The sequence below is a fragment of the Lycium barbarum genome, chromosome 2, assembly GCF_019175385.1.
Source record: "Lycium barbarum isolate Lr01 chromosome 2, ASM1917538v2, whole genome shotgun sequence".
Taxonomy (NCBI): domain Eukaryota; kingdom Viridiplantae; phylum Streptophyta; class Magnoliopsida; order Solanales; family Solanaceae; genus Lycium; species Lycium barbarum.
Genome location: NC_083338.1, coordinates 125,325,257 through 125,394,116, shown reverse-complemented (window position 1 = coordinate 125,394,116; position 68,860 = coordinate 125,325,257). Strand labels below are relative to the sequence as shown.

At 37.8% G+C, this 68,860-nt stretch overlaps 5 protein-coding genes across 7 annotated transcripts; 3 read left to right on the top strand and 2 right to left on the bottom strand.

Moving 5' to 3' along the window:
* Nucleotides 1–8,163: 8,163 nt before the first annotated feature.
* LOC132627093 (transcription termination factor MTERF4, chloroplastic-like) lies at nt 8,164–10,173 on the bottom strand. Its single transcript, XM_060342194.1, has one exon. The coding sequence runs from the start codon at nt 9,954–9,956 to the stop codon at nt 8,364–8,366; it is 1,593 nt and encodes a 530-aa protein (XP_060198177.1). The 5' UTR covers nt 9,957–10,173; the 3' UTR covers nt 8,164–8,363.
* Nucleotides 10,174–13,307: 3,134 nt separating this feature from the next.
* Nucleotides 13,308–17,288, top strand: LOC132627092 (uncharacterized). Its single transcript, XM_060342193.1, has 2 exons — nt 13,308–13,525; nt 16,783–17,288. The coding sequence occupies exon 2, from the start codon at nt 16,824–16,826 to the stop codon at nt 17,121–17,123; it is 300 nt and encodes a 99-aa protein (XP_060198176.1). The 5' UTR covers nt 13,308–13,525; nt 16,783–16,823; the 3' UTR covers nt 17,124–17,288.
* Nucleotides 17,289–24,228: 6,940 nt separating this feature from the next.
* On the top strand, nt 24,229–29,885 carry LOC132627091 (probable arabinosyltransferase ARAD2). The gene is made up of 3 exons (XM_060342192.1): nt 24,229–25,016; nt 27,500–27,756; nt 29,236–29,885. Exons 1-3 carry the CDS (start codon nt 24,386–24,388, stop codon nt 29,785–29,787), a joined length of 1,440 nt encoding a protein of 479 aa, XP_060198175.1. The 5' UTR covers nt 24,229–24,385; the 3' UTR covers nt 29,788–29,885.
* Nucleotides 29,886–33,470: 3,585 nt separating this feature from the next.
* LOC132628867 (protein PELPK1-like) lies at nt 33,471–34,502 on the top strand. Its single transcript, XM_060344623.1, has one exon. It carries the CDS (start codon nt 33,525–33,527, stop codon nt 34,500–34,502), a length of 978 nt encoding a protein of 325 aa, XP_060200606.1. The 5' UTR covers nt 33,471–33,524.
* Nucleotides 34,503–37,141: 2,639 nt separating this feature from the next.
* LOC132627090 (putative 1-phosphatidylinositol-3-phosphate 5-kinase FAB1D) lies at nt 37,142–49,005 on the bottom strand. 3 transcript variants are annotated; one of them, XM_060342190.1, is made up of 13 exons: nt 48,812–49,005; nt 46,582–46,715; nt 46,457–46,490; nt 45,753–46,328; nt 44,059–44,209; nt 43,632–43,967; nt 41,732–42,565; nt 41,123–41,454; nt 40,734–40,860; nt 40,455–40,607; nt 38,378–39,910; nt 38,020–38,286; nt 37,142–37,884 (listed from the first exon to the last, which is right to left on the bottom strand). In XM_060342190.1, the coding sequence occupies exons 2-13, from the start codon at nt 46,655–46,657 to the stop codon at nt 37,492–37,494; spliced, it is 4,812 nt and encodes a 1,603-aa protein (XP_060198173.1). In that variant the 5' UTR covers nt 46,658–46,715; nt 48,812–49,005; the 3' UTR covers nt 37,142–37,491. The 3 variants fall into 3 exon arrangements, with proteins under 3 accessions (XP_060198173.1, XP_060198171.1, XP_060198174.1); XM_060342188.1 differs by having other exon boundaries at nt 46,582–46,708; XM_060342191.1 differs by having other exon boundaries at nt 46,582–46,651.
* Nucleotides 49,006–68,860: the final 19,855 nt, after the last annotated feature.

Below are 68,860 nucleotides of genomic sequence, written 5' to 3'. Positions count from 1 at the left end.
GTTAATTTGTATTTTTATTTTATGATGAAGTCATCAATTTGAATTAGTTTGGCATGTTTTTAATTTGCTTTTATTGTTAAAGTCTATTATTAATTTATATAAGCACCTTAGAGTTAATAGTACATAAAAAGTTCAACAATTGACAATTTAATAAAGAAACACAAATAAATTAGTATATAAAGGGTGCGGATTACATTATAGGGGAAAAAGTACAACTAGTAAAAAACATAATCCATAGAAATATTAAACTTAATAAACAAAATACATATAAATAATAAACAACAACAGGATAGCACAAATAATCTTCCTCAAGTTAAGTTTTTCTTTCAAAGTTATTTTCTCGTGTTGAGCGTCTCTAAGGTTGTCCTTAAGCAAAATTCATTTTTTTTCGGAACCAGTGAGCAAGACCTCCAAAAATTTCAATTTTTTCTTCAGCTTTCACAAGCTTAAATTGTGAATCCAACTTAGCGGTATCTCTAGAGATACGTGAAGTCGCAGTATCTCTATCAAAAAGTGGATTTTTAAACTTCGCCGCCACCGTTTTATCCACTTGAATGCTATCTTCCCACCGAAAGTGTTTGCAACCGCCCATATCCTATAAACATTACAAGAAAATCAGTTTTTTAAAGTAAAATATGTGGATAACGTGAAAAAAAAAAACACTAAAAAATGTACAAAACACTTACTTCGGGCACTTACAACGCCAAAAACGGCGACCCGGATTATCTTGGGTCTTTGATGTTTTTAGTTTACAGTAATAACCGCATTCACAAATATCGGGTTGTATAGCAAACTTTGAAGTTTCGGAACTTTGAGACATGTTTTTGGGAGTGCAAAAGTGTATTGAAAGGATGAAAATGGAAGAAATGAAAGAGAAGAGTATGCTGGAAATGGGAGGCTTCTGGTGGGTTTTTGTTACGCCTTTCACGCAGTGTAAATGTACATTTTGGCCCTTTCACGCACATATTCTGTGCGTGAAGCATATATATATATATTTTTTAAAGGATTAGTTTGGTTCCAAATGTTATTTTTTGAGTTTAATTTGGTTCCAAATGTTATTTTTTGGGTTAAAAAAGTTCCGGACTCAAGATAAGACATTTCTTTCTTTAGTACAAAGAGAGATTAAATAAATGCGCTTGGTAGTAACACACGTGCAGTTGAAGCATTGTCTAAGAACTACCATCCTATACAAGAGATGGGATACCCTATTAGTTTTATCCCTCAAAGGTGGCTCAAAAGTGATCTGAGTCTTCTTTTTATTAGGTATGCGTCTATATAGCTGGTCAGCTCCTCTTATCTACGTTCAAAAGTCCCGTTACTTGACTTGGCATTACTGTCAAAACAGTGAGTATTCGTTTGGGCATGAGAATTTTTCACTTTTTTTCGGAATATTTTTTTCACTTTATTTGAAAATCAGTGTCTGATCATGAAAATTTCAAATGGAATTTGAAAAACACTTAAAATCCTGTTTTCACTTTTTTTTACTTTCAGTACATTCAAACAACCAAATATTCTTTGCAAAAACTATAACCATCTTCAACTCCAACTTAAGACTTCAAATAAAGTGAAAAATATTTGGTTTTGATGGCCAAATGCCTACTAAAGCTTTTGGGAATATAAGTGTGACGTGAAGTGGCAAGTCTGTTAGCCACTTGATTGGCTTTTCGAAAGCAGTGTTTCAGGGTAAAGTGTAGTTTTCCTCAGTTCTTCCACCTCTTCCATGTAGGGGTGCCAAAAAAATATAAAAAATCGACAGAATATAACCATATCGAATCGATTTATAGTGTTTTTTCAATAAAATTGTGAATTTTTATTTAAGCTTATAACTGTCCCGAACAATTAGGGTGGTCTTTTTAATTTATACAAAAAAAAAAAAAAAAAAAAAAAATCCCGAACCGAACCGAATAGCCTTACATGTATGAAATATATTTTATATATTACAAATATGTTAAATTGAATATATAAAATATATTTTATGAGTTTTGTTTCAAATATAAAAAATAATTTGGCCACTAAATTTTGAACCTTTAGTTGATTGGATTTAGTTTCAAAATGACATCTCATATACATAGTCATACAGTCATAGATTTAGATGATTTAAGCAGGCATTTTTTGTATAGTTAGCACTAACAAAAGTTTTGTTGCTTGATGTATATGTATCAAATTCAAGTTGTGATTTTCGTGGCCTATAAGCTAATGTTTGTTTTGGCTCAATTCAACATTGTTGTCTTTGGCAAGTTATTTGTCTCCCTGGTCAATCAGTGAGGATTCACGTCGTTGTTGTCTTGCTACATGATATAACACATTTCAGTTTAATTACTTTGTATAGTTTTTTTAATAGCTTTACATTAAATATCTCATAAGAAACAAATAGAAGCTTTATTTGATGGTGTACTACAAATAGGTTTGTGGAGGTCTGTGTCATTACATTTTAATGATGGTGGATTCTTAGGTAACACTTTAAAACTAAAATAACCGAAAATTAACCAAACCGTACCGATACCGAAGAAAAATCGAGATGATGGGACGGTCTCGAAAAGTCTAATTTTGATTATACAAAATAAAATAACCGAATAATTGGGATGGTATAATTTTTTTAAAATAACTGACCGAACCGTCTCATTGATACCCCTACTTCCATGAGTCTCCAGGGTGTAAGATTTATGCCATTAAAACAAACAATTTGGAGCTTGGAATCACTTTCAGTTATGGCCGAACATAAAAGCCCAGTAGCCGAGATGAACTCGTTAGTGATGGAAGCAATTCTCACGAACAGAGAACAAGAGGATGTACTTGCCCCCTTCCCCAGAGCTACGATGGAATGGATACAGTGAAATCAATCCTTATTCTGCATTTCCTCTGACCGGTCTGAAACATATACTTAAACCGTTTAGCCAAACACCGTCTCTTACCAGTAAGAAGGGCCACTGCCTCAGCCCAACTGCTGGTCCCAGCACCCATGATTAAAGCAGGAAATTACACCATATGATCTCGAAAATAGGTGCTCTTGAACTTTTGACCCCCCCACTTGCCCCATTGGCAAACTGTCAAGGTCAAAAATTAATTGTTAAACTTGAAGTTTTACCCACGAGGCAGGCGAGGTCAAAAGTTCAAACCAGCCACCTTCAAGGTAATTCTTGTAAATCACCTTTTTTCAAGTATGCATAGATGAGGTGTCCTTGGTTATATCTGATCCCTCCACTACCTCCATAGACTCCGTCTTTGTAGCTGCCATCTGAATTAATCTTAACAAAGTTCACTGGTGGCTTGATTCTTTTAACAGTGGTAGTCTTCTTTAACTGAATAGTACTGCCTAGCAGCTGTGTAATACTATCCCAGTTTGGACTCAATTTAATTTCTACAAAATTGGTTGCTTAGCAATTGAGAGATAGTAAATGAAATGAGAGCCACAGACCACACTGGTTCTCTCATTTCCATATTTGGTTCCACATCTGGCTCTCCAAATTTTCCAAGATGTTACAAAGGGTAGACCTTTAGAAATAAGGCCAACTTAATCTCAGTAATATTAGCGTTTGCTCAACTATACAAGTATACAACATCCAATTATTCTGAGTTACTATCAATGAAGAACACTAACTCTACCCACCAATAACAGATACCCTATGGTCTTCTAGTGCACATAAGATGATGGAATCACATAGAGTTTAATGTAAGAAAGTACTCTGACATCTCTCAGTATGGATCATGAGTGCATTAATACTGCAAACAAATTGTTCTATGCTTCCCGTATTGCTACAGTTTTAGGACATTTCATCAGTTTCAGCTTATTTTTTGAACGCTTGAACATGTCAACGACCTAAGATTAGAAGCTTAAGATGTGTATTAACTCGGAAAGCAAGATCACCTTTTTGATAACCGAGAAATCCTCAAAGACTAGCTCACACGGTTTGAAATTTGATGATTAATGAGCTAGCCTCTCGCCCTTCTCCAGTTAAACGCCAGGCTTTTATTCGTGGCAGATACGCTTAACCCACACATCATGTGTTATGCTCTTACCACGGAACTAAACCCTCCGGGGGCGAAAGAAAGATCGGTTTTCCAATTCAATTTTAATAGTTCAGTCAATGATCAATAAAGCTATCAGGCATGGAGAAATCTTACAAAATGAAATAAAACTAAGCACAACCCAAATTTCAACTTATGTCCACGTACTATAATTTGTATCAGTATATTACAGATACTTATAAACAATGGTGAAATTGCGATTTGGATGGAATTGAAATTAGCAAACTACATCACGCACTGCAGTTGATGCCAGTAAACACTGAATGTCATCATTCAATTTATCATTGCTGACCTTTTATTCAGACATGCGTTTGTTGATCTGTTATTCAGAAGAACTACTACCTGTTATAGCATGACGCCAAGAGAAGAGAATTCTGAAGTGTGGTTATGAGATGTTGGTCTACCTTGAAAGTCACGCTGAATTCTCAATCATACATGCTGGCTTTGGATCAAGTCTCGCTTAAAAATAACTCCAGTGCTGCTACCAACATGGATTGTGGTGTGATGGCTTGGGATCCCTACTCCTTAACCAGAGTAGTATTATCACTTGCACAATTACAACAACAACATACCCAGTGAAATCCCACAATGTGGGGTCACAATTACATGTGGCAAAAATGAGGAATGTATATAGAAAGAGTAGTTCACTATTTGTGATTGACAGAGCAATAACACACCAACCTCTGACATATAGCTATCCAACTTATCTTCAAGCATCTTCATGCTAAAGCTTAACTGAAAGTTGAACCTGCAAGTTAAATCAATCACATCTCTGCTGCCTAGCTGAGAAGGGAGTGAAACTAGACTCTTCTTTCTTTTTGTTTGAGAAAAGACTCTGCTTTTCTATCAAGTTCACATTACATTAGGAGAATTCCATTATTGATTACAATCACCTGTGTCCAAGCATAGTTATCGACCTCCTTAGCTTGCAAAGCTAGTTTAGAATAGTTTCCATTCTCATTTTATTTAGGTAACAAGGCCAAGATCTTTTTCCTTGACTGCAAGTTACTCAAAGAGCCAGCTAACTTCCCTGCCTCCATCTCCCCTTTTCCATTCATAACCCAAGATCCATTTCTAAGTCAATAGATTTCGGCAAGGAAATTAGCACTTGACACTTACCAACAGGGAAATAGAAATATCCACTATGGTTGTATGGAAGAAATTTGAGGCAAGGAGGGCATACTGACCAGACTATCAAATAAACTCCAAAAGCCATGAAAAGTACTTTTTGATGCAGGGTATCCACATTGTCCCCCGCTAACTCCACGTTATACAAAAGATACTTTTTTATATTCCTGATTTATATTGTTCTGTTCACAAGACCCAAAAGAACTGTCTGGAGTGGATCCAGAGAGTAAAGTTCACGTATGGTCAAATTAGAACTCCTCAATATTATTCTTATTTCTGTATAACAAACAAAAGATTCACTGGATTCCCTCACTGTTTACTGCTGAATCACATAGCAAATGGTGGAAAGAATAAAGAGGCAAAGAGCACAATTACAGAGCATCCAATTATTAGTATACTAATATGAATAAAACTATGCCACTAATATGGTTTCTGGTGCACATGCAATAACGGAGTATATGGAACTGTAATTTAAGAAAATACACTGACATTTCTCGAGATGGATCGAGTGTATTAATACTGGAAAACGATGTAAGATTCTACACACACCCTAAAGCTACGGTTTAAGGACATTTCATCAGTTTGATCTAATTATTGGACACTACAGGTCAACAACCAAAGATGGCAAGTTTGATATTTGTATTAAATAGGAAAGCATGACTACTTTTTCTCAGTTTCAGTATGCCTTCTTCCAATGATCTATTAGAGCAACCAAGCGCGGTCAGATCTTACAAAATGAAATAAACCTAAGCACAAGTACTTGTGGAAAAATAAAATAAAAAAAAGGGTAAAGCTAGCACACTGTCCAGACAGAAACATAAGAAAAACCATAACTGCAGAAGGAAATCAACCTCCATTTAGACCATGTCAGCTTTGACTGAATAAAGAATTATATACTAGAGAAAGATAAGATGGCTTCAGGTATCTGCATGTTCAATTCCTTCCCCAATTTCTTGTAATTTGCATCTGAATGACATCAAGGAGTTGATGTGTTATGCTTAAATATCAAGCACATAACTCCAGGAAAAGAAGGAAACAGCATGAATCAAATTGTTTACGATTTCACTAGTAAAACTCTAACAAAGACTAAGCGTTTTAACACACTGCAAAGCTTTCCACCTTATTGGTGTTTTCTACCCTTAGGTTACTATCCTTATACAGGAGTACAGGGCCTACGAAGTCAATAACAAAAGAACAACTAAACAGTACTTCCTCCTTTCCATTCACATGCCTAATAAAAAGTAAATTGAAGCACGAACGAGCTGCAAATTAGGACAGTAGAAATAGCTTATCATCAGAGGGTGAGAGCTATTGATCAAAAGTACACATTGATGTATCACAGGCTTCTCAAATCAGCTGTATAAATCTTACGGCAGGGCTCACAGGGATTAGCTCCCCGCTCATCCCAAACCAAGATGATTGCTAATTGTCAATGCACAACCTTTTATCTCAGATTTGTTAAATAAATTATTTTAAGAATGTAAAGTAATTGTATGGATGAACTAGCACCAAGGATGTGCTATGACAGCTATACAATTTATTTATTTTTGACAATGGTATCTTGTATATTGAGAAAAGGCACTAGGTTAGTGCCAGAACCATAGATACAGAGAAATAGGACAGCAGATCGAACTATGAAATCCTGACAGTTACATAGCACCTATCAGATCTATTAAGGATACTGCCTATTCCACAAAACATTCTTTACACCAAAAATGAAGAAGAAGAAAGCACTTCATCTTAAAATTCTGTAAAGAGCTACTTCTTCCTTAAAAAATTCTTAAATTTCTTTCTTTCCAAACTGTCCACCATATACAAGCAGGAACCGATCTCCACCATTTTTTCTGTCTGACTACACCCCCTTTGCAGTTCCAGTTCCTTTGCAGGTCACTAGTGTTGGAAGGCATACACAATTTGAGACCCACAATGTTAAGAAAAAGTTGCCACAGAAGATCAGTGACAGGGCAATGAAGAAACAGATGGCTATTGGATTCTTTTCTAAACCACAAAAAGGACATCTAGAGCATAAGTGAAATCCCCTTCTCTTTAAATTCTCGAGTCAGGTAAGCCTCTCTTTCCACTAGCCAGGTGAAACACAACTTTTGTAGGAGCGTTAACTTTCCAAATATATCTCCATGGCCACAGTGCAATTTGTTCATCCAAATTACACAGTGTATGGCAAGCAGACTTCACTGAAAAAGCACCATCTTTGCCAGGTTTCCAATAGAGCTTATCACAAGACTCTGTTAGCCGTTTGATATCTTCCAGAGTCTTAAAAATTTCCACAACTCCTTTTATTTCCCAGTCATTTAGGGCCCTTCTAAAAATAATATTCCACCCTTGAGGATCCCATGTTGTATCTAAATTTGCTCTAGGAAGGGAGGCAATGTTGTAAAGGTCGGGGGATAAATCTTTTAGAGTACCGTGACCTAACCAGTTATTAGTCCAGAACAAAGTTTTCTAACATTTCCCACTTTGATGTTGGAGTTGTCTGCAATATAACCCCAGTTTTTTCATGAGCAAAAACTGGTAATTGATCCCTTAATCAGACTGGTTAAATAATTTAAATGAGAATGTCTTGATAGGAAAAAGGATATATCATGCTACTCATTAAACATGAGATAGTGGATTTGCCTTTAACTCAGATATTCATTGCATCTGAAGCTATATGATTCTGCAAAAAACCAGGAATGATCTTCTTCTTTTTTTTTGATCAGGTAAACATATTTCATTCATATCAGGAATGATCATAGTGTAGGATAAGCAATTTACCATAGAAACTGTTGTTTTGCGTTGACTTTATATCTGCAACTGATCCCGTGGAAAGAAATATGTTTTTTGTTTAACGGCATATGGGAAGTTCATGATTGTGCAGATGACATCTGAGAAAATTCCTTTAATGGAGGCAACTTCAGTAGGAAAGCAATAGTAAAGCCTGAGGCATAAAGGTACCCCATTACAAAAGCTAAAAGTTAAGACAAGGAAGATCTTCATTTTGCTACATGGGTGTGTTATAAATGCTGTCAAACTACAGAAAAAGAGAAAGTAGCAAATCTAGTTTTACATAGTATTACAAAACCCAAGTTGATCATGATGGAAGAAAAGGTGCAACATGGGCATTAGACAAGCCAGAAAGCAGCAAAAGAATATTCAACTAATATTGAAAGATATTGGCATTTATACCCAATTCACGAATGTTACAAAGTACACTATAAGGAGACAGTGCGTCTATATAGTGTTTCATCATCACTGTCATCTTCCTCTTCTGATACAATCTCATTGCCGGGTAGCTCTAACTTCCCACCCATATAAAATGACGGACCAGAACTTTCAGGCTCTATATAATCACCATACAATCTCTCTTCAAATCGTTGGTCACTACAATTGAGAAACCAAGCCAAAGAACATCTGATTCCCTTGCTTTGCAACCGTTGGTACCTGGGCTTGATTCTCGATTCCAAGCTATATGTGAAGTAGTCCGGAAAGTCCAAAAGTTCTTCCATTGGTCTGCCCATATCATTCTTGAAGAAGTAAAAACTATTTTTCATGAGGCCAACTTGTAAAGCAACTAACTGAGGACATTTTACAATCATCTTTGCCACATCAGCCGTTGAAAATCCCCGTGCAAGAAGGAACTCTACCGGTTTCATTATCACGTGCTGGTGTAGGCTGACAATTTGTGGCATCTTCTCGATAACTCGAGCAAAACCATCAGGATCAATCTTGAGCTTTAAGTTAAAGAAATACTGTTGCGACGATAGCTTAGCTTTCAAAGGCAAACCAAGAATTTGTGGAAATTGTGCAATAACAGAAGGCAAAGTTTCCTTCCTAAGTCCAAAACTGAGTAAGCAATTTACATTTGGTTTCACCGTCTCTTCAACATCATAACCAAGTAAATAAGCTCGTTTCTCCAACATCCTCGCCAATATTTTCTTCGGCAAACCCAACGAAACCAAATAATCCACAAGTGGTTTAATCATCGTCCCAACTCTCATTCCAAGAAAATACGGATATTGCGTTACCATCGGCCCTATATCCCTCGGATTAACCCCTATACTAACCAAATAAGCAACTGAAGTACTCATCGTCCCCTCGAGTTTAAACCCTAACAGCTCAGGATATTTCATCAAAACATACCCAATATCTTGTTTCTCAACATCAAGACCTCGTAAAAATTTAATAACCGGAACAAGCTCTACGACAACACTAGCATGTAAACATTGAGGGTAATTCTTAACAAACTCACCAAGCTTAGACCTTTGAAGACCAATTTTCTCCAAGTATGTCAAAACAGGAATTATATTTTTCCTCACACTACAACCAAGAATCAACGGATATTCATTAATATCATCAACTGTCAGACCAATTTTCTGCAAAAACTCAACGCGTTCGCGCATAACTTCAACAGTGGAAGGTAATTCTAACTCCTCTAATTCATCAGGGATTATTCCTATACTTTTCAAGTAATCACAGATTATAACACGTGACACTAATTTTTCCTTACGTCCTTGGATTACACCCCATGTTACTGTTGGCATTTCATATTCTGGGAATTTCGATGAATTCGTTGAAAAGGCTATTTGGTTAAGTACTCCAGGGAAGTATGTATATGGGGTTTGAGGATTTTTGTAGGGTTTAAGGATTGTTTTAAAAAATGAGTCTTTTGGGTTTGTCCAAGAGAAATAAGTACATGGGGTTTGAGGGTTTTTGTAGGGTTTAAGGATTGGCTTAAAAAATGAATCTTTGGGGTTTGTGAGTATTGTTTTTAAGGATTGGTTTCTTCTTAATATTGTTGAGGTCATTTCAGTGAATAAGCAAAGATCATTCAAGAATACAACAAGGTTCGAAATGAATTCACTTACAAGAAAATAAGAGCTTTAAAGGGCAAAACTTGTAACGCCTTACCTCTGTTCAAGCAGAAGGAAGCAAGCTAATGTCCATTTTCTTTCAATGGGAATATAGATGAGGAAGAACAAGAATTCGTACCTCAACATGGACTCGTGGGCTGGGCCATCATTACATATACAGATTGGGCTGGGTTCATATTAGACATCCAAGGGTTTGGTACACCGACTAAGTTATCTCGGAATTATAATTCTTGGAGTAATTATTCCATTGAGAGGTGGGATAAATTAGATGGGATATTCAAGACTAAGTTTGGATAAATTTTAGATCTTGTTTGGTTGAAGATATATATATTTATCCCGAGATAAATTTATACTTTCAACCAAAAAAAGTATAAAATTTATTCCAAACTTAATCCTGGAATGTCCCACCTTATCTGGCGTACCAAACTATCCCTGAGGGTGTGTTTTCTGAAAAATATTTTCCTATTTTCTCTTGTTTGCTTGTACTTAAGATCTTGAAAAATATTTTTTCTATGAAAATTGTTTTCCTCAAAATAGGAGAAAATGTTTTTTATAAAAAAAATGAGGGAAAACATTTTCCTGATTAACAAAAATACACCTATGCATCCCCAACCCACCCTTGTATGCCCCCATCACCACCCCCATCCCCACAAACCCAACCTCCACCACCTCAAACCCCACCACACCACCCAACCCCCACACCCCACCCCAAGCCACCCACTCCCACAACCTCACTTTTTATAAAAAATGGGGAAAAAATTCTTACCCCCCACCTCCAAACCCGTATTCCTCATCACCAAAAATTGCACTCCGAGATCAAAAACTCATAGTGATATTGCTTTAAAAGTATATGCAAATGCTCTTAAATAACATTTTCCAACTTGCATACCAAACACAAAAAGATGAGTACGAAAATCACTTATTTTTCTGGAAGATATTTTATGTGGGAAACATTTTCCGTCATGCCAAACACACCCTGAAAGAAGGGCTGATTTACAAGAATGGCCTCGGAGGTTGTGGTCTTAAACATTTGATCCTGCCAGTTTTCAGAACTTGAAGTTTAACATGTTTTGACTTTTGATCCTGAAAGTTTACAAGGGAAGTCAAAGTTCAAGACCACTCATTTTTAATGTCATCGAGTGTAATTTTATGTGGAAGAGAAGATAGCAGGTAAATTGTATAAATAACCAGGTTCTATAATCAAAATGTAGTAGTTTATAGAGAATTTCAAAATCTATAGGCAAAACTGCAGGATATTATGTGCTCATATATGAAGGCAAATAGGGGGGGGGGGGGGGGGGGGGGAGGTAGAGCAGGTCAAAGATTAAATGGGGTAGGGCAGGTCAATAGTCGGGGTGGGACAAGGCAAGTCAAAGGTTAAACGGGGTGGGACAAGGCAAGTCAAAGGTTAAACGGGGTGGGACAAGGCAAGTCAAAGGTTAAACGGGGCGGGGTAGGTCAAAGGTTAAACTAGGCAGGGCAGGATAATGCTTAAACAGAGCATGGTGAGTCAAAACATTTATTTTAAAAATATTAAATGGGGCGGATCTAAGCTAGGTCTAATAGTTATTCTATTAACTTTTTATTTGCCACAACTATAAATTGAAGAAATAAGAAATAAGAGACCTATAAATTACAATACTGTTATGTATAGGAACATAATATATATATATATATATATATATATATATATATATATATATATATATATATATATATATATATATATGGATTATCTATTTATTTATAATATAATATATGCAGCCATTTATGAGGCAAATAAAAAAAAATGTTAGATCAAAATATTGGGATACATTCCAAGATTGGGGCAAATATTAGGTCATTTTGGTTATGTGCAAAGACAGTTTATATTAATTATGGCATGCAATAAAAGACATGCATTCAGTCAAATATGTTAAAACTAATTCGGTGAGCACAATAAAAAAACTTTATCAGTGTCAAAGTTAATATCCTAATTTACCAAAAAATTAATTTTGTTACAAGAACATACAAATAGGGGCTAAACGGGCTAGGGCAAAACCTTAATAAGAGAAGACTCAACCCGCCCCGCCCGTCCTATTAATGGCATCCCAAGTTGAAAACCAAGAAGGTCATTACATTAAAAAATAGCTTAAAGGAAACAATAATTACTACTGTTACAATTACTATTAGGTACTAGGGCTCGTTTGGTACAAGAGATAAGAATAAATAATTTCGGGATTATATTTGAGATAAATTTATCCCACGTTTATTTAGGATAAAATCGCAGTATAACTAATCCCGGAATTGTAATACTATTATTTTATCCTTATGGAAGGATGTAATAACTAATTCCGAGATAAGTTATATGGGGATAACTTGTTTCCAACCAACACATATGAAACAAAAGGCAGGGGGGCATCAAAAAGGCTGGTTACGTGTAATCAATAATAGATTATAAGCTTCGATGACACTCGTATTGTTAATAATTCTAGTATTGAAGACCTTTCTAATAAGTAGTTTCAACGCAATATCAATTAATTCAAAGTTGAAAATGAAAAGAAAATGTACTTTTTGACTCATTTCATGTGGCTGAGGTCCATCGAACAAAGTATAAAATAATATTAATAGTAGTGTCAGCTTGAACATATTATAGTAATAATAATAAAATAATTTGATGAAATAATACTTTTTTGTAAAATTAGTTAAGTGTATTATTACCTCCTAAACATAATTAAAGTAATTCTAAATGAATCTGGATAAGCTTTTCCTTGATCATCTCCTCCCGCGACACTCAATAAACAAAAATAAAAACTTAATATCCTTAAATAAATCTGTGCTCAATAAATTTGCGCTCCTAAACTTGACGCTTTTTATTTAGATCCCCTTAAATTATACTTGATTCTAGTTACCCTCATGTAGTTGGCTTTTCTATAATCATAACTCGTCCTAATTGCCCTATAGGCTTTTTTTTTTTTATAATCGTTACCCTCTCAAAAGAAAAATGCTAAAGGAAGGAAAATTTGAATTGTATTTTAATAGAGGAACATAGAAGATATATGGAAGGAGATAAAAAAATAGCCTTCACAGAATGACTAAATATAAAAGGAAATGATATTTTAGATCTGTTTACACATCAGATTAATATGACGTGATTGTTATTTTACACTCTCACACGCTAAATGTCGTTTGAAATCACTTGGATTATAGAAAAGTCAAATACAGAAGGTGTTTAGAACCGATCGTTATTTGAGGGGATAACGATTATAATAAAATCAAATACTTAATACAAAAGTATAATTAGGAGCTTAGGACGGGACATAATTTAAGGAAATTTGGTGAGAGTATAAATCCAAAGCATTTATTTGTGTGGAATTTTACGGATTGAGTGAAAAGTGTTTTCCCCCGACTTTAACGACCCAAACAAACAGATCCTTGCCTCACTACTTAAACTCCACTTCAAGATTTCAACTGCCCATTATTAACCAGTTCCTCCTAACTAATCGCTATTCACAGAAATTAAGGTTTGTTTCTCAGATCTCAATGGTTTCTTTTCAGTTCAATTATTGTGATAGGAATGGGTTATTAGTTCAATTTTGGTGTTTATTTTGTCAATCTTGTCTTGGATTTAATACCTTCATAGTTTTTCTTGATATCTGTTTATTGGGTTTTCTTGTTTTTTTCCTATAAGGGTTGTTTTGTTTGTTTGTTTGTGTGCGTTTTGGGATACCCTTTATATGTAGATGTACTGTTATTGCTCTGTTGTAAGTTTATTTCTTTACCAACATATTTTGTTTCTTGGGTTCGTTGGTTTTCCTGTGTATTTGCATTGGTAAAATACCCTTTATGTCTATTTTCTTGGTCATAGTAAATCTTGAGTTCATAATATGGGATTCAAGGTGATTGTTTTCTGTTTCTCCGATAGTAGTGCCTAAAGGATTTTGATTTGTTATATCTCACTTCCTACTTTTCTGTTTTGAATTTGAGTTTCGTGGACGGGGTGGATGGCACTCGGGTTCTTGATTTTATCAATGCTGAGAAGGCATTGCTTAAGAAGTAGGTACCTAGTGGAATTCTTGCGTTCTGGTTCAGATGAAGCTTTTCCTTAATTTCGAGGCTTAGCTGCTTTTGCCTTGTGATAACGTGGGGTTGTTAAGTGATGGCTTGAAAATGCAGTATGTTGTAACTGGAAAGAATTTTCATGTTGTAGGAGGTTTATGAAATTGTTATCGCAGATGAGAATTGTTTTTCACTAAAGTGAATTCTGCACTTTTGCTTTATTGACAAGGTGCTGATTTAACTTTTAAAAGGTTTTAATATTTAATTTCCAATAAAGGGGTGTAAATAAGTTCAGGATGTTTTTTTTCCAGTTACCCTTTTGTCGTGTCAGACGCTATAGTCAGATACCAAAGGAGAATAGAATATAATGCAGCATCACGTGTTCTGTGGAGTGCGTTGTTATGTATAGGATGCATATGATTTGTTATTTGGATGCCACTGTATCGTCTTGGTCAGCTTTATCTAAGAGCCTATTGCTTGCATGATCGAGTGGACTTATAATGGATAATCTACTTTAAAGGGTTATATACTCCCCATATAGCTTGGACAGCAGAAGGGCTATGAGTGGTTCATATCAAACTAATGGCAACACAAGTTTAATTCTAATAGGATCTTACCTGATAATGAGCTGTATGTACCTTGAAGTTTCCAATAGTAAACGGTCTAGGAGTAGGATCGTTGTTATTGATTATCTGCTTCTATGACATGCTATTTACACAATTATATGAACGGCACGATTTCCGGTTTGTAATTATCTGCATTAATCAAGTGAACCTGATTTGTTTGATTTAGATAGAGCTTCATGTTTCATCTTCATCTGGTTGGTATCAATCGTCTTTCTTTTGATCAGAGTGCTGCATATTTTATCCTATCAAGCTATTTGTTGTATTCAAAATTGCTTGGAGCTTTAAAATCGGTTGCAATTTAATGGAACTTGAGCTTCAATATCGAAAGGGCTAATACATTGGATTTGCAAGTGTCCAATGCCAATTCTTGATCTTGATGATCCTGGACACTGTTACTAGAAACTCTTAAGCCAAACAAGAAAGAAATTAAGCATTATGTCATAATTCTACAAGTAGGAGTTAGAGGAACTTCTCAAGTTTTTACATTGTGATTAAATCATAGACTCAAAGCATATTTTTATGTCATAGTAAAGCAAGTGTCATCTGTATCTGTGGTCCATGAAGAATTGTTTTACTTCGAAGGGCAATGAAGGAAATAATCTGTATTTGAGGGTTTTTGTATAGTTGGTAACATCTTTTTGACTTATCTGTTAATTTCTAGCTTTTTTTTTTTGGTGGTTTTTGAAGCAGGATAGATTTTGAGCTTATTCATCAAAAAAATAGGAAAGGGCATCTCATGTAACTTTTCATGGTACCTTATTCTTGATAGCCCTGGTTTAGCACCTTGTTTTTGTTGGAAATGAAAAAAAAATAGAATTATTTGACTGAGTACTAGCACCCAAGGGTGTGGCCTAGTGATCAATGAAGTGGGTTGAGAATCTAATTTCTTCCCATCTGTCCAAGCCTTGGTGGACCGAGTTACTCAGTACATGTACTGTTGGTGGGAGGTTAGCAGGAAACCCGTGGGATTAGTTGAGGTGTACGCAAGTTGTCCCCGAAACCATGGTATAAAAAAAGGAATAGAATGTTTTTCGACGGTTAAATACCAAATTTGGAAGACGATTACATGACTTGGCAAGGACAATGAGCAATAATAAGAAATACTATATTTTCATATACTCATGACGGCTAAGGTGCACTTTTTTATGGACAATTATGAAATACACAAAGCACTTTGTTTTAATGTATCACTGTTACACGTCTAGAATGTCTCAGACATGCTTATAGTCTTATTCCTTTTCTTTATTAGGATGCATTAGCGGGCCTTTTTGTGTTCCAGTTTCTCTATCAATATCTTTATGAGTGTGCCTGTGTTATTATAGGTATCTCTTGACTTGAGGACCACAATTATTTGGCTTCACAATTTTCTGTCTCTTGATATTAGTTCACATACAATATGACGGTAAACAGTAAATTTTCGTACTCCATCTTAAGGACAGGCTGAAATTGCTGGTCAAATGATTGGTTGGTTTTGGAATTGGCAACTAATCATTGAAAGATTGCTGTTAAAGAATGGGTATAAAGCAAAAAATTACTCTTTGTGGTAACTATGTATGAATTAATTCAGGTTGGTAAGAGGCTAAGTTCAAATAGGTCTGATTTCTTTTGGGCCAGTTTATGTTGATGCAACTTCTTACTCTATATGGGCTGATTCAGAAAATTGGAAGTTTAATTTGGTTGCTTCAGGTGGTTACAGAGATAGCTACATGTCGTTCTCATATTTCCTAATGCATTTTTTCGGTTACCTTGTGAGAAGAAGCTGTAGAAGGAATAGGGGGGGGGGGGGGGGGGTGCAGTTTCCATGTATTCTATTGATTTTTGAGAATTTTTTAAACAAATGCTCATTCACATGTTTATGAGGATAGTGCTCTACTAGTCAAAAGATTGAGCAATAAATTTTAAGCACTGTACAGGCACTTCACTAGCCCTGCAACTTTGTAGTCATAATACAGCGATGGTGCAACAACTTTTACACTTCAATTATTTGCAGCCAGAGCACATCACACACACTCGCACTCTCTCTCCAATTTTTTCCTTTTGCACTGGTATCTAATGGACCTTAATTTCTTTGAATGTGTTTGGAATGTATCATGCAGCGAAACCGTTTTCACATTTTGAGGTTTGGTCGACGTGCAATATGAGTCTGGCATGTCTGGTATGCCATAGTGTAGAAAGCCCATCACAGTCCTTCAGAAGTTACTCAGTTTCAAGTTCTGACAATGATGGAAGATGTTCTGCGATTGCCAATTGCTTGATCAAGAAGATATCGCTTGGCCACCCTGCTGCAAATGGCGGCATCACAACCTCTAAAGTGACCCCTCAGCCTACTGATACGAGTAATGGTATAACGGGGGCCCCGCGGCTCGTTAGAAGCCGTGCTGTGAGGAGGGATATAGTCAGAGACTGGAACTTTGATGAGGTTGCGTTGGAGCGTTAGTCCAGTAATTGGAATGTAGGTCAGAAGACATTATGCTTGCTTTTAGTAGTGTTAAATCAGATAGAATTTTGAATTCAGTACTTTGAATCTAGTTTTGGGTGCAAACGTGTTACAGCAAATATCACACTACAAAGTAATTTTGATATAATCATCTGTTGATATTCCCTTCCCTTCTTCCTTACCTATTTTCTCTAAAAGGTACTTTCTCCGTTTCGTTTTTATATGCCAGTGTTTAGCCAGATATGGAGTTTAAGATAAATGTATTAATTAGTAGAACTGAAAGAAAATAATAGAGTAGTTTGAAAAGTAGTTTAAGATAAATGTATTAATTAGTAGAACTGAAAGAAAATAATAGAGTAGTTTGAAAAGTTAATTTGATAGAAAAATAATCACATCAAAGTTCAAAGTTTGATTAGTTAAATAAATTTGATTTTAAAAAAAAAAAAAAATTATACATAAGAATATTATTACTACTACAATAATGCAAATAATTCATTGAAGTATAATGAAAAGTATGAAATAGAACACGTATCTTTGTTGTTTAGTTGGTAAGAGATGTGTGAAATCATTTGCGGTGAGAGGCGGATTTCGGATTTAGGATTTGAAGGTGGCGGGTGCCATAATTTTCTTCAATGTACATTTTGTTAGGAACGTGTATTTGGGTCGGGTCTATCTCTTTTGAGTTTATTTGGGTCAATTTAAGAGGCCATTTTTTATTCGCAAATATGAAAATTACATTTCAAAAATCAAGAAACGAACAAAATTAGCATCTTAAACAAGAAATCACACCCATTAACAACAGAAGTAAAATCAACATTTTCACCGGTGGACTTACATCTTTTATGTATATTCAATAAGGGAATTACACCAATTAAAATAAGAAAAATAAAAGAATAACTCTTCAATAGGTAAATTACACCCCATAAGTAAATGTAGAATAGATACTACAAGTTCTAAAAAATAAATCATAAATTTCATGTTTTTTCTAAGCAATGCTTACAAAATTTTCATCACAATTTAAGTAGTAAAGTGATTTAAATTGAATTTAACAATTATAGAAAAGCATGAATTTTTATAATACACTTCCTCCGTCCATTTTTATTTATCCACTATAGTAAAATAGATGTCTACTTTTACATATAAGTTATATAGTTTGAAAACCCAAGACATAATTTATCATTTTATACCTATTTTACCCTAATTATTAAGTACTCAAATTCATTTATCATTTTATTTATTGCTTATTAAGAGTGTCTCAAGTCAAATATAAACAAGTAAACATGGACGGAGGGAGTAATCAACAAAAGAAATTACAAAAAGATTGACTTTTGATCTCAATCCAAAATTCTCATTGAGACCCAAGTTTTTCGATTTAAATACTCACAGATTTGAGATTAAGAGAAATACTTAATTTAAGAGATTTTGAAGTTTCTATTTTGTGTGTTCTCGTTAGAGATCACAGATACAATATAAATAATAAAAAGATAAATAGAAAATTGGAAGAGCTCAAAAGAGAAATGACTGGTACAAAGAACTAAGAAGCACAAAGAGAAACGGAAATTGAAAATATATCCAAGATAGATTCAAACTTGTGTCTACCAGCCATGATACCTTTGTTTAATTTGTGATTGGGGGTGGCAGGATCAAATATTTAATCTAGTTTAAGCAAATTGCAATATAGGTATATACAAAATTTATCAATTTAGGGAGTGTCATGCCACCCTCACCCTGAAGGGTGCATCCGCCCCTGTTTGCAGTGGTAAATATTTCAAAGATCTTAAGTAGCAATCTTTAAACCATGATTGAAGGTAATTTTTTCCCCCAAGATCTTAAGTAGCATTCCTTAATCCATGATTGAAGGTAATTTTTTGGCTGAAGTCATCGACAGATCCTCGAACTTATCCGTGGAATCCATTTAGACCCTCCAACTGAGACTCCTACCATATGAACCCTTTAAAATCACTTTTAATGTGTCACTTGGACGCAAAATTAATATGCACCCAAATACACAAATTACATGCAATTCACAAGCCAGATTAACAAATTGAACGGAAACATGTGGATTTTAACTTAAATAAATAATAAAAAAACAAGATTTTACAAAAAAACAAAAAACAAAAAAGGAAGGAAAAAAGCAGCCCCTCCTCCTTTCTTCTTCTCCTCTCTTCTCCTAACGTTGCAGGCTCTTAACAACCCAACAATAAAGGTCACATTACCCCACCCCCACCCCCACCCCCACCCCTCTCTCTCACACCTTTTAGTGAACAAAATAAAGCACTCGTAAAGTCAATTTGAAAAACCCCTTTATCTTCCCCACTTTTTCTCTCTCAAATTTTCAAGAATACTGATCTCCACCATCATACCCCATGTAGCAGTCAGAGTCTTTTTATAGATCATTTTTGTACGCTTCTTTCTATGTTATGAATTGGATTTGGGAATGTAACAGAGGTATCTTAGAGGTTTATGGTGAGGTGAAGTGCTCGATTTTTTCAGTTTGTTTCCGGAAAAAATGGATATGGTTGGAATTCTTTTTTTTTGTCTCAGTTTCTTCTAATAAGTTTAAAAATAGCAACCGCACTTTTTTTTCGCTTTTGTTACTCGTCTTCTTCATTACAATAGCCGCAGCTCCATTGTCATGGCTAAGTAACACGAAACTGCTGATGAAATTATCATTCAACGGAGGGGAGGTGGATTGGGATGAAGAAGATGACTCTTCCTTTTCTCTTTTAGTTGTTTTTTTTCGTTTTTGGTTATTTATTTATAGTAACATATTTCCAAGTTGAAAAAAAATAATCATAATTTGAAATTGATCACACACTCAAAAGCAAGTGTAATGCATGCACCGTGCCACCTCAACAAATTGTGTCCAAGTGGCACATTAAAAGTGGTTTTTAGGGGTTCAGATGGTAGGAGTCTCACATCACGCCCCGAACCATAGCCTGGGCGTAACACTACACTCGATGTCTGACTGCATGTGACTGAGCGAACCACATGGCTTGCTAACTCAACACGAGCATGAACTGATGCGGAATAACCGAGGAACATGCATAATTTAAGTAAAGTGTGGGACCATAAATCATAATTCTGAAAATATCATAATGCGGAATAGTCTGAATAAACATAATAATAACGAACCAAAATGGCTAGACGACTCTGAATATCTGACATAACATAACTGACTAGTCTATGAAACCTCTAACATGAACATGAGTCTGCTAAACATAACCACTGGGACAAGGCCCTAGCATACCTTTAATGCATAACTAATAGGACATAGATAAATGACTAAATGCCGAAGAAGATGGGGTTCACCAAAAGCTGATACGTGGATGATCCTACTGAGCAGATGCGTTGTCCTGTAAATTCGTACCTGCATCGTGAAATGCAGACCCCCGGGCAATAGAAAGGGGATGTCAGCACATTGAATGTACTGGTATGTAAAGCAACTGAATGAAATAAACATGACACATGAAATAACATGATGAAAGCTGGAACTGAAACTGAAACCTAGTCATGAACATGAATACATATATATATAACATGAGTAAAACATTTAAGTGGGGAGCGCATAAGTATAACCGACAACATGAATCACCACGTGGGTATGTGGAGTTTGGTACCTGACCCGACTAGCATAACTCTCATACCTTGCCAGGGATATAAGATATAAACATGACATGAAAGGATCCAATCAATAAAGCATGAAGGAATTGTCCTAAACATGGGCGGAGCGATCTTTATCCTACGGTGGCTAACGTAGTTTCAGGATATTAAAGCCTTCTTGGTAATCTGTACAACTCCCAAAAACATGAACATAATATAAGTGGCATCTGAGCCCATGATTTTTCATAAAACGTGACTTGCATGATACATGGATGTAGTTACACAATATACTTGCATGAAAATGTGTAAACATGTAAAGTGTTTCATGAAAATACACATAGTAAGTAATAACTTGCATGTAAGCACCCATGGAGTGCAAAATATGGGTTTTTCATAGATTACGAACAGATTCTCAATAACCAAAAAGGAATATTAAGAACACAATAACGAAGTAGTCATACAAACATGGTATGTCATGGTACATGAACTTAGGGTTATCATGAACATGGCTAAACCCTAGTTTTGGTGAACTCTTGTATAATCATGGAGGAACGTGGCATAGGGAAGAACAAAGATGTTCCCACACGTAGATAGAAGCCCTACATACCTGGTAATGCTCCAAAACTTGTAGTAGAATTCCAAAAGATTAAACCTTGAGCCATGAGGTGGGTTTTCTTGAAAACCTTACGTTGGAAACAATGGTTTCCTTATTAGATTACATGCATATATGCTAGAATTGACTTGGGATTATTGGAATAGGCTTACGTTGGTATTTTGGATTGTTGGGAGAAGAAAACCTTCATTCTAGGACTTGGAGAATGTGAAAAGTGAAAAAAAGAACTGAACATGATGTATGTATACTTAATTGTGTCGAGAATTTATATGGTCAACTTATACGGTCCGTATAAATTGGCCGTGTTTGACAATGATTAAAATTCCAGAAACTGGAATTCCCAAATGAGTTTCACGAACTAAAATACGGTCTGTATAACATTATACGGTCCGTATAGAAGCATTTCACAATCTTGGCAGAAACTAGAATTTTTCAATACCGATTCGATCTGAGCTCTCTTATTGAGAATGCTCATTCAATGAGCATTCTCAATATTATGGCTCTAACCATGGAGCACGCAGATCCCAAAAATACATAGGTTTTCCTCTAAAAATGACTTCTCCGGTCGGGGAACGCATTAGATATTGCGTAACACGGACTGGTTATACGGACCGCATAATAATATGGGGTCTGTATAACTGGTCGTATAAATGGGACTTTACTGAACTGAGACGAATTTATTTCCCACACTTCTCATCTGGTCTTCTACGTCTCAAATCGTGAACGTAACCTAGTTTAAAGGTACGAGGTGTTACATCTCAGTTGGAGGAGTGAATTTTACGGACAAATTCGAGGATCTGTCGATGACTTCAGCCTAGTTTTTTCAAGATCTTAAATAGCATGCCTTAGATCATGTGTAGCTTTGAATTAAGAAAATGTTAACTTCATTATGCTCTAATTATGTTTCAACATTTTCCACTGGTGCAATGTAACTTCATCATCCTCGTAAACTGCAGTTTGACCTTCAAATTGGAAGGGGAAAAAACAAAGCGAATTAGTAGGTGTTACAACTTAATATCTGATGTGTATAATCAAGATGGGTTGGGTGGTTTAACTGGTTGAATTTTCCATGTAGAATGCCATTGACATTCACGCTCGAGTCTAAAAAAAAAAATGTAACTCACCATATATGTTGTGTTAGTCAGATTGTGTTTGATAAGCATACTTGAGGCCGAGTTCTTGAGTCCAATAGGAACAACACTTAGTTGAGGTGCCAAAATGAAAAAAGGGGCAAATTTAGGGGGCCGCATTTGCATTAAGCCTATTATTTATATAAACACAAAAGAGAAAATGATCAAAATGGTCCTTGAAGTATGGACTTTGTTTTCATTTGGTCCTTAATATATAAACATGATGAGAATAATCCTTAATGTATCTTAAAAAGTGATTAGTTTAGTCCGAAGTAATATAAGAAAAGATTGTTATTTCATTGTTAAAATAAACTAAGGTCCTGGGGATGTGAATTGTACATGAGCTATCAAATTACAAAATAAAGGTACCTTCTTATATTGTTCAGTTTGAATTGAGAAACCACATTAAAATTTCTAGTCCTAGCTTGAAAAACTTTTGATGCAGGGATAAGACTTGAAGAAAATTAGAATTTTATGGTAATATATTTAATGGGGTGTGAGAATGAAGCCTAACATGTCTTCGATTTAGTTAAATAGGTTGTGTATGGAGAAAGATGGCGAGGGTCTCAGTTTATTTTGATAGCAAAAGTAGCTATTGTCTTTACTTATATGGCTTATATCTATATGACGGACGACCAAATTGATCAAACTTTATGCAATACATTAAAGATTATTTTCATTAAAATACTTATACATTAAGAACTGACTTGAACCAAAAGACATGCATCAACAGAGGCGGATTCAGGATTTGAAGCTTGTAGGTTCCCAGCTAGCAATGTCTGTTGTTACTGGATTCTTAGCTCAAATTTCTTATATATTTGAAGGTTTCACATTATAAATACAAGATTTGAATAAAAGTTATGGATTCGCTAATGGTGTGGATCTGCCCCTGTGCATCAAGGACCACTTTGATAATTTTCTCTAGCAAAAATGATTATAAAACATTACCCTCTCTCTAACTGACAACTCGTTTGGATGGTTGTATTTATTGTATTGTCTTGTTAGTTTAAATACAATATTTGTTTTGATTGTTATTTTAATTTTATTGTATCATATTGTTAAATTCTCCGTCAGATAATGACGAAAAGTCTCATTTTATGTAACGAGCGATTCATTGTTATCGCGTCGTTACCTCATTATTCTCATTTTATCTTTACTTATTATCTAATAATCATATTTTATACTTTATCATACTTTTTATCATAATTTTATATTGTACCCTATTTTTCTAGCAGGCTTCAAATTGTTGATGTCTAAGTTATGTAAAAATGAAAACGATACAATATATCCAAATATTGCATTCATAAAAAATAAAAAAAATACAACACAACACAATACCAAAAGGCTCAAATATGCCATCCAACTATTGAGAATAGTTCATTTATGCCACTCGTCAATAGTTTGGCTCATTTATGCCATCGAATTATAGGAAATGACTCATTTATGTCACCAAACTATAGGAAATGACTCATTTATGTCACTCATCAATAGTTTGATTCATTTATGCCATCGCATGTTACCAAAATGACTCATTCGTACCATATTTCATTAAAGTTGATTTTACAATACTATGCATGACACGTGATCTCCAACTAGATTATGGTTGTGGGTGGGTAAGGTGTATGAGTCGGATTTTTTTATTAATTTGGTATTTAAAATTGGGTTAGTTTAATAGACCTCTAATTGGAGGCCACGTGTCATATTTGATTTGACGTTAATAAAAAATGGCATGGATGAGTCATTTTGGTAACGGGCGTGTAAGAAACATCCAGCAAAGAGCAAACAAATTTCCACTAGTGTTATTACTTCATCCCAGAAAAACAGAAGAATAGAACTGAGAGAGATTTTGTAAGAAACATTTGTTCACAACCTCAAAACAACAAAAAGATTCAACAGATGAAACAGCCTCAAAGAAGATGATGCCATTCAAGAACATCACCACACGTTCACCTTCACCTTGTAGTATCCCATCTCTCTTCATTTCCCTATCTATACTCACCATTTTACCACTCTCTCTTTTCTTTTTCCATTCCTCATCAATCCCAAATCCACAAATCAAGAACCTTCAAACATCATCCAATTCCATTAAAGTTTACATACCAGATCTTCCAAGATCTCTCAACTATGGCCTATTAGAAAAATACTGGTCTTTAAATCAAGATTCAAGAATTGGGAGTGAAGTGGATAATGAAATAAGAAAAACCCATGTTCTTAAAAGTTCAAGAAAGTTCCTTCCTTATCCAGAAAACCCAATAATTAAACAGTATAGTGCTGAGTATTGGATCTTGGGTGATTTAGTGACACCTGAAAGTTTAAAAATTGGATCTTTTGCTAAAAGGGTGTTTAGTGTTGAGGAAGCTGATGTGATTTTTGTTCCTTTTTTTGCAACATTGAGTGCTGAGATGCAGTTGATTGTGAATAAAGGTGTGTTTAGGAAGAAAGAAGGGAATGGGGATTATGAGAGACAAAGAATGGTTGTGGATTTTTTGAAGAAAACTGAGGCTTGGAAACGATCTGGTGGACGTGATCATGTGTTTGTTATTACTGGTAAGTGGTAAAACTCACAGCTTTTTATATATCCTTATTTGTCAGTCAATTTTTGTTCATGACATTTTAGCAATTTTACCCTGTATGTAGGCGTTTTACCTGGTACAAGTTAGTAATTTGCTACCTAACCTACGATCGAATCGCTAAGTATGCATCTGTAGATGATTCATCAATGTTCTTGAGGAAATCTGAAGTTATGATTCTTTTCTTAATGTGGAGATGATTTGAGAGTCTCTCAATAGTGAAATTCTAGATTTGGTAAGTTGAGTTGGATTGGAGGGGACAAAATGATGCTAAAAAGTAAAACAAGAATGAGTGCGATTTTGATAGCATTAGAGTTCGCTGATGTAATATTTCTGGTATTGCGGATCTGAACTAGCAATTTGATATGGGATTGTGACTCATAATAACTATGCTCCGGAGTATGTTAATCTATTTAGTTATTTTTCATTGTGCATAAAGATTGGACATTGGCTGTTTCTGGATGAAGCTTGTATAGTTCTTTGTTTATGCTTGTGTCTTAACGATGATTGAGACTCTTGAGTAGTTTTTCGGGATATTCTTTTGTAAATGCTCTTCAAAATGGTAGCTAAACGGCTCACCCCCATAGGTGTTTGCATTGATGGCTAGCTCACTTAGTGAGCATCCTTACCTTCCACCAAGTAGGGGGAGGATTCCAACTTTGTATGTAGCATCGCTTCCTCCTTTTCCTTTTGTCAAACGCCTTGTGTAACGGTAAAAAAAAACTGAGGAAAAAGACTGCTCAGCTGCTTCAGCATTGTTGGATGAACGGACATCACTCAGTCAACAATGTGGGACAGTTGCATTAGTGTTTCTACCCTAGAAGAAGCTTGTGTTCTTCGCATGTATATGGTGGACAATCTGGAAAGAAAGGAATGCCAGATGTTTTGAGAATAGAAGTAGTACAATTCAGATGATCAAGCTCAACTGTGTTATGCTACTTTGTTTTTGATGTACAAAGCATACCCTCAAGATACAGAGACAATCCTCGATGTTCTTGATTCATTTTAGGATTGCAGCTATGCTTCAGTGACTCTTGTTTAAATTTTTTTTTTTTTTTCCTTTTTCTCTTGTAAAGGGGTTTTCAGCACTTCCCAAGTACTGGTCTATAATACAAAATGTTACCTGTCTCAAAAAAAAAAAAAAAAAGCTTGGGTTCTTCTGATAACTTAATTGAAGAAATTAAGGACATAGCTGGTGGAATAGGAAGTCCGAATTTAATGAAGATGATAGTAAAAATAGGTGGATATCGTGCTTAGTCTTTTAGGCTGCAGCTCAGCTTCAATTCAAATGCAAAATTCATCAATCTGATTTGTATTGTACTTGGACTTTCAGGCTTTACCGTAGATTCAATTGGTTTAGGCTGCAGCCGTGATTTAATGCATGGATTCTCATACCATACTTTGGCTGTTGTGCACTGTTTGCATACAGTTGCATTCTACATTTACTCATGCTTACAACCTTATCAAACAGTCACTGGAAAATGCTGCTAAAAGTTACTGAGTTCTTGTACTTGTGGGACTCTGAGATCTTGCAAAACAACTTAAAATGCTATATAAAAATCATCCTGATAGTGGCACTTCTTTATAAGCTTGCATGTTTTACCAGTTTACATCATCTGAAGCTTTCGGAGAAGCAAGTTGTCTGATTTTAGGTTTTGGTTAATTTAATTTTACCAGGGAGGTTCTGACTTATGTAATATACGCCAAGTTGAACTACGAGCCTAGAAGAGTTTGATTAGACTCAGTAACAACTCTTCAATTTGTCAAATATGTACTTATTGGAAAATGCTTGGATCTTTTAAAGCAAACATAACTAGCAGAGCTGTGCGTGGAGACCTTCTTTGGGGCACGGAGATTTGGTAGGGGTGTGAAAAGTGATTGATTGACCTAGGTGGAAAAGTGTTTTCCCTGCTTCCTTTTTGCATAAATGGGCAATGTACCTACAGAGATTCTTCAGGTGAATGTCAGTTCATTCTTCATGGCACATATGTGGTGAAGTGCTCTACTATTTTGATGTATTTTGTTTGGATGAGCTATACCTTGCTATTTCACTTAAAGTCTCCTTCACTTTTCCAGCCATATTATTTAGTCCAGTGCATTTGTGATCAGTGATTCATCATACTGCAAAGATTTTTCATTACATACCCTTCGCTCCACCTTGAGTATGACCCAGCTGTTTCTTTCAGTTGCTTTGTGATTGGCAAAACTGTTTGTTGATATGATAAAAACTTTTTATCATCTGCAGTTATATAACTGATTTTAAAACTCTTGTCCGACTTAGAACTGAAAGTAGCAAATAATCCCAAGTTTCTTTTCCTTGCTTTCCTATTGACTGTGCAATTGTTCTTTCCCAATTATGTTCTGCCTGAAAATAAATCGAAAATGGAACAACATCTTAGCATCTTATATTTAGTCTCTGCAATGTCAGGTTATTTTAAAACTTGAAGCATTCTTTGGCAGACCCTGTTGCAATGTGGCATGTGAAGGCTGAGGTTGCTCCAGCTGTTCTCCTGGTGGTTGATTTTGGTGGGTGGTACAAGCTTGACTCTAAAGCGTCTAATGACAGCTCATCATCTGACACGATACACCACACTCAAGTTTCATTGCTGAAGGATGTAATTGTGCCTTATACTCATCTACTTCCCCGTTTGCCCTTATCTGAAAACCAGAAACGAGAAACTCTTCTTTACTTCAAAGGAGCTAAACATAGGCATCGGGTCAGTATTATTAACTTTTTCCAGAAGTCTCACTAAATATAATCTGAGACATGCTTCTAATTTTTGTGTGTATATGATCCATTTTTATGTGAAAGTTCGGTCAATTATTTTGTCTTAAACTTGACGGTTTTTAATTGCTTGCTTACATATGACTGCAATTCCTTGCAAGAACGACACAAACTAATGGAGACAGCTTTTGTCATTAAATATTAGGCGTTTGTCATCTGATTGATATGATAACAATGTCTTTCATGGATACCATTTTCATCCTAGATATTTTACCTAAAATCATTTCTTAAGGCATTTTCTAGTATTTGGTCAGACTTAAAGTTGGTGGAATGTAATAGTGGTAGAAGGTGGGGGTGGCACATGGATCTTGGTGTTTCCTGATAATTATCTGCAATCTAAAGTGAAACTTATATTTATATATTGAAAAGACCAGGTGATTTGAAGTAGGTGGAATGAGAAGAAAAATGACCTATGACTTCTTAGTTTAATTCCAACGATCTGAATGACTTCACAGAGGGAAACAATTTTGTAAAGCTTGGGAGAAAACTAGGAGCTTGAATTATACTAAGGCCTGGTGGAAAACAAGGTCCTTGAATCCAAGGGTGTGGCCTAGCGTCAATGAAGAAGGTGAAAACAATGGGAGATCAGGGTTCTACTCCCAGCAGAGACAACAAACACTAGGTTATTTTTTCCCCACCTGCTGAAGCTGTGGTGGATAGAGTTACTTGGTACCTGTGCTGGTGGGAGGTAGCCAGGTACCTGACGGTATAGTGAGAGAGAGAGAGAGAGAGAGAGAGAGAGAGATGAGGTGGTTGAATTATACCATGATGCTGTTTCTTATTAGATAACCATGCAAAAGTTTTGGTCACTTAAGGATGTCATTGTTGTGTAGCTATTTACTGCCTCCTTGGCCCAACTATTAGAGACACAAAAAGCCCTTCTTTACTTCGACGGAGCTAAACATAGGCATTGGGTAGTTTATTGAGTTCTTCCAGACATCTATATAAATACAGTCTGTTTCCTGCTTGCAATCATACTGGGCATATGATCCTTGCGAGTCAAGTCAATTAATCTGTTCTTGCGCTGTAGCTTCTTCACAAGATAAGACTGAAGCTCCTTTTGATCACAGTGCAGAGGGTATAGACAATTGTCTGTCATCAGATTTTGTTATATTCCATCAGATTGTCAGAAAACAATGTATTCGTATTACAATATGATTGTAGTTTCTTGGCCTACTGTAAATGAACTTTCTGTATGTCCTGAAACTTTTTGAAGTATAATTAACTAATTAAGTCATTGATTGGTAGGGTGAAGCATAAAAGGACTTTCTGTTGTATGCCTATTATTCTTAACAGGGCTACAGATGCTTTCTAGGCTTTTCTGCCACTTAAAAAGTCTATGTGTAGATTAAACCAGAACATCCCACAACTTGCTTGCCAGTTTTGGTCATCCACTATTTTCTTTGTGCAGGGAGGCATCGTTCGGGAAAAGCTATGGGACTTGCTAATAAATGAACCCAGAATAGTGATGGAGGAAGGCTTTCCAAATGCAACTGGAAAGGAACAGTCTATAAAGGGAATGAGAACTTCAGAGTTCTGCTTGCACCCTGCAGGGGACACACCAACCTCATGCCGACTTTTTGATGCCATTCAAAGTCTTTGTATTCCTGTCATTGTTAGCGACAACATTGAGCTGCCATTTGAGGGGATGGTGGATTATTCAGAATTTTCGGTGTTTGTTGCAGTTAGTGATGCCCTGCAGCCAAGTTGGCTCGTGAACCATCTTAGGAGCTACTCCGACGAGCAAAAGGATACGTTTCGCCGTAATATGGCTAGGGTACAGCCCATTTTTGAGTATGAAAATGGTCAACCAGGTGGTATTGGTCCTATATCTCCCGATGGTGCTATTAATTACATATGGAAAAAGGTTCACCAAAAACTGCCCATGATTAAAGAAGCTATTATCCGTGAGAAGAGGAAACCTCCTGGTGTCTCAGTTCCGCTTCGTTGCCATTGTTCTTGATAAGTTCATTTATTCTTTTTTATTTGTCTTGCTTCAAAAGGTAATATAACATGTATTTTACATGCTTCATACTTACATGAAGGAACTAGTCTAGATTACATAGTTCTTTTACGGTCCTTTTCACACAATTCTTCCTCAAAAAGGGGAAATCATAATATATCAAAAATCATAGTAGTTTTCCAAAACATTTTCTTCAAGCTTTGTTTATCTAAGCAATCTGCCGCTTGATACTTTCAGAGAAAGAGGTGGTGGTTAATTGCAGCTTTCAATCCGAAATTTTAGTGCCTGAATCTCTCCTCCGAGTATGTAAACACGAATTCCCATTCCCCTTTAGAGTTTTTGACAATCCCCCATAAGTTCTATTATTCGTTGCACTTGCTCTCTAGTAATTATAATGAACTGATGTCCCGTTTGTTAGAACAAAAGAAGAAAAAAGTCATTTGTATTTTAACCTCGTGAGAGGTTGGCCATGGATGGTTTCAGACGAGGTAGGGGTAGGCCGAAGAAGTATTGGGGAGAGGTAATTAGACACGACATGGCACAACTACAGCTTACTGAGGACATGACCTTAGATAGGAGGGTTTGGAGGACCCAAATTAGGGTAGAAGGCTAGTAGATAGTCTCGTTATCCGTTCTTATTAGTAGTCGCATTATTGCAATATAATTTCTTGTGCTCCGATTTCTGTTATTATCTGTTATTTCCTGTGCTTTGATTATCCTGTGTTATCTGCTCCGATTTCTGCTATTATCTGTTATTTCCTATGCTTTGATTATCCTGTGTTATCTGTGTCGCTTGCATTATTTCATTTCCATATCGCTTTGAATCTCTTATCCGAATCTCTTAACCTTATCTGACTTCTTTTTATGCTTTTATTGAGCCGAGGGTCTTTCGGAAATAGCCGTCCTACCTTGGTAGGAGTAAGGTCTGCGTACACTCTACCCTCCCCAGACCCCACGATGTGGGATTTCACTGGGTTGTTGTTGTTGTTGTATTTTAACCTCTATTGTAATCCATTGATTCGCTTGGAAAGTTGCTGTGTAATTGGTCTGACCACAACCCCTCGGAAAAAAACATTTGTTGAAGGGGAAGAAAGAAGGATCCTATAACAGATAAAATCAGAACCACATTCCTAATTGGGAGATCAGATTGTTAACATGTTATGGCACACGCGATCCTGTTAGGATGATGCTTTTTTGATGATCATGATTGCATTGTTAAGTTTGGTTAACAATTTCAGAAGTTTTTGCTTCCCAATGAGTGATTCTAGCAAGAAAGAAAGGGAGGGAAGAAAAACTAAAATACCAGATGGTTGCTGTTTGTTCTCTCTGCGATTTTCATTTTCATTTTCATTTTCATTTTTCCACACAAAAAAAGAAATACTTGTGTGCTATTCTATGACCAGAGCATCACCTCAGTTTTCTGTAGCAGCGCTGTTTAAGATTGTATTGAAGATGTAGACGGAGTTGGTATTCATTATAATTTGCGTCTTAGAAGTCATTCTCAGGTTCCTCGGTTTCAATCAGATGTTGATTGTTGTGATTCTTGAGTTGGTTGTAGTGTTGAAGGTCTCTAACATATTATAAGCTTATTTTTGGATAACAGTTCCCAACTAGGGGTTGTGGCTGCCTGACCGGCATAGAGGAGGGCTTCACAAGCCCCGCTTAAGCTTAAGAAATCACAAGAAGCATTAAATATTTTCGATGAGATTCATGGAGCAACTTTTAGATAGCAAGAACTAGCTCTCGTGTGACTTGCAAGGATCTCCCTGTAACACGAAGCAACTCCATATTTGTACCTGTCTCGAAACCAGCCAAGCAACACACTGAAAGTGCAAGAGGGGGGGTGAATTGTTAAAAAATTTCGATATGTTAGTCGACTAGGTTAAACCAGTAGTCGACTACTTACTCAGTGAATGCTAAAGTAAGGTGCAGAAAATAAATGACACACGTATTTTATACTGGTTCAGATTCAATGTGAATCCTAGTCCAGTCCCCTTGAGTTGCAAGGGTGTTCTCTACAGCTCTTTTTTAAGGTTTGGTACAATGAAGGTTTTGAATGAAGTTCCTACGTCTACACTCAAAACACTCTTATTCTTTTTTGATACAAAGCCTCACAAACTGTAACTCTCCTTTCTTTTTTATTACACTATAAATCACTCAGACTAACAATGTTTATTTAAAAGTAAAGCAGAACAATGGAGGGAATGAGACTGTTGCATAAGTCTTGTGTTTGTGAAGCAGTCCTTTTATAGCGTTTTAGGCTCTTCACGCAGAGATCAACCCAAGGGATTTGATCCTTGGAAATGGAATTAAAGATCCTATTTCCAAGAATAAGATTGAGCTTTTGCTGCTTTCCTTGTGCGTCGAGGCAGCATCAAGATTATTACACTTCATGAGATATGCCTTTTAATGTTGGAGATGGCCTTTCCTTCTTTGAAACGATTTGATGCTGCTGGAATATTTCTTCTTTAATGTTGCAGGTATCTTTTCCTTTCTTGAATGATTTTGTACTGCTGAAGAGTACTGCTGCTGAAGAGTACTGCTGTTAGCAACGTTAGGACTGGGAAGCCATTGCTCGAGTGAGCCCAGCTCGTTGGGGCTGTTCTGTGGGCTCCCATCTTGTTGGGGCTGTTTTGTGGGCTCACATATATTCCTTGTGTGATTTAATTACTAAACCTGCACAAGTAAAATTGTCATCATAAAAACTTGACACTAACACACACGACAATCTCAATGGTCACATCGTTCATCTTATGAGAAATGAACAGTATATACATAATTGTGTTTACAAGATGTAGATAAAGTGACCAAGTAACTCAGCTAAGACAAGACTAACAAAGTTTCAACCACCCACAGGCTTCATGCATGGATCAATACAGCTAGAGGAAAGGCAGAAAGACTATAGGGAAGCTTAATTTTGATAGAACTATATTTGGATCATCATTAACTAAGGTGACTTGGAGCTTTCAATTGACCCTACATGGAAAGATTCATTGGTTTGTTTTGGACATTAAAGGCTCTCAGTTGTGGGAGTCTTGAGGGACTATTTTTCTTTGTTTGAAGGCTCTCGATCCCCGGGAATAGAGTAATTTCTCATATGGAGCGCTTCACCCTTAAATGGATCCTATGCGCGAATATAAATTCAAGTCACTAGATTTTGAATACCAGATAATCTGACTTAACAATTTTTTTTTAAGTATATGACATTGGAAATACTAGCTTCCACTTTTTCTCGTTTGTATCAAAATTGAATCAAACCCAAAATATTGTCATTCTTGGTGATTAGAAGTATGTACCGTCCCATGGTATAAACTAAGAGTCGTGCTCAAAGCATCAAACACATATAATGAACCCAATCTTCCAACTCAACTGGTTATCATGACATCAAATTAATAATGAACAATAATTGGTAGGTCGCCACATATTTATTTAGTTGTCAATGTATCAACAATAAAACATTCTTGGAAGTCAATAAAAGTTAAGATTAATTTTTTTGAAACAAATAAGTGAGCGAAGCAAAGGTGTAAGGATTATTCATGGCCTCCCATTATCTCAAGACCTTAGTGGAACAGCATTAACCAAAAGATGGGAAAATCTCATATAAGTTTGAATTATTTTAAGCATCCAACTCATCAAATCACCTTCTTAGTTGACGCTATATAAACTCCTAGTTACTCCTTTCTCAAATACACACACAAAAAAACAATCCGATCAGCTTTAGAATCCAAATCTTCTCAATGGGGAGCCAAATGAAGAAGCAATGGCTTCAATTTGCTTGTGCTTTCGCATTTTTCTTGATTGCAACATGCACTACGGCATATTCACCTTATTCTGATAAACCTCCAGTTCCAACATACAGTAAAGTACCAACCACAGTAGCCAAAAGTGATGATTACAAGGTACCTTCAGTGCCTAAACAGGACTATGAGGCACCATCTTTGTCAAAGAATGATTACTACAAGAAGCCATCAGTTCCAGAAGATAACTACAAAAAAGTGCCATCAGTGCCTAAACAGGATTACAAGGCGGCATCTTTGCCAAAGAATGATTATTACAAGAAACCATCAGTTCCAAAAAATAATTACAAGAAGGTACCCTCATTGCCTAAAATGGACTACAAGGTGCCCTCAGTGCCTCAATCGGAATACAAGGCGCCATCTTTGCCAAAGAGTGATTACTATAAAAAGCCATCAGTTCCAGAAGATAACTACAAGAAGGTACCATCTGTTCCAAAAAGTAGCAACTACAAGGTTCCCTCAATGCCTAAACATGAATACAAGTTGCCCTTAGTGCCTAAACAGGAATACAAGGCACCATCTTTACCAAAAAATGATTACTACAAAAAGCCATCGGTTCCAGAAAATAACTACAAGAAGGTACCATCTGTTCCAAAAAGCAGTGATTACAAGGTGCCCTCAATACCTAAACAGGAATACAAGGCTCCCTCAATGCCTAAACCGGAATATAAGGTGCCATCTTTGCCGAAAAACGACTATCACAAGAAGCCATCAGTTCCAGAAGATAACTACAAGAAAGTGCCATCAGTTCCAAAAGCTAACAACTACAAGGTACCCTCAGTACCTAAACTGGAATACAAAGTTCCTTCTTTACCAAAGAATAACTACAACAAGAAACCATCGCCTTCTCCTCCACCACCTTACTACTACAATTTACCCCCTCCTCCTTCTCCATCACCACCTCCTCCATATTATTAAATTTTCATCTTTCATGATCAGCATGTTTCAAGGAAGTCCTTCTCCAGCTCACAATATATAAACCCAAGGGTTCTCATATTGTGAGTCGGAGGCATGATATCAAAAGTTGTAATTCTTTAATGTTACGTTGTTTCCTATTCCTTCTTCGGTTTGCATTTAGATTCTATTTTTGAATGTTTCAGAGAATTGTTTCAATTGAATACAAGTTCTTTTTATTGAGAATTTATGTATTTTCATCTATTCTTCCAGCAATTGCCAATTTATTCACTTAAAGTTAATAGCAAAACCGTGGAACATATATAACAAATATCATGAAACTTCAAAATAGGTATAATAAGGATTGGGAATTCCAAGAGTAGTGTGGGCATTCCATGTTAGGAAAAGAAAGCAAAGTAAACCGATTTCCGTAGTAGCAGCAAGCGAAACGGAAGCAGCCTAAACCGTGAAAATGGGATTGTGAGGGAGCAATACAAGCGCTCGGCGAAGCAGCCCGAATGTTGCACCCTATAGGACAAAAAGTCCGGTTAGCTGAAAGCATCACTAGCTTACGCTCTGGCCCTAATAACATGGAGCACGTGAAATCCTGTAGAATCATTTACATTATTAGTATTTACTATAACTTCAATCCTGTAGAGATCAAATACATAAGGTCGGAGAGAAAAAGGCAAGTTCTTGTACTAAAAATCATAATCCTTAGTCTTACACAGGAAAGGTGAAAAAGACACATTATTAAAGGCAGAGTAGCACACCGCATAAAAAAGGAAACTTTTGTTATATAGGATATATATATATAGAGAGAGAGAGAGAGAGCAGGTTCTTCTTGTATATCCCTCGTGTCGAGAGCTACTTCCTCAAATATCAACACAGAGAGCCATGAGGAGAGGACTTCCAGGGCTCGCACTGCGGCTGTGTTCCGTGGTTTATACGAGCCATATTCTACAATCTTCTGTGTTTCTTCTTGATTTCATAGAGTGCCAAATTAAGCTGTGTTATTAAAATAAGCAACTTTGAACCAACACAAACAGGGTGACATATAATTAATCCAACAAATCTTACTAGTGGCACTTTTTGATGATCAGATGAAAGACGAAGATTGGAGTGGTGTGAAGAAAATATAACAAAGAAGATAAAGTTACATCATTGCAAGCAGTGGATCATTTTGTTCAGATATAAAGAAGCTGAGAGATAAATGGACTGTCAGTAGAGTAGTACCAAAGCAGTTTAGGTGAATTTAACGATAGTTTAAGTGAGTTTAACAGTGATCTAATTAGGTGCATTTAGTGGCGTATGCTTTGATACGGCCAAAACCTCGAGAATTTGTGATAAAATTTACATTTCTGAAAAGAAAAAAAGAAAAAAAAGTAAAAGTTACATTAAGGGGGAGGGACAAAAAATGAAGACTAATCTGAATAACAGGAAACCCGTGAAAATCGAAACGTGATCCCTATCCTTTTTGACTCGGTAAAAAGAGAAAATTTGCCTTGTGATTATTTTTGTAATGTTAAACTTTTTATTGGTTGAAAGATTGCTTTGTAAAATCTGAACTGCTTGCAGCTAACACATCTTAAAAAAAGAAGGTAGAAACTACTTTTTGATCAGAAATGTATGCTACTATTGAGCCTCAGCTCCTCAACTAAGCAAAAAGAAGCAAATTCGGTTGAAGCCTGCAAGACGAGGTAAGGGAGAGAAACGAAAAAACAAAGGTTCTGGTGAGATTCAAGTCCCCTTTTAATTGCACGAGAGATAAGGAAAACGAGATATCAAGTGGGAAGACAATGACCATGAAAGAAAGGCAAAATCAGAAGTAGAAAGCTGGCCCTATGAGCAAAACTTTGCCTCATGCAGAAGAGTCTTTTTCCAACGAGAATAAAAACAGTTTTTGGTAAACACAATTTCCATCTTTAACATCAACCCCTAGCCCTCTTCCAATCCACCATTTATAAATAGTTTTTGTGTTTGACGTCATATATACAGAAAATGGGTGAGTTCTTTCTTGATTTCTCATCGATCCTTATACAATGAAGAAAACATAGATTTCCCTGCAAAGAGAGTTATGCATCTTGCAGAAAAAGTGAAGCCAAGCCATACACTAGAAAGTGGTATGTATTCCTTCTTTCTTTTAAAATTAAAATTAACAGCTTTTCTATGTATGCATGCATGTGTATGTACCTGTATGTATGTATACATCATAAATGCATACAACAACATAACATACCCAGTGTAATCCCACAAGTGGGATCTGAGGAGGGTAAAGTGTACGCAGATCTAACCTCTACCTTGGGAGGTAGCATCATAAATGCATACAATACATATATGTGTGTGTGTATATATATAAAAGCTATGTTTGTATGCTTGGATCTGTGTTTATTCAACAACCCCATAGGGCTTTCCTATGTTTGTTATTTGATCTTTGTTTCTTCTGCTCATGCCAAAATAACACACGCACACACGAGAGAAATTAAGCAAAATATTTAGGGGAATAATCCTAGAGCATTGCAAAATATCGATATGAAGGGGAAAATTCATCTGATATAGAATTTATAATGCTTGAATAAAATCAGAAAATGGAAAGAAGTTCAAAATTAGAAAGAGGGAACAAGCAGAGAAAAGGGATTGAAAATTTAATGACTCAGCAAAAATCAGAGGTCAATGTATTTATATCACTATATGAATGATGATCATCTTACAGCAAATACTATAAAAGCTTGAGCAGATGTTAACTGCTCCATGGGGGAGCTTTTTACAATTAAACAATAGACTTGACATATTCAACCTAAAATCACCTTAAAAGAATGAAACCATCCCCATAAATTTGCTAATAAAAATTCGCAGAAATGAGAGGGGGGTGTACATATATAATTTTTTTTATATATACCTAGGTGCTTGGACGAAGAGCGCCCCAGCAGCTATGTACACAAATTAATGACTGGATACTATATAGGGTAAGCAAATGAACCACCAAAAAAGGGGGAACAAAAAGAACCCAGGCCTAAATATCATTTTGGTTTCCATGAGCAGTAGACGACTCATGTCTGTTCTCCTCATGACCGTTAAACTTGGCATCTTCAGAGACTGACTCAGGGGATGCATTAGTACCTCCTGTGCCACAAAGTATGCAAGGATTTGAAGGTCTTTGAGAGCACCAATTTTCCGGAACACTTAGGAAATGCGTGTCGATAAACTTTCTAAATCTCTTTTTATACTCCCTTGGAGAGAGAACAGTAGGAAGCTGATTCTTGGGAACCACAAGCGAGGATTTGACCCAATTCTCAAGTTGCTTGTCCCATGTGTACTGCCTGAGATAGTCAATGATGCCACAAACAAGTTCACTGCGCTCAGTATCCACTCCAACAAGTAAAGAGTAGTCCATCACATTGACCGACTGTAATTCAGAAAATGATAAACAAGTTTAGAAGCTAAGCCACAAAAATGTAGCGGTGCATGTTTACCATAAGTAGAAGTCACATGCTTTTTAGCACTTGTAGGATTCATCAGTAGGAGTTCACGCAAAACTTACGTTGAGGAAACCACAGTCATTCCATACAGCTCGTTGCAAGTTCCACTTTGATCTTGTACCAACGTATAAAGGAGAGATGTTCATGTCATTCACAAAATTTTGGTCTAAAAGAACATCTCCTGCGGTATTGCCAGCTGAATTAAATCGAGCATGAAGAGCCCCTTTTAGATCATATTGCCTAGTAATATTTCTACCAAATGAAAGGTTCTCCATCACCATGAGATCATGCCTCGTCTCTTTCCCACCTTTTGTTGGCCTTACAATGACCTGAAAAATGCAAATACTGAGACCAAAGTCCAAAAAGAGCATGTGTATTGTGCTAATAGCCAGAAATGAAGTTTATAGTTGATTAATAAACCTGATAAATGCCAAGAACTTTTGCAAGGCAGGTCTGATTGCCTTTCTCGTAGCACTGTTCCATGTACTCAAAATAATTAGGACCAAACTTTAAGAACGAGTCAAATTCTGTTCTCTGTATTTCCTTGATGATTAACCGGTCATCAAGAGTTTTAGAAAACAAGGATTTACTTTTCCCACCTTTTGCATCCCACTTCCTACACCTACTTAGAGAAGCAATATAATCAACTTCAGATGGGCAACATCGACCTCGCAAATGAGAGAATTCGCTAGCATAGAGACAGGTAACCGAGTATTTACGCTTCCCAGGCAATTTCCCAGGACCCATGGAGACTTCAGGGTGAAGAGTAGAAAAAGAAACCGAGGAATTTAACATATCTAAACCATTTAAACTCGATGAACGTGTTTGTTCTGAAACTTGGGCAGACTGAATCCCTTCTAAATTCAAAGAACTACTTGAAGAGAGATGAGGAGGAGCCAGTGAGAATAATCGCATTAAGCCTTGAGAACTTTCATTTGCCTTATCATCAATTCCTCTATCTTCTTCACACACAATGGCTAAATCCTTCAGTGATGCTAAAGCGCAAGCGATGATGCTAGAAGCTTCATCTTCATAATCAGAGACAATGTATTTATCACTTCCAAGGGGAATGTGCAGCCTTGCACCCTCATCAGTAACAAGTTTATAAGCAGTAGTTTCTACAGCATGGCTTGTGATCGATCCTAATTTTGGCAGGTAACCTCTCCGCAGATCCTTCATGTATTCATGCCGAATTTCAGGAAATGGAGCCCACCACCCCATATCATTCTCAATATTGGACATTATTGAGGGAAGGGATCTACTCCTTTGAGGATCCATAGAATCACTGGCAGTCCTCCCATCAACGCTAGAAAGACTTGGTTTTTCCAACTGCAAATGTGTAGGTGAAGGATGATTGGATTGTAGATTATTTTCATCACCAGAGTGTAAACAATTAAATTTCACTGCAAGATTCTCGATGGATGATCCATTTCCAGTTGTTTTTGCTGCAGTTGATAACTCAGTAACTTCACTAACATTAGCATCAACAGGAATTTCTACAATCAGAGAACCATTTGCTTCAGTAGATGCCAAATTCAATTTCACATCACAATTATGGTTCGAAAGCTCACCACAACTTTCTTTAATAGTTTCTGTCCCATTGTTTTCCTCTGCAGAAGAATTCGCAGTGATCTCAATATTCAGATCATGAGAATCTTCCAAAGCTTTGTCACCTCCTCCCAGATTTGCTTCTGCCCCATTAGCATCTCCTTCAACAATGCACTTTCCTTGTTGCTCCTTGTGGCTAATAGGTTCAATATCTGGCAGTGTTGATTGCTTTGGGTTAATGGCTTTGGGATCACCATCCATATAATAAGAAGATAGTAATGAATGAAGACGGCGGTCCCACACACACGACTCAAGCAGAAGCTCTAGTCGTATTCTATTCAAGCTTAGAAGTTTATATACCACGACATCCTGAACCGGATCCTTAACGGCATGTTGTATGTCAACCTGATATTGAATTCACATATATCAGATAAAGGAAAAAAAAGGTTTAGATATAGCTATGTTTAATGTCTGAATACGACATAATTACTCTTGTGACTTGCATGTGTACATATTTGAGAATACATAAACATTACTATACCCTAGAACATCCTACACATTGCATCAGCATCAATATCAAAATGGTTCACATGAAAAAGTGAATAAACTCTTGCGAGGCAGCTAGTAAACTAATTATGCTATGGGACAAACCTCCCAAAAAAACTAGAAGCGAACTAGTAGTCACGATGATGACACATAAATCCATCATTGTTGGAAAAAAAATAATGTCGCCAAAATTTTTAGACTCAATTATGATGGATAAATCCACCATGGTTGATGAAATTAAATTCTATTGGGACGTGTAATTCTAGAAAAGTAGCAGAAAAGGAACTAACCTCATGCTGAGATCTCTCTTAGATACCACTATGACATTGCCTCAATCCAACATGGTTCTTCAAATAAAAGACTACAAACAAGTAATCCTAGATGGTAGCAGAAAGGAACCAACCTCAAACTGAGATCTCTCTTCCTTCAACATGTTTTCAATTTCAGAAAATTCCTTAGTTGATCCTTGAAGATTTAGCACTGATCCAACACGAGACTCTACTGCCTTCAGAGTTTTTTCTACATCACGAAACATCATTATCCCTTTCAAGTGCACCTGGTTTAAGGAAGAAAAGAAATCCTAGGTCAATTTAAACAATTCCACATGCAGATTACACGTTCAGCCAAATATATAAAAGCATGGGTACATAAAAACAGAATGGCACACTCATAAGAGACATACATCATTGAACTCCTGCTTAAGAAATTCTCCTTTGATGGAACTGCTATATTCCAGCTTCTTGGGAGGAAGATACACGGAATAAGTTGTAACAGTAGAGTACTTGAACATTGCAACCATTTGCCCTAATCTGCACGTGTTTACAGATGACATGAATATCTTCAGAGAAGACACAGAATAATAATAAAAATTCTCTCATGCCCCAGCATGGCTATTTATCTCATAGGAAACAGATTTGATGATTAATACGGAAAGTAATGTTGCCAGATCAAACGGAAAAAGGAGGACAGAACGGCAGCTGCCGATGTGTCATAGCCACTGGGTACAAATGTATAAAAATTACAAACTACTTCAAAGAGAACTGAAAATAGAACTATGTAAAGTGTTCATACCCAAAGAAGTAGAGGAAATCCTTATCAAAGGAGTGACCACAGGCAGACAGTCTACTAAAAAGAGAGGAATTTGAGAAACTGAGCTCCAAAAATTTTCCAAAAGAAAACCCACGCGAGCCATTAGATATTAACACTCTTTTAGTGGATACTGAGCTTCCATTCTGGGATTTGCATTTACAACAACGACTCCACATCCAGAGTTTGCCTTCATTTTCACCTCGCAGGCCCTTGTCCACGGGAAGACACCGAACTTGAATTGTAAGGAGCTTGTTGTGATGTGCATAATGAAATATGTGAGCTTCAGGGTATTCACCACAGGTCTTGCACTCCTTCTGCACAACAGAGCTTCTTTATGAACAACATAAGCAAATGTTGCAAGCTAGAGAAACGACACAATTGATTGAACAAAAAATGTCCCTTCAGCGACGTCTTTCTCAGAAAGACATAATGAGTAAATTCCATCAGATACGTTTAGATTTGTAAAGCCACATTAAATGATGTACTCTGTTAAAATAAGTGACTATCATTCTAATAAATTTGGTGCATTTAACTAAAAGGACTTTAATGCAAAGAAAGAGTTTGAAGTGGAGAAATTTGAGATATATGCACCTGATTAAGCAAATTATCCTGCAAAAACTTTTCAAGGGGAATATCAAAATCTTGATAGAACTTGATCCGAGAAAAACGATTATGCTCACACATAGTCCCTCTTGAAGCATTCCGACGGGACATCAGAATCAAAATACTCTCAGAATCCAACAATGATGCCATGCCATCCTTCATATGTTCTTGGTCTTCAAGCTTTTCACCAGATCCCTCTAATTCCAAAGATTCTACCTGGCTCACAAGTAGGGTATCGTCTTGCTCCTTTTCAGGGGCATTTACGTCATCAGAACTCGCCTTTTGTTCTACATCACTATGTATTAAATCAGGCACATTAGAAACTTGAACATCAGCTTGGACCTGATTATCTTTCGTGGCTCCGTTCAAACTGAGATACGAGGCCATGGATTGACGAGAGGTGGAGAAGAGAGGAAATTTATCCCCCATAATCCTTCTCACGGAGGATGAGATAGAAGATAATCCAGAGAGAACGACTGGGTTGTATGGCTCAAATAATAGAGATTCGCTTTCTTCGTCTAACTTATGACTTATTTCTTCATGGAAGCCATTGGATATTGGAATATCAACTGTACAGGATGAACTGGTCTCACCAACATGCTCCTCAGCATTAGAGATAATTCCTTGCCCACCACTAACAGATGGTGTTTCATTACCAAGTGTTAGATTCACCTCCTGGCTAAGAGGAAGAGTTGACAACATTGCTTTTTGATCCAGAAGGAACGAAGTCTCTAGGATTAAATTGTATGCCACGATGATCGCATATTTGACTACATGTTTAATCTTCTTCAATTCATCACTGTTTGATCCCATTAACAAAATCTGTGGAAAAAAAAAATTAACATTCAGTGGAGAACAACTAAATGCTCCGGATGTAGCGGAGAAGGGATAAGGAAACACCGAGTAGACAATCCATGGGACCTGAATAGGCTAATTCAGCAGCATTTTGTTGAATTGCACATGGAGCCAAATTATCAGTGTTATTGATGTTATTACGGGTTAGTCATCCAGGCAGAACCATAGTTAATAGCAAACACTTAGCTAAGATAATATACTTCACAAGTTATGTTATAATTTCAAAATCTTCTGAAAATTTGTAAATTACGAAATAGATTGAAGTTTTACTCAACGAGACACAGAGGAACGGGAAACATAAGTCAAAATCTGGCATCAAATGGCAACTCGCGAGTGTAACAGCTCCAGCAATTGTTGAGTGTTTATGTGCACAAAGTGTTACTATAAAGAAAGACAATGATGTAACAAACTGTCTTTTATTTTTCAAAGAGTCACAACACCAAAGTGAAATTCAGAATTCTTAGTTATCAGTGCATAACCACCTCCTTCAAAACGAACTCTAATCGTATATAAGCAATTTATTTCAAGACATTGATGATAACCAATTATTCTCGTTACACAAGCTTACTATGATAAACAAATTATTTTGGTTAGAAAAGCTCAGTGCCCATCTTGTGTATGCCATGTGATCAATCCTTTTTCTTTTTTTTTTTTTTTGGTTAAGTTATGCAATGTCATCAATCTTAAAATAGTTGTAACTGAGGAATTTGACAAGATGGCTAATGAGCACTACAGAGCGAAGATTTGTAAGGTTCACAGTGCAATATCTTATACTTTTGTAGGGCAATGGAGAAAGATGCATCTTATTCCAACTTATAATTGTTCATAAACAACCTAACAGATTGTCGCATGAGCCCACTATCAGTAACACCTTAGATAACATCAATTAAATATGACAATGCGGGTTACCTCTCCTGTGTGGTTTGCGAGCTATTGCACAGGAGCTGGGTTTACCCTGTGCACACCCGAAGGGTAGCGGCTGCGGGTTCCCATGTCATCAAAAAAAAAAAAGACAATAAACAAACACACTCACTGTACATCCCAGACGAGTAGGACAGCCGTCAATAAACATCAATGTTTTGCTAGGCTTTTTCCCAGCATCTCCAGAAGCAGAATGTTCTTCTACAAATTTTTCGAAATGAAAGGAATCACACTGCCTGAGCTTTCGGCCAACCAATATATCGGCAGATAATGAACCTGTGCAACGAGCAACTTTCTCCAAGCGATGTTGTTTCATATCAAAGACTAAGGTTACTCCTTTCTTCAAAATAGACTCCTGTATGTCACGAGAAACAGCATTCTCCACTAAAACCACATTCGGTTGGTACCTTTCTATCATATCGATGATAGATTTCACACTATCTTTCTCCTGTTATCATAAATAAATAAAAACAGACAATCACTAGTCAAAGAATATGCTCATTTTGGTAATTTGACACACCCGAGGATTTGTTGTTTACCTGTTGCTGGGACTCCTTCAATGATGACAGCTCACTTTTTTTGGAGAGCCCTAGTGCACCCTGGATCAACAGCAACCTAGGTTTATCGTACTTGGTTGGCATATGTTTGTGCGCAGCATGCTTTTTAAAAACCAAGCCTCTGACAAAACGACTACAAAACAAAAAGATATCTGTTAAACCTGGAGAATTTAGTGGTCCATCCATCCCGAAGTCTTAGTTTGAACAAGCACATAAGTTGTAAATTTCATAATCAGACTGCATGTAACAGTGAGTGGACCCTAAATTAGACTTAAAGCTACAATTTTATAAGGCTGCAAGAGTCTACAAGAACATAGAAAGGGTTTTGAACTTACTAGTTGATAAGTGATGCGTTAAGACCTTGCAAGAATTGTGACTTTTGAAGAAGAACTATCACTCAAAAAGTCATAATTCTTTTTCCTGCTTTATTGTAACCTACTCTGGATAAACGTATTCCCTACTCCAGTGTATTTACATTACCCAATGCATGATCGTATCCAACTTTGTACTGAGCATATATAGTGAAAGCAGGAGGGGTCTGAACCACAGAATTGAGAGAATATACTCAGGCTATGGGGGTCTGTGTTCTTTTTAACCTTGCTTAACTGTGAATACTGCAAATAATAACCTAGGACATGATGTGAATCACTTGTGATCTCATCTTTAGCAAAGCACATAGGTTAAAACACTGGATGAGTTGCATTCAATCGGACGAAAGAGCTAAATAAAACTAAGACCCGAAACATAATTAATCGGGAGGTGATGAACTTCAGAATCTAATCCCACGTATTTAAAAACCAAGGCCAACTTGAGTTTCAGAAAATGCCCAAAAATACTCAGTTGAAGTTTTGGATAGAACTTAAACTGCCTATCATTGAAATATAATATTGTGCAGGATTCGGATGAAATGATATCATCTAATCTTTTGCCATTTCAATCTCAATGTCCAAATGTAAAAAGATTTTGGAATTCCAAGGATCGTTATACTGATTTATACAAATGCAAGTTCAAGTTTCAATCTAGAATGAATAGGATTATTTATCGTTACCTGAAAGTTATGAAATTCAAATCCCCTATTTGTATTATTAGTCAAAGTTCAATTCTCTCCATTCATTCAGTATGGTTGTAATTGTTAGCCCTTACTTTTGCTTTTGCATGAATGCCTTAACTAAAACTTGGAAGAATCGCTTAAATTGGATAGACTAGTTGATATGGAGTTTAATGTCTGTCTAACACCTTTCGTTAGCCGCATGAACCTCCTAAACCAAACTCTTTTTTCGCAAACCAATAGTGCAGAGCAATTCAAAAAGGTGTTAATTTCAAATAAAGTCATGATTACCAAAAAAAAAAAAGATTCAAAGACCTAACACACTTAATCAATTAAAAGCGATTTTTGTGTTAGGGAAAGTCCAAGTCTATTCGGAAACCCTTTTGAAGTCAAACTGTTACAATGCCCTTGTACCTCTAATTTCAAAATTTGAGAACACTGTCTTTTAGAGTTGGTCTATTATTTGGAAGAAGTACGATAAGGGAGATTAATGAAAACATGGCAGCGGAAACATAAAAAGGAGAATTGATGAATACACATTACCAACTATCTAATTTTCCTAGAATTTGGAATGAATGAGAAATGGGGAAACACAACAGAGATGAGGAGTTGGTGGTTAGTGTGATACCTTTGGCTGCGAGAACCAGTTGAAATGCATTTTATCTTCACATATTCAATAGGATTCATCTTTCCTTCTGTTGCATCAGGCTTCACAAACGAAGCAGCCTCCCATGACAAGGAAGTGATTATATCAACCCAATTATCACCTTCTTTCACCGAAGTGGCAACACCAACAGATTTAAGGTAGTCAGTAACAAAGGCCTTAAGCTTCCCATTCATTACTTCCTGTAATGCCTTTTGCCTTTCCTCTTTAAACTTATAACAACCAAAGTCTTCTTCGCCAAAGCTGATTAAAGAAGCTGTCCTACCCCAATTCCGGCCATCACCACATTCGTCATCATCATCATAATTAGCCACACTGCCCTCAATATCATCATCATGGTCTTCTGGTTGTGGGGGCAGCCAGAACTGGGCATCAAATTCATCATTACAAGAGGTTCCAGCTTCATCATCGTTATCTCTTTCATTTCTACTATCATTGGGTTCCTCAGAATTACCAGTTCTCGTTTGTTCTGCATCCCTTCCTATAGTAGAACTAGGATCCTCTTGACTGCTGTCTGTACTACATTCATCAACATATACCCTGATAATAAAGCCAAAAGGGTAACCAAGTCTAAATAATTTAGCTTATTCATGACTCAAACCAGAACTATTAGCGCCTTTACTGAACCTCCACCTAAGAAGAATATTGATATAACTAATACAACTAACCTCACATCTGAGTTTGCATCAACAGAAAGGTCACCTGAAAGGTCACAGAATATGGCTTAAGGGTCATGTAAATGTAATTAATATGTCAAAGACTCAAAGCATGAGACAAAGAAAGCAGAGCATACTGCAACATGAGCTAGAGCTGTTTATGCTTTGTAATGAAGCAGCAGGATTGATCATCGAACTTGCATTATCCTGCATTTTGCCACAGTATTTACACAAACTATATTGGATGCCGGGAAGATCTTAAACCTGCAAACTTATGACAGCCAAGTCAATAATGTGAACAACTTAAACAAACAAAAATAGAGCCATCCTCTCAACAACAAAGAGTTATATGATGCATATTCCCATTACCAAGTATGAAATTCTTTAAGAAGTTCTTTCTACAAATTTTGGCATTCGTTAGTTTCTGAAAAAAATGCACCTTTGAATGTCCTTGCTTTTGAAGTACAGAACAGAAACATAGTGAAGAAGGATATATGGGTGCTATAAATGATTCTTTTGGTGATGTAATTTCTAAAGACCACCTGGGGTGTTATAAACAGGGGTGGATCCAGAGACCAAGCTACGGGTTCGGACGAACTCAGTAACTTGGGTCCAAACTTTGTATTTGTCTTAACAAATCCATCTCATTTGAACTTAAGATGATCTTTACACCCATTATCATATATATATTTTTGACACTCTGTATGCTCTGTATAAAGTTAGTCCAAAACCTTCCAACTTTTTGTGTGACAACTAAAAGTTACAGAAGATATGTGGTGGAGGGGGTACTTAATAGGTTTCAATAGCTAAACGAGCATTGCAACAAACAGATTTGCAAAATGAAGATATGGGACGGAGAGAGTACTTTAGAAGCTAAGCGTCAAACGCTAAATAGGCATCAGTAGACAGCTAATGAAAAAGCAATTCAGAATTCCTGAAACTAAAATTGGTAAGTAAAATCGTTTATGGGAAATTATGAAGAAATTAAGTTTGTTGACCAAAACCAAACGTAATCAACAGTTTAAGTTGTCCAAAAAACAAATATATAACCATTAAGAAAAATGAATAAATTCACAACTGTTAAGACAGTGATACATATATGATACAAAAATGATGAATCAACAAAAACAAAACATTTAACATGACAGTTTGCTATTTTCACAACAATGCCGACTAGCCACAAACAGGGATGTAATCCTGAATCACTATATTAAGAAAAACTTAAAGAGGATAACAGTTATATTCTTCTTCTTCTTCTTCCCTTTTTCCATGATAAGTATGAGAACAGTTACTGTTATTATTTTTGTCTTTCGGGATAAACCTCTATACCAATTAGCATGAATTAAAGAGTAGGAAGTAAATCGAGATTTGGCATCCAAAATCAAGATTCGCCTCTCAAAAAAAATATCCCCACATTACAAGAAAGACAAATATTTCTTTGCACAAAATGATACACATAAAGAAAGCTACCCTTTGGCCAGAAAAATTATTCACTTTTTTCAGGAATATTTTTTCACTTTATTTGAAAATCAGTGTTTGGCCATGAAAATTCTAAATTCAACTTTAAGTTGTATTCCAAATTCAGAAAACAATTTATAACCTATTTTCCAACTCACTTCACTTTTGAAGTTGTACCTAAGTACCTTCAAACATGAACATTATTCCAAATACTCTATGCAAAAAGTATAACCAAACACAACTCCAACTCCATAAGTTCCAAATATAGATAATTCTTTTTGGAATCTATGGCCAATTAAAAAGAAAACCTGTTGTATAAATAATAGCCGCCCATGAAAATCTAAAAAACTTAAAACCTTGCTAGATTTTTTTAAATATCAACACTTCTTCATCAATTACTGATTGACAGAATTAATTTGTCACTGAAAAGAAAAAAGAGACTTCTTCTTATTTACAACAACAAAAAAAAAAAGAGAGAGAGAGAGAGAGAGAATTCCTCTTACATTCATAAAAAAATAGCAATCTAAAAAATTAAATACTGCAAATTCTCCAATAAGTTACATATGAAACAAAGACAGATTAACTCTATGTAGCAAAATTTAATTCAAACAGAAGAAATAAAGTCATGAACATCAGAGAAATCACAAACTTGCAATGCCATAGCCAAAAACCAAAAATTGAAAATTCACAAAGACAAAAAAGAAAAATTGGTAGCAACCCCAAGTCTAATCTTAATCAAAAGAATTCAAAATCATTCTTTATATGGATGAAAACAGTATAATAAGACACTAATTAAACAAAACAACAAGATCATAGACTTCAAGAAAACAATAAACATTAAACAATCAACAAAACAGAAAGTTAACTAATAACAAAAAAGTAAAAGATTTGAACTTTTTATTGACTTACAGTTAAAAGAAGCAAATACACATGGACTTGATACCCTCCAAATCAATCAACAACACATCTTAAATCAAAAAATCTTTACTACCCACTAAATATTTCTCAATTGGGTATCCAAAAAATGGAAAATCTTGAAAAAGTAAAGTAACTTTAGGACAGAGAAAAAGAGAACAATTAAATTTGTATTAAGGAAGAGAAGAATGAAGATGTTGGAAAACCATCTTTTATGGTCTAAATGGGTCCCACTTGTGTTTACTGTTTAATTTCTTTTGCTTCCTAGAATGGCAAATATATATTACAGGGCCAAGTAAAATTCAGTTTGGATTTGACATAATACCAAAGTTTCAAAATAATAGATTTTTTGAATTAGAAAAAGTTAAAAAAAATTATATTGTACTCCTAGTTGTTATTTTAGATTTTCAAATTTTCAAAAATTCAAGAGGCAAAAAATGTACACACACACATACGGAAATATAGTGCAATACAGTCAACTTTCTTGACCAAAAAAAAAAAAATATATATATATATATATATCTTTTTGTATCAGACTTCTTTCTTTTCTTTTTCACACTTATTTGTGAGTGGGTACGTTGTTAGTTTGTTACATATGTATATACGAATGGATTTGATTGGCTTCTAGGAGATTTTGTAAAATTATTCGTATCTCTTTGCCTTTATTGTCATTGTATTACGCCCCATAATTATTTGGCCTTTTGTCCCTAAACTTCCTTGTTGTTTTCATTGTTCTCTTTCACTTTTGCTTTATAATTAAAAGAAAAGTTCAAAGGAAATTGCACACAATTTGAAATTTGATGAATAAATGGCTCCTTTTTTTTTATCTTTATTCATTTGAATATTAATTGTTTGTTTGCGACAGTGTTAAAACTCATGATACGCTGTCACGATCCTAATTACCGATCATGCGGGCATCTACCTTATTATCACCAATAGGCGAATCCTTACCCGTTAACCCATTAATCACTAGCCAATTTTAACTTCTTTAGTCATTTATACTTAAACAAACAGTGAATAAGTGAATGAATGATTAAATAAATAAAAACAAGTCATTATTAATAGATAATATGCGGAAGTCTTAACTATTACACCCCCAAGATCTGAAAGTCATCGTACAAGGACTCTAACCAACAATGTCTAAAGAGTGAAGTATATCTCAAATATAATAACAATAATGTCTGGAATAAAAGTAGACATCTGGAAAGAGAGATCTTTAGGTGGCATAGCATGGGTAGAAGCTCACTTTCGAATTTGATCGAGCAAACTAGCTTCAAGCCAGAGATGTAGTCTGGATGAAATCTCTGAAACAATATCTACACTCAAAAAGGGTGCAGCAAGGTAATATCAGTACAAACACTATGTACCGGTAAGCATCATAGGCCGACTAAGATTAGTTCACGCATATAAGTATAAATCAACAAGATAAACAGATAGACACTTAATACTCAAATCCAAGTCATAGAATATTCCATAGCAGAGTCACAGCCTAAGATAAAGCTTCTCAACCACAAGTCTGTCAAGTTTCAATAATCTCACCTGATAATCACAAGTCTAAGTTCCTTCCCTAGGTAGGGTCACTAATCCACAATTTAACTCAGTCAATGGTCATCATTATATTACAATAGGCATTCAACATCCATACCAAAATCAGAAACAAACGAGCATATAATAATGCAGAATAAAATGTGATGATGTGCAATGCAAAATATGATGATGTACAATGCAATGTAATGCAATGCACTGGCCAAATACACACTATACATACATGCTACTGATGTCATAGCTCAGTAGTCATGACCTGCAGGGGACCCATGGTGTCCATGTACCCTCGTTTCGGATTCACTCCTCGGACCCGAGCCATAAATCCTCCAACCTGGAAAGAACCTCGGTCGCGGATCCACATCATGTACCACTCGTTTCCAGAACGAACATCGGACCACGAGCTCACAACTAGGTCACATCCTCACCCTCGACCAAATATGCCTTTTCATATGTTAGTAACCTGTCACATCACTCTCAATAATCAATTCATCAAGTACTATGTACCAAATAGCATCACAAGTGCAACAAGAAGATTATATTAACTTCTTCACTAATTTTACATCACAATGTATGTCTCAACGTATTCAAGTTCATTAGTATGTATGGACTATGAACAATTAGCAATATCAATATCAAACACAAGGCATCGTGCCACAAGTCTTCATGAATCGTTTCCGAACCATTTCCATCATGTATGAGTGTATGAATACATTAATGAATGTAAACATGTAAATCAATGCAAACCAATAAAGCAACAGTGAAGGTATAAGTCACAAAGCCACAAGTTATATCAAGACTTGGATCAACTCAACCATGAAATGAATCATACAAACCGTCTCAGCCAACATAAGAGTTTATGTCCCTCTTTACTTTCTCATATAGCAAGTACGCCTCACAACTCAGTCTTGTATCGCCAAGAAGCTGCACTTTTCTATATATTATCATCAACAGTAAATCATACATCAAGTGTTCATCTACGTACTATCATAAGCTTATATCACAATTCACGCCTAAACTTATTATCCTTCCTTTCTCCGATAATATATGTCACAATAAGAGAGAACTGAGTACAACACGACAATTTAAAAAATGAGTCTAATCACACTAACAGGACAACGAGCCACCATCAACAACAATCAACCTAATAGAAATCCATCCCGAGTTACCACAGTATGAATACAACTACACCTCATATTTCAGTACATAAAGTAATGGCGACGAGCCCACAAAATCAGAAGTCGTACCAACCTAGCAAGTATCCAACCAAAACACCATGTCTGAAGACCTAATCATGCTTTCTCCCATCAATTCTACACAATACATACGTTTCGCTAATCAAAGTCTAACTAAAGTAAGCCATGACCTACCTCGAATGCAGAGCAGGAGCCATGAACTAATCCGCACGAGTCTTCTGTTTCCGAAGCGCCTCATAACGGTCAAAGTCTAACAATATGATGTTGAGTAAGCAACAAACCATGTATTTAATAAAGAACAATAATTTGGGGAAGAAGACCCACATACTTCTACCCTTTTCAATTGGTGAGACCATCAATTAATGGTGAATTTATCATAATTTCTATCTCTACAATCATTAACCTTCAATTCATGGGTTCCTATTCAATTTTACCCTTTAAAACAAATTTTTGGACAAAGCTTCCATTTTTATGAGAACCCTAAGTCTCAATTCACTTAGTATATGGTTTAAAGGACTCAATTCATGATTATGAGGAGTTAATCCAAGCCATTAGAGGATAAATAAATGATAACTACCATAACCCATCAAGTTTAGAAGGTTTATAAATTTCTAGGGTTTCTATTACAATTCCACCATTAAAGACCCACAAAGGGGATGACAATCATGAAGGAGAAACTAAATGATAGAAAAGGGATAGATGAGACTTACCTCTCAAGAGTTTCTTGCCCTAGCTTGGAATTTCACCCTAGGTGCTTGTTGGGAACTGTGCTGGTGTTTTATGAATTAAGAATGGGAGACTAAGTGTTATAAAACCGGGCTATTGTTTTCCGTCGACCGCTACAGTGGTCGTTTCACCGCTGCAACGGTCCCGCTATGGCGGTCAAGTGACCGCTATAGTGGACCAAGGGAATCCGCATCATCGCTATGGCGGTCCATCCACAGCTATGACGGCATCGCCGTAACGGCCAACCACCCGCCACAACGGCCACCGAGAAAATAGATGGCCGCTGGCAGGGGTCCACCCACCGCTATAGTGGTACTGCCGCAGCGGTCCCATTTGGGTAGTGAGCTTGACTTTTTGTCTAGTTTTTCCCCCTATCACCCAATATTTCATCCGAGGCCTCAAAAACACAAACAAAACATGCACATATACATAAAGACGTCATACGAATCCACCCGTGGCCTCAGAATTCCCAACGGAGTTCTAATTTTCTACGTCACCCCCCGACGGACTCGATAAAATCAAACAACAACCACAAACAAGTCAAGTTTCAGCTCTTAGGCAATTGAGTTTCTATTAGCTCGTTCTACCCTTGGAAAGGTTCTATTTGATGGGGTGATCCTACATTTCCCATAACGGCCGGAAGGGTCGTTACATATGCAATTAATACACATATTTCATTTTAGGCAATTATATTTATATTAATGAAATTTGTATTCTTTTTATATAAATTATTTATTGATTCACGCGATATACACGTGCAACGCACATCCACTTAAGACTAGTTAAAAGAAAAGTTCAAAGGGAAATTGCACACAATTTGAAATTTGATGAATAGTTGACTCCTTTTTTTAATTTTTATTCATTTGAATATTAATTATTTGTTTGTGACAGTGTTAAAACTCGTGGCATGCAACGAATACACGTATTTCATTTAACTATTTTGTCCGCATTTAATTTTCACCATTTAAACAATTGTATTTATTTTAATGAAAATGTATTCTGCTTATATAAATTATTTATTGATTCACGCGATACACCTGTGCAATGCACGTACACTTAAGACTAGTTAAAGAAAATTTCAAAGGGAAATTGCACACAATTTGAAATTTGATGAATAATTGGCTCCTTTTCTTTTATCTTTATTCATTTGGATATTAATTGTTTGTTTGCGATAGTGTTAAAACTCGTGACATGCATAAAAGTTCAGTTTGGAGGTGAGATAATACCAAAGTTTCTAAATAATTTTTTTGAATTAGAAAAAGTTAAAACTTATATTGCACTCCTAGTTGTCATTTAGATTTTCAAATTTTCAAAGATTCAAGAGGCAAAAGATTTACACACACATATGGAATACAGTGCAAAATACATTAAACTTTCTTGACCCAAAAAAAAAGGATCTTTTGTTATCACACTTTCTTTTTTTCTTTTTCTTTTTCACACTTATTTGTGAGTGGGTACATTATTACATATAAATATACGAATGGATTTGATTGGCTTCTAGGAGATTTTGTAAAATTATTGGTATCTTTTGCCTTTATTGTCATTGTATTACAATTTACATCCCGTAATTCTTTGGCCTTTTGTAACTAAACCTTATTTTTTTCATTGTTCTCTTCACTTTTGCTTTATAATTGATTCACACGAAACACACGTGCAACGCACGTACACTTAAGACTAGTTAAAAAAAAAAAGGTTCAAAGGAAAATAATTGGCTCCTTTTTTATCTTTATTTATTTGACAATTAATTTTTTTTTTTGTGACAGTGTTAAAACTCGTGACATGCAACTAATACACATGATTTTTTTGTTCTTTTTTTATTACATAATCTAATTTACTTTCACTTATATTAAACAGGTCAAATATATTGTTATGCATAAAGTTGTCTTCAACAAAATCGCGACCCTTTGTTCATTTTTTTGTTTGCGCCAGTGTTAAAACTCGTGACATGCAACTAACACATGTGATTTCTTTCTTGTCTGTGATTATAGAATCTAATTTACTTTCACTTATTAAACAATTCAAATATATTATTATGCATATAATTGTCTTCTACTAAGTCGCCACCCTTTATTCATTTGCATATTAAATGTTTGTTTGCGGGAGTAAAAACTCGTGACATGCAACTAACGCACGTCATTTGTTTCTTCTTTTCGATTACAAAATCTAATTTAGTTTCACTTATATTAAACAGTTCAAACATATTGTGTATGCATAAAATTGTCTTCTACTAAAACTCCACCCTTTATTCATTTGAATATTAAATGTTTGTTTGCGGGAGTGTTAAAAACTCATGACATGCAACTAACACACGTGATTTCTTTCTTCTTTTCCGTTGGAGAATCTAGTTTATTTTCACTTATATTGAACAGTTGAAACATATTGTGTTATACATAAAATTGTCTTCTACTAAATCTCCACCCTTGTGCCACCTTTGTGCCACCCTAGTGTCAAGTCATAGAGGATTTGCTGATTGGTGTATGAAATAGTTTGATACCTATGTTGAAGAATCAGTACAATGCATAACTTATTGTTTAGTTCGTTTTTAATCTGGTACAAAGTCAATTGAAGAACACAATCTAGAGGCTGACGTAATAAATTAAAGGTACTCCAAAATTTAAAATTAAAAAAGGAACAATTTGAAGTTCGATTAAACTTAGTACATCTTCTTTAATATTGATTTACATAGCCAATCACTTGTTGCTAATGAAAGTGGGAAATCTCTGTTTTTTAATCACCTTTGATTCATACAGGTGCAGAGTCAATTTTTCTGCAACGGGTCCATCTAAATTCACCATTTTTAACGCGGAGCATAATTGTGTATATGAATGTATGAAAACACATTAAAATCCCAACAAATATTAATTTTGAGCACATAATTTTAAAAGTATAACGAGCTGTCCTAAAAAAAACTTAAAGGACGAACTCATCAAATTTAAATAATAAATTCGCATCTGCAATTGGATTAAACATATATGAGCTTAATTTCTCAAAAAGAAAATGTTAAATGAAATAATTAAAAAAACATTAATTGTAGAAACTGATTTTCTTTGTTCAAGATCAGATGTACAAGAGAAGAGGTATAATAATTTGGAAGCCCATCGTTCAAATAGTTAGAAAATAATTACTTTATAATTCAAACTTAGTTTTTTAATGAGCTGGATCTGGATAGAATTTCAGTAAATAGTTACATGCCGGATGGAGCTAGAGGGGTCCTTTGTAGTTAAAAGTGTTGAGCACAAAGTTACTATTATAAAGCCGATCAAAAGTAGCTCCTAGAATATCTGTTTAAACTGCTTCATTAGCAAATATCGTAGAAATTACCAGAAGTTTAATATTATCAAAATATTTATTTCTAGCTTCTTCCTTTGAGAGGAGGTCCACAACCTTATTTTTACTCTCGATAGCTATGGATTAATTCTCGGTTCCTCAGTCTTTATGTTAGTGCCCTTTATTGGATGGGTTCACTTGTTGTTTTACTTAAAGGTGGAATAACATAAAAGTTAACGACAACATAGAGTTATTTGCAGATAGGGAAGTGCTTACTATTAAAATTCATCAAGAATTTGGTTAGTTGCCATATGTACGATAAAAGTGCAATATACTACATTTCTCTCTAAATGGTTATAATCTTTCTCATCCTCAAAACCTACAAAAGTAAACAATTCATCAATCATCACAATGTACTTGAATAATTTATTATAAAAATCTACGCGTGTAGTTTTCTATTATCCATCCAAATAATTAATTATTGGCTAAATATCTTCATTATCCGAACCAAACATATCTATAATCTAGTCTAGTGGTTAAACCATTGGTGCAAAATAAGAACTTATATTTCTTTTCGAAATCTGAGAGAAATAACAAGCATTTCAAATTCCTCTCCCTCTCCCACTCCCACTTCCCCCAAAAGAAAGGGGTTAGAAGAATAAATTATTTCTTGTACTTTTATTTTAGATGGCCGTGTTTGATTGACTACACAGTTAATAAAGGCATCAAAAGACTTTTATTATATACTTACAATATCATAGAAATTGTGGTTTTTAGCATGACTTTTGTACAGCTATGAAAGCATGTCATTGAAGATATAAGTTATAAAAGTTTCAAATATAATAATAATGTGTCTTTTGAAACAGACTAAAAAGAAATTAGTGTTACATTAATAGTCTGTTTAGCCAAACTTTCAAAATATGGTTATTTTGATTTTTTTTTTAAAAAGAAGTATTTTTGGAGAGTGACAGTTCGGGTAACTTATTTGAAAAGTAATTTTGTCAATATTAAGCAGTACTTTGTCCTTGACAACGTTCTAAAAGTGCTTCCGAGAAAAAACTTTAACTTTAACAACTCCTGTTATTACTTAAAAACACTTATTTTTCTCTTAAATGCTTGACCAAACATCTCAAAGTCTAAAACAAGCACTTTCCGAGAAACAAATAAATATTTTTGATTTCCTAAAAGCTTGACCAAACATGTTATAAATCAAACAAATGGAATTATATGAGAGGATAATTAAGGGAAGAGAAAAGAGAATAAATATATCCCAAAAGACACGGAGGAGTGATGACAATAAAATAAGGAACAAAAGAGAAAATGGATTTCCTTATAACTACGCGTGCGTAGACTCCGAAAGATATGGTTCAATGCCCCTTCTAAGACGGCTTTTTGTCCCACTTTCATCCAGACAATCATATATTTTACAAGACTAACAAAGGGCTATTCAGTAAATGAACTACCTTACAGGTACACACAGTGGCGAAGCCAGGATTTTCATCCAGGGGTTCAAAAATTCTAAAAGGTAAATACATGAAGAAGTCAGGAGGTTCAACATCTACTAGATATACATAACAAAATAATTTTAACTTTAAAAATACACTGTAATTTTTTGTCCAGGGAGTTCCTAACCCCATGGAGCCAATGTGGCTCCGCCCCTGGGTACACAAATAAAGTTTATCCACATGGAAATATCTTTGTAGAAAACAATCACTACATAATAGAATTTGTGCGTTTTGTACGGAGGAAAATATTTTTAAATTTTTTCATATATAGTTGGTTAAACTTTTTTTTTTTGATTTTTTTTTTTATAGGAAAATAAATTAATAATGATGAAAATGATTTTCCTAGTTCATGTGCACTTTATCGGTAGATTTAATATATCTACATTTGACGTTCAAGGTCAATCCAATTTTTGGTCAAAGTCATTTATTTTTATGGTAATCTTATACTCCAGTAGTTTGGTAGTAAAATGATGTAAATTATTTGACATTCCTATCTAATTGAAGACTTAACAATGCTGGTGCTAAGTAAGTACCGTAGTTATTGTTTACCCCGAATTCGGATAATCAATTAAATTTATGGGTGAGGTATAGGATATGTGGTTATGCCTTGAATCTATTTGATAGGGAAAAGAAATATATGAATATGCTATAAAGAAGCAACTGATGGTCGATGGTTCGCTATAGACTTATATGCATACTAATATATGAATGCTACTTGATTGAAGCAATGTAAGAGATGAACACGACAAGTGTGGATCGAAATCAGATATTTGAGAGAGAGTTCTATATATCTTTTGCTATTACAAGAGTTCTTGATATCAAGGAGCCAACCCACTAAAAGAAGGACAATGCCCCTTATTTATAGTATTGCCCCATGGGCTTCATACAACATGAAAAATAAAATAATAAAGAAAAAGCTCTGAGTTGGATTAGGTTGGGTTAGGTTGACCGTACGATCTGACACCCGTACGATTGATAGTTGAACATGGCAGGACGTTATCGACGCGTGGCAACCGCACAACGGATCTCCCGGACCACCGGCCATGATCAAACGGACTAACGACCTCGACCAAACGGACCAACGGCAACGACCAACCCGGTCATCGGGGAACCGGACCAAATGATGCCCCTCCTTTGCTCCGGTCCAAACATTCCTCCGATTCAGAACGGAAGCCTTCGTGCATGTTCTTGTTCCTTTCTTCCTTCGGTCTTCGGTCTTACCGGTTTTAATATATATATATATATCCGATTTTTACCGTATACAGATAGTCCCCACACTTCTCGGATCGTAGATTTATCGAATTAACGGGAAGTGGATGAATCAAGAAACCGGTGACTCCATCTGCCAGATGTTATCTTTTCATTTTTGGCGGGAAAAGTTGCGCCACATTTCTCTGCCATCGACCACGTGTCTTATCCCGGATGGTCCGCTCTGACAACCGCCGCACGCACGTCGTTTCAAGTCATTCCTCATTAATTATGAGACACGTGGCGCCCCCCAGTTGACTGGAAACCGTAACCGCCTGAACCCCACGTCTATAAAACGTCTTCAACTTCTTCATTCTCTCATTTTTACGATTCATTTCTCTTCATCTTCACTCTTCACTGCATTTCTTCATCTCCACCATATATAATTATCCTCCATATCAAGTTTGTTGCTGACTCATCGCTTATACCACGTGAAAGGAAGCAACTTTGCCACCATCTTTACTAGCTGCTCTTGTTTGAGTGTCGCTGCTTCTTACTTTGTCATTTCTTGAACTGTCTGTCCCCTTACTCTTTTTTAACTTCCTTTCTGAATCCACTCAACTCCTCCCTTTCATATTTTCAAATGTCTGAAACCACTTCCCACGATATTCCCTCGGTTTCATCTTAAGGAACCGAGACTGCATCTTCAACTAAAGCAAAAAGCACCTTCGAGCCCACTGCCTCGGACATTATACCGGCCAAGCCTAACTTCAACAAAGATTTAGAGGTCGAAAAACCTTCTTCGGTATCCGATAGGGGGTTTGATGTGAGGCGATATCCCTCATCCATTACTGAGGAAAAACTCGACTTAGTCCGGGCTGATTGCGGGTGGGACACCCGCTCAGTTCAAGTTTTTGCCCCCGGGCCAAGTGAATCAGTCACTGACCACTGGGAAGGTTTTTTATATGTGTATACTTACCCTTTCACTCTCCAGCTCGACCCTCCGATCGATCCGGTCATCTTGGACATGTGCCGGACCTATGACGTGACCTTGACACAGATTGGTCCGATCGTTTGGAGGGTCGTGGCATGCCTCCGGTTGTTGGCCAACAATGCCGGGAAGGAGCTCACGCTGGCCCACTTGATACGCTTATATTCCCCGAGGTTGTTACGGGGTGGCGTAATAAAACTCGCAAAGCGTAGCCGGAATCCATTTTTCTCAAAAATGGATGAAGATAGAGACAGAGGCTGGTTGGAGCGATATGTCCGGGTGAGGACCGCGGACATCATTCCGGAAAATTACATGCCTTTTTCGGAAGCGTGGAACAACAAGCGTAAGCCTGAACTCTAAGTAGTTGTTTTTGTATGTTTTGTCAAACTTCGGTCCCACTTTCTCACCGCTTTTCTTATTTATATTAGCCAATGGATGGATTCCTCCGGTCGTTCGGAATCTGAACGAATGGGTTACTGCACTCCTTAGCCAGCATGTCCACGACGACCGGACATGGGGCCACCTGTCACGTGGCCGATGGGTCGCCCAGAACCACGGTAATACTTTGCTTCTACCTGTGTTCACCGCATCTTCTACTACCCGTATTCATTGCGTCTTCGATTTTCAGGCTTGCCCAAGGGCTCGGTGGATCCCAGACCAGAGACTGCAGCCGAACCCACAACGTCGGCACCCGAGTTCGATTCAGCAGGTGCATCTCGTATCCTTGCTGCTGCTGCTGCTGCCAAATGAAAAAGGCCCTCAGACAAAGGGCAGAAAGCAAAGAAAAGGGCGAGGAGCGTCATTAGGACTTTACGGGACGAAGCAGAGCCCGAGCTCCTCGTCCGGAGTATCAGTGCAGCCCGTTCCGTGGCTCCTGTTCCGGAGGAGGATATCACCGCTTCACCACTTCCTTCAGCCGGTGAAGGACCTTTGGTCCCGGCGTTACCCACGGGTGCGGAAGAAGTTCTTTACCCGACTCCTCTAAGGTCGATTGATTTCGTCGACATTTCAGGTGAAGCTTCATCCGAAGAAACCCTCCTGCAAAGGGCAAATAGATCTGGGGGGGGGGGGGGGGGCGGCTGCTGCCGAAGCTGATCAAAGAACCGAGCCGGCCCTCGAGAGCGAAGCTCCCACGGTCACTGGCCCGTTGCCCGACTATGAGCCTGCTGCAACTACGGAGCCCCCTGCCTTTGCTGAAGCTGCTGAGGCTGATCCAAGTTCCCCAACTCCGGCTCCGAGGCCGGATGAGTTTGAGGACATGTTCTCGAGCACCCCTCCTGCAACCGGTGAAGCCGCGGGTTTTGGACATCTCCAGGTCCCTCGAGCCACGAGGGCAGTTGGTCGGGCCACCGAATCTGGTGCCAGGGACAGCTTGGTGCGCATCTTTCCGGCCCCAAGCGTGGAGCCGAGGAGGACAAGATCGGCTACGGTCATCGTCCCCGAGGATTTCAACTTTATTTCTCACCCGGTGGGCGTAGCGAGCTATCTGAGGCCTCTTGTCTAGGATTCGGACAAGCGAAAGATGAACGGGGTCTCTTGGCAGTGCCTCATTAACGAGGGTATGCATGCGGGCAACCGGGTAAGTTTATTAGCCATCTTTGCATAATTTCACTGAGGATTTTAGCCTTGTTTTGTCCAAGTTTTTAACTTGCTTCATTTGCAGAGTGTGGTGCTCGTCAACGAGGCCTTCGTCCGTGCCCAGCAAGAGGTGGACGACCTCAAGGGCCAGCTGGATGCTCAAAGCCGAGAGACCGAGAAGTTTTTGCATCTTCTGCGGGTGAAGGAGGACGAGTTGAATCAAGCAGTAGCCCTTTCCAACCTCTGACCCGAGCTTGACGCAACAAAGGCCGAATATCGTCAGTTAAAGGGTGAGCTGGCCGCGATGGCCGAATACAATCGGAGTCTCGAAGCTGACAAGATCGGCCTTAGCCGAGACATCGCTCAATTTTCCTCGAGGCTTGGTGAGCTCAAAACCACCCTCTCTCAACTCCGAGGGGAGCTGGATTCGGCGAAGTCTGATGCTGCGAGCTTGGCCAAGAGGAATCGGCTGCTCGAATCTGAGAGTGCCCGATACAAAGAGCGTATGATGGTGTTCGAGGAGAAGGCGGAGAAGAGGGCCCAGATATGTGATGATCTGAAAGCCGAGCTTAAGGAGACGACCGATGCTAATGACGCCCTCAAGGCCGAGCTCGAGTCGGCCACCCACATGCAAGATGTCCTCGGAGAGGCTCGGGATGCTCTGGCGGCAAAGTTAGCCCAGGCTGAGGCCGATTTAGAGGGAGCTTTGAAGAGCGTGGAGGCCGCCGAGGCTCATGCTACTATCGCTGCCGAGTACGAAAAATGGAAGTCTCGGAGGATCACCCTTGAGCAAGCCGAGCATGGCTTTACAGATCTTCCGGCCCTTATTCTCGAGGCCAAAAGATTCGAGGAAGAGGCTAAGGGTGCCCTAAGGGATGACTCCGACGACTCTGAGCGGACGGTGTCCGAACACTCCGGCTCCAGCCATTCCGAATAGACTAGGGCCTGTACTTAGCCTTTTTACTTTTTTCCCTTTGTAGGAGTCTCCGATGTAAAATCCCTTGTATAAATAGAACATGTATTTTTCTTGACTCTTTACTTTGTTTGAATGTTTGTTGTGATTTTCGACCGAATTGTCGGTCTGCTTTAAAGAATCATTATTTTTTACTATGCCTGAATATCCGGCACATTTTGTCCGAGAATTTTATTGAGTTTTTGCCCGTGGGACTTATCTTATGCTTTGTGAATTCGGACGTCTCCGAATCACGACGAGCATTTTTAAGGCCGAAACTTTTCGGCTATTTTTATCTTTTAGGGCCGGTTTTTTTTTTGGACACCTGAACCCCAGCCTTAGCTAGATTTTGATGTAAAAGTCCCCATTCGTGGGATTAATGATTTTGGCTCGGATCACTATGACCTTGCTGCCTTTGTCGAATTTCGACCGCAGTGCCCGATATCTGGTATATGAATGAAGTAGTGCCGAAATACGGCAGTAATCATCGGGGTAAAGTGCTTTACCAGTAAGACATCTTGAGATAGTGTTATCCAAACTTTCGATAGTTTTTGCATTGCAAGTATTTATATACATGAGGATGAACTTTTTCCTCCTGCCTTTGCCGTAGCAAATACTAAATGGACACGATTCATTATGATCGTTTGGTCCTTACATCGGAACCTAATGCAGAAGGTCCGGTTCTCGGTTTTGCCGTAGCAAAATATTGCGTGGACACGATTCATTCTGATCGTTTGGTCCTTACATCGAAACCTGATATTTTAGGTCCGGTTTTGCTTGTCGAGCTCCTCCGATTTTCGCTAATCGGGGTAAAATTTGAAGTGGGTATTATAGTCCCCTAGCGCTCATCCGAGCTGCAAGATCGGGTGAGTGCTATTGAGTCCCCACTCGTAGGGTGCGACCCGAATATCCGGACGTTTATCCTTTATCTTCGTCGAGTAACACGTTGTACTTGTTTCCTCAATAAAAACCTTGTCGGAAAATCCATTTCGGGACAAAATTGTACTAAGGAAAAGAGTGCAACACGTGTTTTCAGATTTAGATTCTTTTCTTTGCCCGGTACTCGATTCCCTGCAAAAAAGAGAGGTCAAAATAGAAAAACATGGGGAGTCCATACCTTAGCAGTAATATCTTTTCAGATGAGCCACATTCCAGTTATTGCGCAACCGTTGCCCGTCCATGGACTCCAGCGGGTACGATCCTTTACCCGTTACCTCGGTTATCTTGTACGGCCCTTCCCAGTTCGGACCCAGTTTTCCTTCGTTGGGATTCTTGGTGTTCAAGGTAACCTTTCGAAGTACCAAGTCCCCAACTTGGAAATGACGAAAATTGGCTCTCCGATTTTAGTACCTTTCCACTCTCTGTTTCTGGGCCGTAATACGGACCAACGCGTTTTCGCGAAGTTCATCCGTGAGGTCGAGTTTTACGGCCATGGCCTCCTCGTTCGACTCTTCGGTCGTATATCTGAACCGGAGGGTCGGTTCACCAACTTCCACGAGGATAAGGGCTTCAGCCCCGTAGACCAACGAGAAAGGAGTTTCCCCCGTGCTTGATTTCGATGTGGTTCTGTAAGCCCACAACACCTCCGGTAATATTTCCCTCCAGTAATGCTTTGACGCTTCAAGTCTTTTCCTCAGATTTTGGATTATTGCCTTATTCGTGGATTCCGCCTGTCCGTTCGCACACGGGTGATATGGGGTCGATACAATTTTCTTGATCTTCAACCCTTCGAGGAAATCGTTGACTTTGCCGCCCACGAACTGAGAACCATTATCACAAGTTATCTCGGCAGGGATGCCGAAACGACAGATGATGTGATCCCATATGAAGTCGATGACTTCCTTTTCTCTGATTTTTTCAAAGGCCTGCGCTTCAACCCACTTAGAGAAATAATCAGTCATAAACAGAATGAAACGGGCTTTACCTGGTGCCCATGGTAATGGGCCGACAATGTCTATTCCCCACTTGATGAAAGGCCAAGGTGAAACCACCGAATGCAGCAACTCCCCGGGCTGGTGAATCATCGGAGCATGTCTCTGACACCCATCACATTTTCGGACAAAAATTTTCGAATCTTCGTCCATCCGGTTCCAGTAGTAACCGGCCCTGATGATCTTTCGGACAAGAGCTTCAGCACCGGAGTGGTTGCCACAGGTTCCTTCGTGCACCTCTCTCATCACATACTCCGTCTCTCCGGGACCCAAACACTTAGCCAGGGGGCCGAAGAAAGATCGTCGATACAATTGGCCGTCTACCAAGCAGAAACGCGCAGATTGGTCCTTAATGACCGTGATTCTTTTGGGTCGTTTGGGAGCTTTCCATCGCGCAAGTAGTCGATGTACTTGTTGTGCCAATCCCAAGTCAAACCCATTGTGTTTATTTCGGCATGTCCGTTTTCTATCGCCATGTTCATTAAGTGCACCGTGGTCCCGGGGTTGATTTCCTCCCCTTCGACCGAAGATCCCAAATTGGCCAATGCATCGGCTTCGCTGTTCTGCTCCCTCAGTATGTGCTGCATGGTCCATTCTCTAAACCGGTGTAGAATCACTTGGATATTTTCCAGATACCTAATCACTTGGATTTTTTCCAGATACCTAATCACTTGAATTTTTTCCAGATACCTTTGCATCCGCTCGTCCTTGACCTCGAAGACGTCGTTCACCTGGTTTACGACCAAAAGCGAATCGCATTTTGCCTCGATGATTTCGGCCCCCATACTCCGGGCCAATTCCAAACCTGCAATCATAGCCTCATACTCGGCTTCATTGTTAGTCAACTTAGCAGTTCTAATAGACTGTCGAACGGCGTCCCCGGCCGGGGTTCTAAGGACGATTCCTAGCCCGGAACCTTTGAGGTTCGAGGCTCCGTCCGTATGTAGCGACCAAATACCCTAGGCCTTTCCCGAGGTTAGCAAAAATTCTTTGTCAACCTCGGGGACCATGGCCGGGGCGAAATCCGCCACAAAATCGGCCAAGATCTGGGACTTGATGGCCGTTCTAGGTTTGTATTCAATATCATAGCCGCTAATTTCTACGGCCCATTTAGTGAGTCTACCCGATAATTCCGGTTTGTGCATGATGTTTTTTAGGGGATAAGTAGTCACTACACATATCGGGTGGCATTGAAAGTAGGGCTTGAGTTTTCTAGAGGCGCTTACAAATGCCAATGCCAGTTTTTCCAAGTGGGGATAACGGGTTTTCGCATCCCCTAAAGTTCTACTTACATAATAAATAGGAAATTGCGCACCTGATTCTTCTCGGACCAAAACACCACTTACCGCTATCTCGGAAACGGCAAGGTAGAGAAAAAAATTCTCGTCCGGTTTTGGCGTTTGCAACAGCGGTGGGCTAGACAGGTATCTTTTTAATTCTTGTAGAGCCTTTTGACACTCCGGTGTCCAAACAAAGTCGTTCTTCTTCCTTAGTAAGGAGAAGAAGCGGTGACTTTTGTCCGAGGATCTCGATATGAAACAACCCAGCGCCGCTATCCTTCCGGTGAGCCGCTGCACTCCTTTGACGTTGTTCACTACCTCGATATCCTCGATGGCCTTGATCTTGTCCGGGTTGATTTCAATACCCCGGTTTGACAGCATGAAACCCAAAAATTTACCGGACCGGACGCCGAAGACACATTTCTCTGAGTTGAGCTTCATGTTATACTTGCGGAGCACATCGAAGGTTTCCTGCAAATGCTTTAAATGTTCCTCTGTTTCCAGGGACTTAACAACCATGTCGTTAATATAAACTTCTATTGTTTTCCCTATTTGTTCTTCGAACATTCCGTTAACTAGGCGTTGGTAAGTTGCACCGGCATTTTTTTAATCCAAAAGGCATGACATTATAACAGTAAGTCCCATATCGGGTAATAAAGGATGTTTTCTCTTGATCCCCCGGGTGCATCCGAATTTGGTTATACCCGGAGTAGGCATCGAGAAAACTTAACATCTCATGCCCGGCCGTCACATCGATTATTCTGTCGATGTGAGGCAACGGAAATGAATCCTTCGGGCACGCTTTATTTATATCCTTATAATCAACACACATTCGAAATTTATTACCTTTCTTTGGCACCACTACCATGTTGGCTAGCCAGTCCGGGTACTTTACCTCCCGGATAGAGCCTATGTTCAAAAGCTTTGTTACCTCGTCTTTTACGAAGGCGTGTTTTACTGCCGCCATGGGCCTCCTCTTCTATTTCACCGGGGGAAACTTCCCGTCTAAGCTGAGCTTGTGAGTTGCTACTTCCGGTGGTATTCCTGTCATGTCTATATGGGACCATGCGAAGCAATCTGCGTTAGCTCGAAGAAATTCAATTAACTTGTTCCTGAGCTCCGGGGTCAACCCCGTGCCCAGGTATACCTTTCTGTCCGGTAGATATTCGAACAAGATGATCTGCTCTAGCTCCTCTACTGTCGACTTGGTTGCATCCGAGTCATCCGGCATGACGAATAATCTGGGTACGTCGAAACCATCATCTTCATACTCCGGGTCCAATCCCGAGTGCTTTGATTGCTATTTGGTGTTCGATTCCCCGGTTGGATCCTCTTCCTTGTGATCCGATTTTTCGGGCTTCGGTGTCGCCTCCTCGACCGCGAACATCTCCCTTGCAGCGGGTTGTTCACCTCGAATTGTTTTTATTCCCTTCGGGTTCGGAAATTTCAGCAGCTGATGTAATGTTGAGGGTACGACCCTCATGCTATGTATCCAAGGTCTACCCAGCAATGCATTGTACTTCATGTCCCCTTCGATTACATAGAACACCGTCTGCTGGATAGTGCCGTCGATGTTTACCGGCAACGAGATCTCCCCCTTTGTGGTTTCGCTCGCCATGTTGAACCCACTGAGTACCCGGGTACCGGTACGATCTGATCGAGCAGCCCTAGCTGTTCGACCACTCTCCACCGGATGATGTTGGCCGAGCTACCTGGGTCAATCAAAATACGTTTAACCTGAGTTTTAAAGATAAGTACAGAAATTACCAATGCATCATTGTGCGGTTGAATGATGCCTTCTGCATCCTCGTTGCTGAAAGAGATAGAACCATCGGATAAATAATCCCGGCTGCGTTTTTTGCGAACAACAGAAACCTGGCCCGTTTCATCACCGGCCCTCGAGGGGCATCGGTACCCCCAACTATCATGTTGATTATATGCTGGGGTTCTACTGGCTCGGCCCTTTTATGAGTCTCCCTTTCCTTGTAGTGACTTTTGGCTCGTTCACTCAGCAATTCTCGGAGATGACCATTTTTCAGTAACCGGGCTACCTCCTCTCTTAGCTGGCGATAATCCTCGGTTCTGTGACCATGGGTTCCGTGGTATTCACACACCACGCTCGGGTCCCGTTGGCCCGGATCCGACCTCAGAGGTCTTGGCCATCTTACATCCGGGACACGACCAATAGCCGAGACGAGGCCCGAGGTATTGACGTTGAAGTTGTACTCCGATATCTTTGGCAAATCCTTGTTGCCGGCAGAGCTTCCGGCATCGCTCCTGAATGAGAGATCCCGACTGTTCGACGGGCGATCGACCCGTTTATTACCCCGACCGGAGAAATGGCTTGGGCTATCTCTTGATTTCTCTGACCTAAAGCTTGGCTTTTCCGAATGGCAGTATGGCTGATACCTTTCCCTCGACGATTCGGCCTTCGTTTCGTAACCTTTCCTTGGTCTCTCAAAACTTTTGTTCACATTTATTGGCCCCGGGGGAAGCTCGAATTGATCATCCTCCACCCGAATCTTCGACTCGTATCTGTTATGGGCATCAGCCCATGTCACAGCCTCGTACTCCAGCAAGCTTTCCTTTAATTTGAACGAAGTCGTCAAGCTACGAACATTGAGCCCCTTCGTGAAAGCTTGTGCGGCCCATTCCTCGGGAACCGGAGGGAGCTCCATTCGTTCCCTTTGGAACCGGTTGACAAATTCACGCAGCAACTCATCGTCTCTCTGGGCTATACGGAAGATGTCCGCCTCGCGTGCCTGCACCTTTTTGGCACCGGCGTGAGCTTTTACGAAGGCATCAGTGAGCATTTCGAAAGAAGTGATCGAATGCTCGGGCAGATGATCGTACCACGTCAATGTTCCTTTTGACAAAGTCTCCCCGAACTTTTTCAGCAATACTGATTCGATTTCATCCTCCTCCATGTCATTGCCTTTTATAGCGCAGGTGTATGAGGTCACTTGTTCGTGCGGGTCCGTTGTGCCGTCATATTTCTGGATATCCGGCATTTTTAACCTCTTTGGGATTAACTTCGTAGCTGCACTCGGAGGAAAAGGCCTTTGGATGTACCTTTTCGAATCCGGTCCTTTCAGTAAAGGCGGAGCCCCCGGGATTTGATCCACCCGAGAGTTGTATGTTTCCACCATCTTTTCGGTTGAATCTACCCGCTTTGCCAAAGTTTCAAGCATTTTCAGGACCTCGGTGGAGGAACCAGGTCCGGACCCATTGCTTTCAACCATCCGTGCTTCACCCCTTCTGGTGTCAGCAACACCCTTCGTCTTCTCCGGGGTCGTTTTATCTTTTCCACTTTGCAACTGGGCAATTGCAATTCCTTGTTCGGCAATCGCTGCCCTCTGTTCCTGCAACATTTCAAAAATCAAACGTAAGTCAATATTGTCATTAGGTGTATCCGGTTCTTTCCGGCCCTGTGTCCGGGACAAGGTAACTGAAACGTGGGTATTTAAAGGGTCAGTGCCCGGCTGGGCGGCATTCTCCTGATCTACGGTGTTTTGATGGTTGAGGCCCTCCCTCGAATTAACGGGGTTAGGGTCAGCGGGGTTTCGTAATCCTCGTGGACCGCTGCCTTCATTTTCGGCCACGATCTCGTTGTTGTTGACGTGACCAGATTGCCCACTGTTAGCCATTTAGTCAGTTTTTTTTTTCAGAGACGAACAAAAGTTGTTTTTATTTTTATTTTGACGAGTATGGTAGAGATCAAGATCAAAGACCACTATTATCCTGGCCCCACGGTGGGCGCCAAACTGTTTACCCCGAATTCGGATAATCAATTAAATTTGTGGGTGAGGTATAGGATATGTGGTTACGCCTTGAATCTATTTGATAGGGAAAAGAAATATACGAATATGCTATAAAGATGCAATTGA

Bases quoted from the DNA above. Each gene is read 5' to 3' on its own strand.
- LOC132627091 (XM_060342192.1), top strand. From the start codon at position 24,386: ATGATGCCATTCAAGAACATCACCACACGTTCACCTTCACCTTGTAGT. The intron at 25,017-27,499 runs GTAAGTGGTAAA...ATTCTTTGGCAG, and splicing joins TCATGTGTTTGTTATTACTG to ACCCTGTTGCAATGTGGCAT. The intron at 27,757-29,235 runs GTCAGTATTATT...TTCTTTGTGCAG, and splicing joins GAGCTAAACATAGGCATCGG to GGAGGCATCGTTCGGGAAAA.
- LOC132628867 (XM_060344623.1), top strand. From the start codon at position 33,525: ATGGGGAGCCAAATGAAGAAGCAATGGCTTCAATTTGCTTGTGCTTTC.
- LOC132627090 (XM_060342190.1), bottom strand. From the start codon at position 46,657: ATGCAGGATAATGCAAGTTCGATGATCAATCCTGCTGCTTCATTACAA. The intron at 46,329-46,456 runs GTTAGTTGTATT...CTTTATTATCAG, and splicing joins GATGCAAACTCAGATGTGAG to GGTATATGTTGATGAATGTA. The intron at 44,210-45,752 runs GTATCACACTAA...TTTGTTTTGTAG, and splicing joins ACTGGTTCTCGCAGCCAAAG to TCGTTTTGTCAGAGGCTTGG.
- LOC132627093 (XM_060342194.1), bottom strand. From the start codon at position 9,956: ATGACCTCAACAATATTAAGAAGAAACCAATCCTTAAAAACAATACTC.
- LOC132627092 (XM_060342193.1), top strand. From the start codon at position 16,824: ATGAGTCTGGCATGTCTGGTATGCCATAGTGTAGAAAGCCCATCACAG.